Here is a 71,019-nt window from a genome sequence, read left to right on the forward strand (position 1 = left end):
TTATTTCTTCCATGTAAAAGCATAGACCAGTAGAGAGGCAAATCATGGCATCGGGACATTCATGGATAAGTATTCTTGAAATTGGTGTGCATGGTGGGGCTTGATTTGTCGATGGGCATAGATTCTTAGTTTGGCAAAGAGTTTGTTATATATTAAAAATGCAAGGCTTAATTAGGGAAATAAATTGGCATCCCATAGTTTCAGACCTACCTCCTCCTTTTTCATCAACCTTTTAAGAAGATTCGAAAGGCTAGGATTAAAGGTGCTCCGAAATTATGATTCCAAGTCCTAGGTACTTTGACAATTCTAAGAAACGCCCCTAACTCTTGCTTGCACGGATGCAAGGCAACAATAAATAAATAAAATACAGATTATATATATGTAGCCCGACATGATAAAGTATTGGTGGAAAGATTTGCGCCAACAATGATAAAATAATGAATGATGGCCATCAAAGTCAGCATAAGCATGGAAAAATATATATATATATATATATATATATATATATATATATATATATATATATCATTCGAGATTTTCCATGCTTGAATATATACCATTGAAAACTCTTGAAAAAAACATTGAAGAGAAAATAAAGCTTGATTAATCATTGGATGTCCACTGTATTTTTCTACCACAGTTACAATTTCTTCCATATATATCGTTTTCAATTTTTCATATAGTCAAAACATCAATCGCGGCTGGTGATCCAAAAACATTTACATAAGCAAATACGTATGCTCCCCGCGAGCATGCATATGCATCCATGCGAATGAAAGAATATATATATAGTTTGGTATCAAATAGCGAAGAATTTAATTTGTATCAAGAAAAGTGAAAGGGCATCCAAATATGTGTGGAGAGAGCTTATTCCATGTCTGTCCATGATTTATTTTATTTCTGAAGAATTAACAGGATTTGTGACGACACATTAACCAATATTCTTAGTGGCGAGCCACTTTAGATTGCACTGGAGAACGAGACCGCAAATGGGAAAAAAGAAAGAAGGAGAAGCTAGCCCGCCATGACAAGTGTTTGCGTGACGTTTCTGTACTTTCTTGATTCAAAACAAATAAATGGAGGATGTGAAAAGGAAAATCACTAAGGAATCACGCATCCAGCCATATATACACAGTAGACACCACCACCACCACCACGACCGTAGTTGCAGCTTTACACACATCATTACCACCATGACCTAATTTATATATATAATTATTATTCTTGAAACTTATCCCTTCTTGGTTTTTCCATTAATTTTCTCTCCTACTAGACAATCCACGCACACTCTATATATATTCTGAACTTTTCTACGTGTAGTGATGCAATTGCAGCCCTCAAACAAGCTAGCTAGTGTTTCCGATTATAAAGTTAAATCAAATCAGTGGAGGTTCATGTAATAAATGTTTAATATCCTATCTCATGCCTTGTTTTGTTTTTCATGGTTGAGCAAAAAAAACCAGGCTTCAAGTTTTGGATATACACCATACTTCGTCGTCATTGTTAAATACTTGTGCTCAGGAGGAGGATTTGTGTTTGAATGTGATGGAATCATATGTCAAGAGGAGATTTATCATATGTAAGTGGTAAATAAATATTCCATGTTGAAAAAGAATGAGAAAAGTAAGGTGTTTATAAAAAAAAATAGATCAAAAACCCATTAATTTAGGTTTTTTTGGGTTGAAGATGATGTCTACCCATTATATATAAATCCTTGTACATACATGCATGCAAATAACCTAATACAAACATAGAGGCTCATGCATCTCTCCTAGCATATGTAGTTGTCTAACAACTAATAATTTAGCTTGCGTGGAGTATTCATAATTCCTTTCTTGAATTTATGGAAATCATTTTACTACTTGTTTCCAAGTTAATTCGTGACTTTAGGACTTGTTTCGGAGTATGGTTGTGGTTGCTTTTCAAGTGTTTTTTATGCCGAAATATATCAAAATGATGTTTTTTTATTTTTTTTTAAATTATTTTTGAGATCAGCACATCAAAACGATTCAAAACATATAAAAAAATTAATTTTTAGCAAAAAAACAAAATTTTAAATTTTCTGGAAACGCGGGTTGACGCGCGTTTCCAAACCGACTCTTAGTTAACTTGGCTAAGTCAAATCAATTTTTTTTAAAAAAAATGATATAGTTTTAATTTCTTAATTTTTTTAGTCCAAATAAAGTCATTTCATTTTTAAAAAAATAAAATAATGATTGTTTTAAGATAAATTTAGATTAACCTATGTGACACATAAGTTAATTTACCCGACAATTGATTTTTTTAAAATTACTTTTGCATCAAACAACAATTGATGCCAAGACACGACACAATTAAATAACCAAAAAGTAAAATACTTTGTATGGAAAAATAAAGCATATATACCACAAGGGTTGAAATTGTGGGGGAAAAAATTGGAGGCCAAAATGCTTAAAGTCGTAGATATGGAGAAAAGAAAAGGTGATATGGTGAAGTTTCTAATTCTAAAGTGACTAGATGTGACGCCTCATGAAAACTTGCCTACTATGGCTCATAGAGTACATGTTGCAGTGCATTGGTGATGAGTTGATCGGCAGCCAATAGCCATACCTATCAAACTGGTCACTGGAGGACTGTCTCTCACTTGTTTCCGTTTTGTTTCCACCATCCTTCTTTCTTTTTGGTCCTTTTTAAAAATAAAAAATAAAAATATTAGTATAGTAAATTGAAAATTTTTACATAATAATATCATTTTAATAATGAAATAATATATTTTTTATCTTGTTGCGCTTATGGAGTGCAATATTTACTAAATATCGTTATTTTTAAGCGCAATAACTTAACATGTAACTTTATCATCAATCATCCGGCTCAATCGGTTAACCGATTGAGACAATTATATGAACTGGTCGACTGTTTCATACAGAAATTATAATTTATTGTTCACACAGTAGTTGTTCTTTGTTTTTCAGTGTCAATGATGAAGTCGAGTTTACGATAACATGTGATTCTGCCACAACTAGATGAAAATTTACCCTAGACAGATAACATAGATGGCCTAGCAGATACATTTATGGATCAGTGATACAAGTCTAGGTCCGAGAGGAGATCTAGTTGCGTCATGCCATAATAATGACAAAAAAATATCATAATTTTTTATCTCACCGTTAAATCTCTCTTAAAGTTTTATAGGAATTTTTGAAAGTTATTTTCCTTAGATTTATGAAATTGCTACTCTAAGAGTTGGATTTTAAAAATCTAGTCCCAATACCTTGATTTTGATAATTTTATGATTTTTCTTACAAACCAGTAAACTAATTTAATTAATATCACAATTTCTAACCATAATATTTAAAAATATATTATTTTACCAAAAAAAAAATCCAATATGCTAATTCGACATCTCTTTTCTTTTTGTATACTAATTGCCAAATTTATCCCCTATCGCACGTCTAATCTAGTGCACTGCCCTCACAAGGTCAAATTAATGAGAATCACGCCTGCTTTCTCTACGTTATTAACACGCACTTATCCTAAAGTGAAGTTTTTCAACGCACCTGTTCAATATCTACGTTCTTAACACGCATTTATCACTCAGGTGATCAAGTTTTTTTATTATTATTTTAATGACAAGGATATCATACGATCATCTTATCTTTTATGTACTGAGTTTTTTTTTATTTATTAAATCTTAAATAGATAATTAATATACGAATTGGTGGCTCAGGGGAAAAAAGTTTCTCACACTCTTAAATTTTGAGTCCAAAAAAATAACATAAAGAACATGTATTAGTGATAATGAGTGACATTATATTGGCATCTCTATGTATAAACAATTTTTTTTTTTGAAGATATGAAATTAGTTTATAGTACTGCATTACGCATTACGATGTAGATTAGAATAATTTTTTTTTAACATGGAAAAAAAAAAGTTAGATTATTAAGAATTATTTAATATTTTTATTAAATTCAGTCTCGTAAATTAATTTTAAAATCTTATAATCTGACTTCTTGTATATCTTGAGTTTAAATTAAATTATGTGGGAGTTGTTCCCACATAATCTAGTTAACGTGGTCAGTTTAACAGTAACTCAACTGACCAGTAAAAAGAATTTAATGATTAAATTAAGAAAAAAATGAAATTAAAATGAAAAATTAAAAAAAAATAGAGGTTATATTGAAAAAAAAAAAAACTTCACTGTTTATATTTACATGTTTTTTTAAGAAGAAATTTCAAAGTTACATAGCATTATTTTAACCAATCTTCGCTCAAGTAAAGCCAAATGAGCACGATAACCAGAGAAATGAGTCAGATAACAAAGTTAAAGTGTACTGTCAGTGGGTCGGCCGTGGAGAAAACGAGTGAAAAATAAATCACTTTATTTATTTATTCCCCCGCTTTCTTTCCTTCTCACCTTGCTTCCAAATATGGTGCCGGATAATCTTATTTTAGATCCTTGTCAGTGCGCCATTTGACAGGTGAATCACTTGCTTCGATGGAGATTGGAAGAACCAAATTTCCCTCTATTTGAACACAAAAAAAAAAAAAGGTAGAAGGTTAGTAAATATAGTTAAATTCTCAATAAGGTTGCTTCTGATGCAATTTTAAAAATAAAGAAAATATATAAAGATAAAATTATATTTTTTTTAATTTTAAAATTGCATCAACAGCAACCTTATTGAGAATTTCACTATATTTAAACTTAAATAATAAAAAACACTGAAAGGTATGTATTTGTTTTATTATAAATGGGTATTGTTTACACTATCACAAAATAATGTTGATTTACTGTTTATTTTTTAATAATTTATTTTAATTCTTAAAGTTTTATTTTGGATGATTTGACCTTAATTGAAGAACAATTGATTTTGATTTCTTAAACAATAATAAAATTGGAAGAAGAGAGATCGAAATGAAAACAACGTCAAACATGATGTTGTGCCAAAGACTTCATAAAAATATACACTTAGATCTTTGAACTTTAAAAATAATATAATTTATACAATTTAGATCTTTTAAATTTCAAAAAATCACTTTTGTACAAATGTTTAAATGTGTTATTTCTTGATCCCTGGTTAGAGAGATGGGAAGGAGAGGGGTTGCTAGATTCCGGTGATGAGGAAAAGTCATCAGGGAAAGTCATCATTCAAGCCACTTTCGACCACTAAAATGGATTTTTCTGGTTTCATGAGATAGGTTTGATGATGGTGTTTTAGACATAGTTATTAAACCCGATCCGGGGGTGGCAGGGTCTTGAGTTTCATGGGTCAACCCGGAAAAATTAAAAAAAAATATTTAAAGTTTTAATATTTCATATGAATAAAATTAAGAAAAAATCTATGTGAATATAGGCTAAACATGTTGTAAATAATAAAGTTTAAAAGAATATTTTAAAAAGTTTTTTATCCCACATTGAAAAAACATAATTTTTTTCTTGTAAACATAGATTATATATACTAAAAGACTTCAAATCCCACATTGAAAAGATACTATGTTATCCTTTTAAGTTGAAGTATTTAAACCAAAAGGTTTTTTATCCCACATTGAAAAAACATAATTGTTTTTCTTGTGAACATAGAATATATATGCTAAAGGGTTTCAAATTTCACATTGAAAAAACATAACTTTTTTCTTGTGAACATAAAGTATATATACAAAAGGGTTTCAAATCCCACATTGAAAAAACAACTTTTTTCTTCTAATATTTATATAGTGAACTTTAAAAAGTGTTAATAACCAACTAAAAAATATGAAAAAAAAGGATACAGGAGAAAAACCACATTTGAAAAAAAAAAACACTGGGTCTCGCCCGGGTCATGGGTCGACCGGGTTTTGCCGGGTTGTTGCACCAGACGGTCTTTTAACAAACCCAGACCGATCCAATCACCAGGTCAACCGGATCCCTGGTTGACCCATCAGGCCGGGTTTAATAACAATGGTTTTAGAGTCTCAATATTGTCTGAAAGGAAAAATTTAGGTCGAGAAAAATAAATCTAAGGGGTTTGATTTTGGGTTTTTTGTTGTTGAAATGGCTTAAAAATTGGGTTTTTAGAGCAAAGTGAAACATTGTCCTGTTTTGTTTTGCTACCATAGTGGTGTCTAGAATTTCGGCTCACAGATGACACGTTGTTTTTTTTAAAAAACATTTGTTGTCCTCCCTTTTAAAAAATAAAAAACTAAAACCAAGCCTACACGCGCGACCCTGAGCTTGAAGGCCCACTCACACACCTAGGCTCTTTTTTGGCACTGTGTGTGTGTGTGTGTAAGAGAAAAAAATAACTTAGTTGAGTCCATGACGCGAATCACAGGTTTAACAAGTTAAGCCATAACACCCAGGCTATTAATTTTTTCTTTAATTTTGATTTTTTTAATTGATATATTTTTTTAATGTCTTTTTTTTAAATAATTTTTAAATTTATGTTTCAATTAATATCACTCATCTATAATTGTTTTTTACTTATTTAACGTTTTTTAGATAGAGATTTTTTAAAAAAATATTTTATGTATATTTAATTTTTGAAGAGATTTTTTTATTAATCTATAATTTTTTATAATTTTTTTTTATCTTTTGTATAGATGAACTTTATTTTTGAAAATAAAAAAATTATTTTCAAATAATATTTCTAATATGTGCAGCTTTGCATTATATTTTTTATTTTTTTATTTTATTCAATCAATTTAACGTGTCTGTCTATTTCTATTATCATTTAATTGAATGAAAAAATTATTTTAATAAACAAATTTAGCAAACACATCCAAGTAAATGTCCCGTTGTGAGATTAAAAATTATGATCTACATTTGTTTCTTGATTTTTCCAGTTTTATTTTAGTTATCGATTACTAATGACCTTTTTTCCTCATTTATTATAACATATAATTTTTTATTTATTTGATTACATGTATATATTAAATTTTTTATTAACACATAATTTTTTTTAACTACAAAAACAAGTTGGAAAAACTTGTATGTATATAATTTTTTTTATAAAATATAAAATTATATCACCCGCTGTGAATAACGGATAAAATTTCTATCATTGTCTCTGTAATGCGTACCTGTAGCATTCATTTTTCCTTTCGAAAAGGCTATGCCAATTTGGTGGTGTCGGTTTGACAACTGAGTTTGGAACATCCTCTAGAAATGGGAGGGAGGAGGAGGAGGAGGAGGAGTGAGCTCATGCATGGGGAGGAGGACAAGTGAGCTCATGCATGGGGCCATGATGTACATGGGGAACTTAGTTTGGAAAAGATTTGGAACAAGTGTCACAGAGCTTGACACATCTTAATTTCGTCTTCCTCCCATTTTCATATCCTTCGAACGAACCATTCAAGGCATATATATATATATATATATATATATATATATATATATATATATATATATATATATATATATATTTTATCTATTCATTGGAGATTCATTATTCTCTCAAACCGGCTTTATGTGAATATATTCACTATAGAGGTTAGTTTGTTTACGCGGCTGCAGCTGCGTTTTAATTAAAACGCAGTTTGTAGCCGTTTGGTAACAAAAAATACACAATTTACTGTGTATGGGCTCCACATGTTTTTTGCGTTTGTCACGCAGAAAAGAAAAAGCTGCATTTTGCTGCTTTGTGTTTACTGTGCATGCTAATTGCACTCTACTGAACAGTGCAATTAGCATGAACAATATATGCTAATTACACTGTTCATGCGAACAGTGCAGAAAGTTGCACTGTTCACTTAAAAAACAGTGCAATTCTCTTACACTGTTCACGTGAACAAGTTTGTTTTTTTTTTAGGGTGTAAATTTTTTTAATATTTTTTAAAAAAACTAGTTTAGATTAAATTACATTCACTCGCACTGTGATATTAACAATATTTTTTTTGAAAAATTAGTGTAAAGTGAATTAAATTTACTCGCACTGTAATATTAATTTTATACCTGATAATATTTTATCTAATTTTATTACGCGTATGAAAACTGTAGTTCTTATCGGATGAATTTTATACATAATAAAATTATAAATTGTTTAATAGAATAATAAAAAATATTTTATATATAGTATTATTTATTTTATGATGTAATAGGAGTAATTAATTCTACAATATTTAAATTTAAAACCATCAATATTAATATATATTTTTAAATTATTTTATAACCTCAATTTCAAAAGCATTTTTAACCAAACAGATTAAACTAATTTTTTTCAATCTCAATTTTAACCACAGTTTTAACCAAACACCTATTTTTTCAAACCAACCTCAATTAAAAGTACTTTTTATAAAACAATTTTTTTCAAACCGCTACCGCTACCGCAATACCAAACACACATTTAATTAATATATATATATATATATATATATATATATATATAGACCTTGGAAAAGATTTTTAATGAAAGAAAAGGAGAGCCAAATTGTGACACGTATATTTTCCTTTAAACATTCTTCCCTCGCCTGTTAACATCATTTAAAAGATATTCTTTCGCATGCATATATATATATATATATATATATATATATAAAAGGAGGGTACGATGAATATATTCATCGATTTTGTTGGCTGAAGGGAGATTTCTTGAACATCGATTTTCTTAATTATATATATATATAGAGCATCGGCATTCCTCTTTATTAATTTCTATGATTTCTTTCTCTAGTGTGAATGCAATTAGATCTTGAACTAGCTAGTCTCTGGCTTGGCTTGCTTGATGTGTGCGCGCGCGGGCAATTTATTTGTATATAAAATACCCAACACAAGCCGGCTCTAGCTTCAAAGGGTAATTAAATTATTGGTGCAAATAAGCCAAGAAAATTATGGTTTTCCTAAGTACAAAGTGTAATTCATAATATATGACAGTGGACAGCAGGCAGCACACCTATTAATATTTTACGAGCAACTTGTGTATTCTATATATATATATATATATATATATATATATATATGTATGTTGAGGTCACTCTTGTCCCTGTAGGGCATGAAGAGCCAGCCATATGGCATGGATTTTGTTAGGTAGGATCACCCAACTTTATAATATAATTGATCGGGAGACATGTAACAAAAAAAATTACTTAAATAAGATTTGGGTTTTTTCCTATTTATTTATTTTTCTAATTAGTTGGGTAATCTTCACTAGATAATCTCTAAAAACAAATGAAGTACTATAAGTATATTTAGATAATATATTTTTTGGTCTTGATTAATATTGTATGGTTCTGAAGGAAATGATTAGTTCTTGATTGCCAAATTCAGTGGAGTACTTAGCCTCCTTATTGCTAATTCAGGTCTTTATCAAAGCTTTTTTCTTTCCATCTAGAACAATGCAACATGTTTGTGAAAATGGCTTGTAAATCTCATATGAACATAAAAGTTAATATTTTTTTCTGTTCTCCTTTCTATTTACTTTAGCCTTTTCACTATATTTTTGTTTAGGGTTCTTATGACTATATAAAAATTAATATAATCAACTATATGACTTATGAGCGCTATACAAAATATGCATGAATTAATTTTTATTTTTTTTATTAATATGGATGTTCGGGTCAGCTTGCGCGCACCTCGACTAATTAATCTCACGTGTCCTGAAGTTAACGACCAATATATGCATATAAGATTGATTAATTAATAAATATATTAATTAATCTTATATATTCATGGTTGAGATTACCCTCTCGATGAAATTCTATGATATTTTATTTAAACATTAAAATTTGATATTTGAATTACTTTCTATACATCTAATTAAATTCTTATTTCTTCAAACATTTCCTAACATCTCACCATGCATAATGCTAGTTTTACTTTAAAATGTTCCCCAATTCAATTCTTATTCAAGAATTTAACAATTAGATTTACATGATTCAATGGAATTAATTATTTAATAAATGAAAATTCTCAAGAGACAGTTACGTAATAATATTTGGTAAAATTAGTTAAATTCTACTCAATTGCCCATCATCATTATTTTTCCTTTTAGCATGACTTCTCAAATCATGTGCTGCAGTGTAGGTTTAATATTGTAATTGAAAATATTATTTATTTAAAAATATATTAAAATAATTTTTTTATACCAACTTATCAAAACTATAAATAAAACTATTAATTTAATATTTTTTAAAATTAAATATATTTTTACATAAAAAAAATAAAAAATTACTTTACTCCCTAACACTCGCTGACTTTGAGGTACAAAAAATAGAGCATCGAATCCAATAGTCGCCGTTGGTATGCCAATCTAGGCAAAAACGTTCCTACTCGCCAGAAATCAATGCGTGATCCCACGCTGTAACAATACAGATAAAATCTCCGGCTATAACAATCTCTCTGACATCCCTGACTCACGCTCCTTATATGAGCGTGTAAAATCGCTTTAAACTCAAATGAGTCAAATCTCAAAATTTCAAGTCCCGGTACAACATAACTACCCTTAAAAGATCAATAAATTTGCTGGACTCACTGGAAAGCCTCGCCGGAAAGTGACGTAATGTACAAACGCAGTGGAGGTGCGCAGGTTAAGCATGGAGGGGGGAGTAGTGACAGATCATCCGGTGCGCATATTAGCGTTAGTGGAAGCGTACGTGTAAACTTTGACTCTCTGTAGCCCATGATGTATCAAAAGACATAAAATAATGCGAACAAGTCAATAATTAACAACATTCTATTCTTTACTGCTACTCAAAATTCAGATTATAAAATTCTCAATAAAACAAAGAATAGCAAGATAAATAAATAAATAAAAGTCCATTTGATGGTTTAGAAATTGTCTAAGTTAAAATTATTTAATTTGACCCCCCCTCCCTCCCTCCCTAAACCATGAATTATTAAAAGTTATTTCATTAAATATATAATTTTGAAATGATTTGTTTAAGTTGTTATAGGTGGAGCTGTTAATGAGTTCATCATATAACTCACATAATAATGCGAAATGTATGACAATATACAATATAAATAAATGACATTGTTGGTTGTCATTGGCTCAATGATGATACAAATCAAGATTTTATTTTTTCTATTAAGATGAGTTATTTTCAAGCTTTATATGAATACCCTCCACCAAACAAAGAATTAACTATATAAAAAACTACAATATTGTCTATATTCAAAAAGATAATTCATAAAATGGCTAAAATAGATCAATTATTAAACAAACAATAAAAAACGACCAGACATGAAATGAAACATATGTTACAGACAAAGAAAGAACAAAAAAAAGAATTTGAGATAGGGGATTCAGTGTACCTCAAACTTCAACCTTATAAGTAGACCAAAAAAAAAATATTAAGTTAAATCTCAAGTTTAACTTATGGTCATCCAAAATTATACAAAGAATTAGATTAATAGCATACAAGTTATAGCTGTAGTGGGACCTATCATCCATTTTTTTTTATGCAAAGTAGAAGCACTCTTTATTTTAAAAAGTTTTCTTTAATTATTGTACGTTTCTGTTGCCTTCCATGCAACTTACTTCAGGAAAGTAAGTAAACCATTTATTTTATTTTATTTTATTTTTTCTACTGAAGGTGAAATTCTAAGAAGACGTACCATGCAATTCTCAGTTAAGAATAAAATAATTGAGATTATTACTTTAATCTAATGCTCTGTTACGGATGGCTTTAATTTTTCATGAGTTGTGTGTTTGGTGTCATGTAATATAAAGAATGCAGTCGCATGGGTATTATTATCTTTTAGAGAATCTGCTTCGATCAAAGTTATAAAATGTAATGTTTAAAAACTTGATTGTGAATTCACAGGGTGATTTGTACTTTTATTTTTTATATCAAATTTAATCATTATTATTTTATAGTTATTTGTTTTATTTTATATTATTTTATTTTTTAATATTTAGTTGATTGAAAATTTAACTTATTTTTTAAAATTGATTTTTTTTAATTATAGCATTCAACATTTGAAGATTAGACTTCATATTTTTATTTCATAATTTTTTCTATGGGGTTCTCTTGATCTTAAGTCTCGGGACATCGGTTTAGCGGGTTAACTCGAGTTAATCCATGAATATAGTTTTTTTTTTCTAGTCTCTCCTTCTCAACACTGAATTAATTTGAAAATTGAGTTTCATAGTTTTATTTAATTTTCTTTTTACAAGATTATCTTAATCTCATGATCAAGTCACAAATTTGGTTGGCTGACTTAGGTGGGCTCAGATTGTTTTTTTTTATTGTTTTTTAAATTATTATTTTTTTTAATTTCATCATTCAGCGTTTGATTTGTCGGAGATTGCGCTTTGATTTTTTATTTTTATTTTTTATAAAATTATTTATTCACATTCAGTTTTTGTTTTGTTATTAAATAAGACATAGATGACTTTTTAAGGATACTGAAGAATATCTTTCTATAATATTTACAAACATTTATTTTTTTGTTAATTTTAATTTATTTTTTAATTATAATATTAAATAAACTAAATTTATTCAACCAAGTTAATAACTCGAGTGTTTTATTTTTTCATGATTCTTTTAGAATGTTAGGGTCGCTTCAATATTTTTCTCGTGCTAGGAAATATTTAACCTAACCCATAGTATATCGCGAGTTAGTAATGATCTATTCGTCAGTAAGAGAAGAACGAGTCACATGCGGATTGCAAGCAGAACCAAGAGATAGACCTGTATCCTTGGAGATATATCAAGATGAATTATGGTCAGCATGTGCAGGACAATCAATCAAACTTACACATGATAGAGGCCAATCCAGGCACATCTCTACAGTATACAATATGCACGAATTTTGATACTTAACTAGCTATTTGTCACTCACTTACATCGCGGTTTGGCTATTGTTTTCACAAAAAAAAATTAAATATACATGTTTTTTTAAATGTAAATAAAACATCATCCGCGGAAATAAATAACAGTCACTTTCTAAATACAAATCCTAAATGCAAATTGAAAAGATTTTGCATGCAATCTAATTTAATAAATTAAGAAGTATTTATATAAATAAATAAATAAATAATCATTAACAATAACTAAAATTAAAACTAGAAAAAGCAAGAGATGAATGTAAAAAAAATTGACACATGCATAAAATTAACTGAATAAAATAAAAGGCAGAAAAATAAAAGTATGAGAAAAACCAATGTTCAACGATGATTTTTTTTAATTTTTATTTTCAAAAAACTAATGATAAATAATAAAATTAAAAGAAAAAAAAATCAACCTGCATTAACACTTCATTAGACCGAGTCATTAGACTAAGAGCAATATACATGAAAAAATCATGACAGCCTATCCCTAATAAATCAAATGCTGAAAGATAAAATTGGATAAAAAAATAAATTGTACAAAAAGATCTAAAATAAAAAATAATAATTAAAAGAATGAGGATAAAAATTTAAATAAAAAATAAATTAGAGGGCAGTTACAAATTATTTTAAAAAAATATATATTTAATGAAAAAAAAAGGACTCTCGTCGATAGTATATCCATGATATAATTTATTTTATTTAAAAAATTGTCTAAGTTAAAATTATTATTTAAATAAATAAAACAATGAATTATGGTATCTTTAAATTTATAAAATAATAAAATAAGGTTTATGACCGAAGTATTTACTAATTAATAATTGAATTTAAAACATTTTTTTTTATATAAAATAAGTAATATATCTTTCTTATCTAAGATATTTTTTTTTGTGCCAAATTATACTTGATTAATTGTAATGATGAAAATTACAATGAAATTAGTTAACTTGCAAAATGAAAGATGAGTTTTTATGACATAATAAATAAATTAAATAAATAAACTTAACAATTTGTAATCCCATGAATTGAATAGTATTTTCTTATTTTCTCAGGATAATAATATTTACTAAATTGAAATTGTATTATCTCATCCGCAAATAGCACAATTATAAAGTAATGGTTAATTTAAGTATTGATTAAATAACTTTGTCTGATGGAATAAGTAAAAGTAAAGGTACTTAACAATCAACACCAAGAAAATTTCACACAAGATTATATTCATTTTTTCTTATAATCGTTTGAAGGAATTTGAACCAATACTCCAGTCAACTAGCTTGTTCATAATAATAATAATAATAATAATAATAAAATGAGGGGACTATGATTTGACTATTGCGTTACTAGAAAAAAAACATGGACCAATGTTTAACTTCATTAAGAATTCAGGTATTTAGAATAAAATTATGTTAGGGCGAAAGTTGGAGAGTATATCTTATCTTTGAAATTTAAATACAATATATTTAATTTCAGACGTATAAAAAAAATAAAAAGAAAGAAAATAAACAAATGAATATAGAACAGTATTGAAGAGGAGAGTCTCTTTTAAGATGTCTTATTGCCATTTCGATTCTTGTTGCAAATGATGATGGGAATAGTGGTTTTGAGAGAATTACTGCAACAAATTATATTACTTCTTCTCTTTGGCTTTCAGTTCAGAAAATTTCCAAAAACTGCCTCTACCTTTACCTCTTGCAGTTTCAGAGGCGGGAAAGTTTCTCTCTTGTTGCTTTGATTTGAAAAAAGGTCTGTTTTTTTTGTTTTGTTTTTGCCTTCTTCTTGTTTGTTTTTGAGAGAGTTCGTTTGGTTGTTGAGAAAATTGAAAAGGGCTAGAGAAAGATAAGGAAATCAAATCCTTTTCAAGCTGCTCTGCTCTTTTCAAGTCCAGGCTTAGCTAGGAGAACTCAACTGTACTTATCTCAAGCTGATACTATATTATTATACGTTTGTATGTATTCATGTATTTTTTTATTAATTTATTGTTTTTTTTTTTGCTGTGTTTTCTTATGGCCAAAAAGTCTTGCTTGTGTGATGATTGTATGTTTGACTTGATATGGTTTTGGATTGTTTGTTGCCTACAAGATGTTGGATAGTTGAGTTAAGCTTATGGTGATGAAAGCTAAGAATCATTGATTGATCGGAAGAAGAGTTCTTTTTGATGTCCAAGTTTTTTCGAGTTTTTGAATGTGTTCTGCCATTCTTTTTTATTTCAACATGTTTCTTTACAGTTTCTGGGCTAGTTGGAAGCAAAAATTGATGTATGATTGCTATTCTTTAGAGGCAAACAGGTGTTTTGCTTCCAGCCTTCCCTTCAAAGACAGCAGATGTTCTGCTTCGGTCTAATAACCGAAACTCCAATATAGTTGTGGAATTAGGATAATTCTCTACTGTTTTTGGCCTTTCAGAGTTGCAATTCTCATCTGCACCAAAGATTAATCTTGTGCTTTTGTGATAACTCTCAAAGTTGATGGTGGAAAAAGCCACAGGATGTGTTTTGGGTCACACACTTTCTCTAGTTGCCGAGACTTCCTCTGTTTTCACAGGCCTTGTTGTTGTAACTTCATAAGCATGTTCCATCATTGACTTTCATTTGTTTGTTATCCTTTTCAAAACGTATGATTTTGCCAGTTTGGAGTTGTGCCTTCGACCTCGATCATCATTTGTCTAAGACAATTAGAGAGCTTGGTTGCTCTCAGTTGTGTGCAGTCCATTTATCACTACTGTCAACAACGATACAACAGTCTAGTTGACTTGTTTCTTCATTCTCTTCTCTGTTCCCTTTCCTTTCAGTTTTTATGCATGATGCCTTTTTTCCGAGTATTTTTGGGAAGTTCTGACTTGGTAAAAGTGGTGGTAGTGGTTAAAGATACCACATGTTTGGAGATTTCCTCCCTAAATAGTAAACCATGCATGTAGGACCAGGTCCACCATAAGCATGTCAAGTGAGACAAGTACACGGTAGATCCAAAAATGGTGGGTTAGGAATGGTCGAGACACTACAAAAAATGGAAAGAAAGGGTCCGTGCTCGGTAATCTGTTTCTCCGTATGAATGTTATGTGAGTGTTTTGATAGAACACATTCACATAGACTTTTCCTCGCTGCAGAATGCCATTCAGTGAACTATTAGTGGGTGTACACTTCCATGAACCTAAGATTCTTCTTTATCTGCTATAAATCTGCGTTTACTTTTGCCTCCCAAGGTTTCAAAAAGCCATGAATAGTGACGTGCATTAAGATACCAGACTGGTATAGTTGGGATCTCATGTACTTCCTTCGCCTTTTTTGCCCTTCTAAGCTTGTCAATTCAATTTATATTTTGCCAGTCTGTGTCTTATTGTGTTTTTCCTTACTCAGATCTCTTTCACAGCTTAATGTGGTGACTTCCTGTCCCAACTACAGAAACTCTTCCGCTGTCAATTGAACCCCAGCACCTTGTATTATTTTCTCCTCTGCATATATGCCAAAAGCTCATTGATCTGCTTCCATCACAAGTCCAGGGAGAATGAATTCTACATCCACTCAGTTCGTAACCTCCGGAAGGATGGGCATTTATGACCCTATGCACCAGATTGGTATGTGGGGAGAAAACTTCAAGAGTAATAGAAATACAAGTACTTCTACTATGTTTATAGCAGGTAATCCAAATCCATCTGCATCGATAATTATAGCACCAGACACAAAGCTAGACAATCAGGTGAAAATTGTTGGAAGCTCGTCCTCAGTTCTTGTATTTGGCTATGCTTTTGGATTTACAAGCTGAAACATATTTGTTATTTACTTGTCTTTAGTCAGAGGATACTTCACAAGGTACGCTTGGACCTTCTAACAAGTATGATCAAGAAGCATCTAAGCCTTCTGATAAGGTAAAGTCTGTGCCGGTGTCCTTGGCTGTGGATCTCTCTCTCTCTCTACTCCGAAAATAAATACCTTATCAGATATAGCTATGGTCTCAAGTTCTACTAAACCTACTTCCTCCCATGATATGAGCTACCACCCCTTGATCGGCGGGTTGTCTTGTATCTTTTGATTTTCGTGTCTTCTTTCTCCAACGAGGTCTTAACTTTAGTTTCAATCACCATTCATTTGAGATCTTATGCCAAGATTTAAACCCTGAAATAATTTCATGTTCTTTCTGATGATGATAAAAATCTGATTTATTTGAACGTTTGAATATTATCCATATTTATACTGTTTTCATTCATAAATTTTGGGATCTGTTGTTTGCTATATACTGATAGAAATATCCTCATTTTCCAATGTTTTCAGATGTCAAAAAATTAACTTTGAGAGTTCTTTCTGGAATAATATAAATACTTGCTTCATAATTAGTTCACGCATGACTTCCTACAGGTGCAAAGACGTCTTGCACAAAATCGCGAGGCTGCTCGTAAAAGCCGTTTACGGAAGAAGGTAGGAAGGACCATGAAATAAAAACCAATGGCCTAAAAGCGAAGAGGTGTGGTGTTACTAAATTTGATTTTAATTTTTCCTTACAGGCTTATGTTCAGCAGTTAGAATCAAGTCGTACGAAGCTCCTTCAGTTGGAGCAGGAGCTTGACAGAGCTAGACAACAGGGCCTGTATATAGGTGGTGGAGTAGATACCAGTCAGCTAGGCTTTGGTGGAGCTACAAACTCAGGTATACGTTTGCCTAAGTACTTCATTACCGTTAGTTCTGCTGTCTCACTCCCACATGGCGGTCTGTCTACCCGAAATCACATCTCTCTCACTTTGCAGTAGGCTTTGTCAAATGTTTTATGTCATAAACCTTTTAAGATATTGTCGATCATTAATGTTCCGCTTTTTTTTTTAGCTTCCCGTCTTCTTCTTCTTCTGTAACGCCTACAAGTTAGTATTTTACACTCTTGTTGATTCTTGCTGGACAATAACAATATTATAAAAAGAAGGGACGGGAGATAGTTGTTAAGATGTTTGTAAAATTATTTGGGTTGAAAATTTGTCAGTTTGTTTGAACTCACATGAACAAAGGAGACCATTCAAAGTAGAAGTAATTTGCTACATTATTTAATTTATATATTTGTGACTTGATCATGCATTATTGTTATGTATTATGTTAAAAGAACGAGTTCAATGGCAAATAAAAAGTAAAATGCTTTCCTACAGTTGTAGATGTTGTTTTTTAAAGTGTTTTTTATTTGAAATACATGAAAATATATATTTTTTATTTTTTAAAATTTAATTTACGATAAAAAAAATTCAAGATTTTTTTAAAACGTGACATGCCAAACACCCCCTTGATATATTGTCTACAGCTTCTGCTTGCTATCAACGTAAAATCTTTATTAGTGACATGCTCATCATTCACTTATGCCCCAAGTTGGCACTTAAAATATGGTCTTGAGAGGTTGCTGTTGTACATGAATCTGTCCTGAAAAATGTCAGCACTTTCTCTATGCGCTCAATCTGATTATTTTTGCCCTTAAATTTCTGAAGGACATTTTGCTTTTTGTAGTTTATCTCTAATTTTGTTCTTTCTATCAACCATATGCTGACTCTGAGGATTCTTCAGAGATCCCAACTTTTGAGATGGAGTATGGGCACTGGTTGGAGGGGCAAAATAGACATATTTGTGACATGAGAATAGCTTTAAATGCTCATATCAGTGACGCAGAGCTCCACATACTTGTAGAAAGAGGCATGAGCCACTATTCTGAACTTTTTCGCATGAAAGCAACTGCAGCTAAAGCTGACGTTTTTTATGTGATGTCTGGCTTGTGGAAATCATCGGCGGAAAGGTTTTTATTGTGGATTGGAGGGTTTCGCCCTTCAGAACTTCTTAAGGTGCTGGATTAATTATTTAAAATTATCAATTGAAAGTTATTCATATGTTAAGTATACGGGGGTGCTTTTGAACTTCTGAATGCATTGTAGCTTGCGCTGATGCTAGGTTCAGTGTATGTTGAGCATTATGCTGGCAATTGCTAAAGTGTGTGACTTATTGGCAGTCTGGTTAATTAATTTTACAGTTGGTTTTTGGCCACTGTCCCTTTTGCTGCAAGTATTTCATTTATTCCAAGTTAGAGATTATTGGAGCTGAAAATGTTGTGGTTGAAGTAAAAATGGCTGTGGCCCTTGTTACTCCAAAACGGTGGTTTTCTTTTCTTTTTTTGTCTTGCGCTGGATATGCTAGGCAGAATTCATGCCTGAAGTGCCAGCAAGCTGTGTAATATTTTATATTGCTTTTATGTTGATTACAGATTCTCTTGCCTCACATTGAGCCCTTGTCAGAACAGCAAGTTGTGAATGCTCTTAATCTTAGACAATCATGCCAGCAAGCTGAAGATGCTCTTTCACAAGGAATGGAGAAACTCCAGCAAACTCTAGCAGAGACTGTGGCAGCTGGTCAATTGGGTGAAGCCAGTTACTCGCCTCACAAGGAAACTGCAACGGAGAAGCGAAATGATCTGGTCCGCTTTGTGCAGCAGGTCTTCTTTTGCATCTTCTCCTGCACTCACAATACACATACGCAATCCATAATTTATGTTCTTGCCAATCAACTGGGTTTCATGAAGTGATCACTTCAATTTCAGGGAAAAAGGCATTCTCAAATTTCATTAAGGAATATTGGTGCCTTCCTGAAATAATCTTGTTATGCAGATGGAGGTGCATCAACTTTTTTGCTAGCATTTAGGTCAAAATTGGTTGTGCTTGAAGTTATGCTTCCCAGCTTTCTGAATGAAGTCAAGCAACTGGGCTTGTTGGCACATCTAACATCAACTATCTGTTTTAACAGGCGGACCATCTACGCCAGGAGACTTTGCAGCAGATGTCTCGGATCTTAACAACACACCAGGCAGCTCGAGGCCTTCTTGCTTTAGGAGAATACTTCCAACGGCTTAGGGATCTGAGTTCACTTTGGGCAATTCGCCCTTGCGAGCCTGCCTAGATTCGGTGATGTTGTTATCTTATATAGAAGATTCAAGCTGCTGGCATTTTTCAGGCAGCATCCCACAATTGGAAAGATGTAGATATAAATAGCCATCCTATCAAAGGTAGTTTGTGGTGAAATCAATTTTCAATGCTGTTACTGTCTTGCCATCGAATGATATATTACGTTTCGAGTTTGCAGGTGAAACTTCGTCATGTAAATTGGTCTTTGTATTTTTTGTTTTCATCTGCCTTGTACATAATTGGTGAATATTGCTACTTATTTGTCGTCTCCCATCTCCCTTGCTTATGCAAAACCCTACTTGACTTTGAGTTTTAGGTCTGAAACTGAGAATCTTCTGATAATGAGAAGGTATTTTTGGGTAAAATGCTAAAGAGTGAAACCTTTTGATTTTGAATTCTTATCAGATAACTGCTAATTTGTCTGAAGTGTCACACACTGCAAGCCTAGCTCGCTAATCACCCTACAAACTCCAGTCGTTGAAGTTCATCTTTACCAACGCCAAATACAATGGTTGAACATGATTAGTCTCTGATTCTTTTATCTGGGGAGATTTTAATTTTCATTTATTTTCTGTATTAGCAACTCTTCATTTATTTTCTGTATTAGCAACTCTTCCCGTCCCCCTTTTCTGGTATGTTAATTACGAGGAGAAATAGAAAAAAAGAGAGCATCACCAGTTGAGTTCAATCAACATTTTAATCATCAGAACCCACATTTACAGATAGGTGCTTAGGCGCTGAGTAACCAGAAACTACAGAGCCATTATTGATCCTGCAAAATTGGGACACAACCGTCACTGGAAGTCTGAGGTCCTATTGCAATACAAGTTTTTCTGGGGCATTCCTGCTCCTAAATTACATCACTTACAAAACAAAAGGATCTGATGCCTTGCCAACATCGACCTGTTGCACATACTGAAATCGCTGAAGCCTCTCTGGGATTTAGTTCCTTGCATGCGTTTTCAAGTAATGGATCTATTGGCTCAACGTTATTGACATCTACATTCTTTGGACATAAGAAAAAAAAGTTTGATTTTTTCAGGTTAGGATTGGTTATATATTTGCTCGATATTATTGAATGCAACCTATCAGAAGAGATCGATGCCAAAAAAATTGAATAATTACATATTCATCTCAGCTAATGGCAGGTAGTTCCTCACAACTTCAACATTGAGTATTCCAATGCGCCGACAAGAAAGTCTGCATGTACCAAAACAAAATCCATGACATTAGATCATTCTGTTAAAAAGGGCATATAAGAAAAATTAACAACTAATCATCATGCAGGCAAATTGGATTTTTTTTTAATGGATACTGAGTTCTTCAAAGCTCTCAGAATCTCTCCTGAAAGCTATCTTATTGCTCATCTAAAAATCACAAGGCTTTAATTTATCTAAGCACTTGAAGAGACGTTGACATCAAGAGTACCTGCATCGTCTTTGGTGAAACACATTGGCGGTTTGATACGGAACACATTTCAATGAATTCCACCTTTGCCGACTAGGATGCCGAGCTCTGCACTCAGGAAACAGTGATGATAAATACACATTAGAAATCGATGAAAAAACCATTTGGTAGTCAAAGGGTTATCTTTTCCATGTTTATGGGGTTGGGAGGCTGTCCTCGTTACCTCTAAGTTTCTCAAATAAGATTGCAGTTTCGGCTTTGGCAGGCGTCTTTTCCTTCCTGTCAGTCAAAAGTTCTACCCCCAACATTAAGCCCCTGCACCTTACATCTCCAATGACTGGAACAACGATTAAAAATTTCTGAGCAACTTAGAATATCATTACTAAAAGCACATTGTATTGCATTAGAACATTAGTAGTAATTCAGAAGTTACATATCATCAGAAACATCTAAATTCATATAATCATTGAATGTCTGCGGAAAAAATCGATAAAATTTGGACTTCTGTTTGGCTTGTTGATTTCTATTCTACACAAGGCTACAGAAGCAGCAAAACTAATTATTCCTACATGAGGCTGTTAAAGAAACTAGCTTTGCTCATGGCTCGTACAAAAACATTAATATATGATATGTGCACACATTCACAAGCAGCTCAATTTGAGACACTGTACAAGCACATGCATAAAAAGAAAAATCATCTGCAAACACTTACAAGAATGAATAGGAGTATTAATACAAATCTGGTTAGATAATTGAGAAGACTTTACCCCGGTAAATGTTGGTAACTTGGCATATGAACAGAAACAAACCCAAAAGTATCGTTTACTATAGCGAGTTAATAATAGTTGGTTCACTAGGTCCAAGCATGTGTGAACCAACATCAGCACACTATTCTTGACGCCTCTCTTGGTCAATGACTCTCAGTACTTCATGTCCACTGGCAGAAAACACAGGGTTTCCACCAAAAGTATTGAATTGAATTTTCTGTGCCATGACTTGTGCTATTTCTGGTGTTGTTACTACAGCTCCCAATGGCAAACCATTGTCAATACCCTGATAAATGCTAATTGTGTTATTTGTGAGATGGTCAAACAGGTTTCAAAAGACAGTAAAAGTAACATATGAAGCAAGAACTATATAAAACATAGAACTATCTTTTGTAGCACTAAGGAATAAATCTGAAGAGGTGTGATTTTAAATACCTTTGCCATGGTAACAATGTCAGGGATGACACCTTGAGTCTCAAAACCCCAATAGCAGCTTCCTGTGCGGCCAAACCCCGATTGCACTTCGTCAGCTATGCAAACTCCCCCTGCCTTACGCACAATGTCATAAACCATTGTCAAGTATCCAGGGGCTAATTCAACTGCTCCTCCAACTCCCTATATTCACCAAAAATATAAAAGAATGAAGTTCTTTTACAATTTCATATTCAAGGTTGTCAAAACAGTCATATACGCTGCTTATGGAAACAATACTTAAAGTCAAGTCACCAACCTGAATAGTTTCGGATATGAAACCAGCAACTTTTCCAGAAGTACCATAATTGTTGTGTGGATTTGGATTAATAACATGATGAATTTCGCCCTGCAGTATTCTTCAGTCAGAACCACTGGCATCAATCAAATTACAATAAGTGATCATATTTCCATGCAGCAATTGTAGATAAACAAACCTGTGGAATTGAGTATTTCCATGTGTTCCTATTGTACCAGAACTTCCACCATGATATGCATTTTTAACGAAATCATTTCAAGATTACCAGTGTATAGTCTAGCCATCAGCATCGCTAATTCATTTGCTTCTGACCAGAATTTACAAAATATACAACTTGCAGACGAAAACAAGTTTAAGATGTAGATAGTGTTTTCTGATCAGTATGAGAAGCAGCAACCCATAATTTACTCCAATAATGTTGTGTACCTTTGACACAAATAAAGATGAATTACATAATGATTACCCACAAAATTCATGTTTTAAAATTTTAAATAATTAGTTTGAGCAGGAAGCAACAAACCACTTAGACAAACGATCATCATTTCAATACAAAATAAAAGAAAATAACCAAAACCCAAATTACATCATCATTGTATCCCATTGACAAGAATGATGTTTTACCGAAAGGTATCAAGAATAGCAGAAACCTTGAGATTTCCAGGCATCTTAGCAGCTAAGGCCTCAGCAAAATCAGCAATAGTGTGGTTCAAGTAAATGGTAGTAGCATGTTGGAGCAGCTTGCTTTGCTCCGTAATTGCATTTAAAATTTGAGGATGGCAGTGGCCGCAAGAGACAGACACTATCCCAGAAAAAGCATTCAAATACCTCCTTCCATTTTCATCAAACAAATATTGCATCTTTCCTTCAACTATATTCAACTGCAAAACCAAAATAACATCATCAATCAACACAAAAAGAAAAGAAAAGAAATCTTGAAAACTAAAAGTGCACGACAACGCATAATAATAATAATAAGAAATAAATAAAACCTCTTATGCTATATATGAAGAAATAAAACATGAAATCAAAACGCTATGTAAGATCAGAAACTAACAGGATTCCGTTAGTAATGATAAAGGGAAGGACGCAGAAATTTCTTGCGTTTTTGCAAGATTTCATCAGCCAATGGTCCTTTATAAGGTTTGGCTGGTAATCAAATGGAGGGATTTTAGGAGGAGATTTGACAAAGGAGGAAGCAACTGTAGAGTAAGAAAGGTCCTTGGGATTTTTTTATATATATATTTTTTACAAACCCACACAACACACAAACATGCGCCACAAGCCCGCCCGCGGCAACAGTTAAAAGACGTGGACGCATATTATTTATCAGAATTGGACTCGTGAGCCAATCCGATTTGAGGATAGAGGTTGTTTGTGCAATGGATCCAATAAGAATCGGCATGAATCGAACTGCATCAGTGAAAACATCAGGATGAATCGGTTCAACATCAATCCATCACATCACGTGTCGTTTGATTAAAAAAAAAAAAGTTGAAAAAAAGGGCTTTCTGAACTCAGACCTGATTGAATTGATGACCTTCTACAATGGATAAGTGAATGGACACCTTCCTTTCTTTTCGAATTTCGGTTTGTGTCTTTGAATTCTTTTAAAATTTGATCGATTGTTGCTGTGATTTTATTTAAAATATGTTTTATTTAAAAATATATTAAAATAATATTTTTTTATTTTTTTAAAATTATTTTTAATATCAGTATATTAAAATAATAAAAAAATCTTCATTTAAAACAAATAAAAAAAATTAAAATTTTTTAAAAAACATTTTAAAAACTAAAATAATAAATAAGGATTAGAAAAAAAATATATTGGCAGCCCGTGACTTATCCAGACTAGACCTTTTTTTTACACGTTTAAAAAATATTTAGTTAAAGTAGCACTTAAAAAAAATAGTAAGAAAAACTGAGAGTTAGATTAAATATTAATTTAATAATATAATATAATAAAAAAACAGGAATAAAAAAAAGTATATATATTAAATAGATCAAGATATACATGTGAAATTCATGACTTGACATATAAAATAAAAATAATTATATAAGAAAATGAAGTAAAAAATATTAATTATAAAAAAAACCTGAAAAAAAATTCTGTATATATTGAGAAAATCCAAAAAAAAAAAAAAACGTATAGGAGTTTGATTTTAAATCCATTTTGTTGCGTTATATTTCTTTTTGAAGTGACTGAATTACGCTATTTTCGTTTTAAAAAAAGTTTTGTTATGATATAGAGTTTTATTTTTAGGAGTTTGTAAAAGTTATATGAGATCAGAAAGGTACTGTGTATTAAATTAAATCAAATAAATTTAATTCTCAGGTTTAAATTTACGTAGCATATTTCCCTCCCAGCTAAAAAAAAAAAAACAACATAAAAAACAAAACAAAACGACAGCACATGCAAATCCATAAGGATGAAAATATATTTGGTAGTGTGGTAATGATTATTTTTTAAATAACTTTTTATATTAAAATATATATAAATAATATTTTTTATTTTTTAAAAATTATTTTTTATATTAATACAAACGATTGAAAACATATCTATCATATTAAATTTTAATAAAAAAATAAAAATAATAATTTTTTTAAAAATATGATTTTCACCACGTTGGCAAACAGTTTTTTAATTAGAGAAAGAAAGCTCGGAACTGACAAGCTTTTCGTAGAAGTAAAAAGAGAGAGGAACCCAAAAAAGTACTTGCGTTTTTGCAAGGTTTCATCAGCTAAGGCTCGTCCTTCGTAAGGTTTTGGCTGATAATCAAATGGTGGGAGCTGAGGAGAAGAGTCAACAGATGAAGGAACTGTGGAGAAAGAACTGCAGAGAGAGAGAGAGAGAGAGAGAGAGAGAGAGTTCCTACAGAATTTGGTTTTGGCTTCTCTTACAGTTCCTTTCAACATTTGTCTTTGAAAAGCCAGGACCAAACAGCAAATGATTTTGAGAGGTGAAAAAACAGGGGTTGGTGGTGCCTGCCCTGGTGGGCATTGTCAAGAGTTGACTATGTGGGTGTGATCAATAGTTTTTTTATATATTTAGAATCGGACCGAAAGGAGTTCAAACCAATTAATTTTAATTTAATTCGGTTTTTTAAAGAGAAAAACCGGTAAAACTTGTTGTTTCTTAGTGGGTTTTCTTTTGAGCTTTTATGGGCTTTTTACGGTGAAATCTAGTTGATTTTTATAGTATAAGAGCAAAATCCAAATAAATTTATAAAATAAATCAAATAATTACAAATACTCAACAATATATATAAATATAGTCATGAAAAAAAGAAGATATGAACTTATCCAAGCAACATATATTAATATAATCATAGAATTTTGTTACAAGTAAAACCTATCCAAATAGTTAGACATGTTTTTTTATACATTAGGAAGAATATAAACTCTATATTTAACCAAAAAAATAAATAAATACAAATCTTAAGGGTTTGGTGCCATTATAAACAACAAACTTTTAAAAAAATGAGACATGTTTTATATGCATTATTTGTAAACATATTACAAGCAATATCTTTTATATTTATTTTCAAGAGTTCGATTGAATTCAGTTCAGTCAATTTCAAAGTTTTAAACTGAAACCAAACTTGATTTAATTTCTTATGGTTTCTAATCTGTTTTTTTTTGGTTTGGTTTTCTTGATTAATTATTTTTTGTTTTATTTGATAATATTTTTTATTTTTCTTAATTTAATAATTTTTTTTATTTTTATACTCACCAACCAATAGATAACACACTGTTTATTTATTTGATAATTGAGATTGAAGCTCAAGTTATTCCTTGAAAAATAAGAGTTTTATGAATCTTGAAATCTTTGAAGTTGATACGAAATTAAAAAGACAAAATTAATATCAATACACAAAACTAATTAAAGAAAAAAAATCTAGAAAAATGTATTGAGTTTTTGCTCCAAACATGATCGACCCATGTGATATAAGTCAACACGTCATTTCTGTCTATAAACTCCAAATATAACTCTTCTAAAAAGTAGCTAACATCACCGTAATAAAATTCGATATAGAATTTCTAAAGTGAGTAGACATTTTTTGAGATGACATTTGATTGAATGATTCAAATTGAAATACAGCAACAAATACAGCCGGAATTTAATCTTTATGGATAGCTTAATTGGGTAAATTTTAGATTTATTTTTTAATAATTAGAAGTTTAAAATTTTTTAGGGCCACTAAAAACTTATATAGTCGTTAATTTCAGAACTCATGAGATTAGTTGAAGTGCGCGCAGACTGACCTAGACACCCACATTAATAAAAAAAATTAACAATGAGAAGTGTAGCTCAACTAGTCAACCACTGAGTTTGCTTCCCAGAGATCACCAGTTCGAGTGTCATAAATCTCAGGGCCATCGGAAGTTTATATAGTTGTTAACTTCAGGATCTCGGGAGATTAATCGAGATGCGTATAAATTTACTCGGACATCCACGATTTAAAAAACAAACCCCCTAAATTTCCCTAACACAACTATCATAAATACAATGCAATACAATAAAATATGAAAACAAATAATATTTTATCTTAAATCAGTGTTGTTAAACCTGCTTTGCCAATGAATTGATCAGGTAACTTGTTGATTTGAGAACTAGACGACATATCAATCAAGTAAGTTTATTTATACTTTTCCTGGATTAGATTTTATATTTAATAAAAATAAAAAATTAACCTAATTAAAACCAGTTAACTTAGCAGTCAAGCATTGATTTAGTCATATCATTTAAAATTTGAGTGGGACCCGGTTTAACTTTTTATTTTCTTTTAAATACGCTGTTTTAAATTGGCCTAATTCAATTTAAATTAAACCATATAATTCTAATTCATGAACAGAGCCTTGAATCGGTTTATTATTGAGCACACCAAGTTTTGGAGCTATGGTAAGAGAAAAACAAATGTAAAAAAAAAAAACCCCGCACCAGCCACCAACTGGGATAAATTTTTATCCGTGCGAACCGTACCGTTTTACAGTAGCTACCTAGCTGGTAGAGCGCCCTTTTACAACCTCGATCTCTCTGACAATGACACTTGGATTCTTCTCTCATTATTTTAGTCAGAAACAAAAACTAGAATCAAATTCTCTCTTCCCTGGTGGCCCCCACCACAGAAAAAAAAAAGTCAAAAAAAAAAAAAAAAACACAGCAAAGCCATCCCATCCCTTCTCTTCAATTTCCTCTCCTCTGTCCTCCTCTCTTTCCCTTTCCTTTACGGCCTCCCTAGCAACAACCTTCCCCGTCAGTTTTCACGGTCTCCTTTCCTTTCTCTTCTATTCCCTTTCCCTCCCCTCTACTCTCTTTCCCGGCAGCATTCACAGCCGGAAACATCAGCGTTGCCACCACCCATCTTTCTCACCAGGCTTCCTCCTCGTCCGATCACCACCTCTCCACGGTTTTTCTCTCACCAACGAACTCTGCCACAGAAACGCCTGGAAACAACAGCAACCGACAGCCACGAGTAGCAGCAATGAAAGTCTTCCACGCCGCCTACACTTCTTCTTCTTCTTCGATCTCTCTTTAGATAGCGGTTGGCTACACCGCCGGCAGAATCAATAAGAAGACAACGCCCTGATCCAGTTTCAGCCAGCACGCGCCTACAAGTAGAAATTCGCGTGGTACCCACGCGCCATCGCCACTATCGGAGCTGAATCTTAAACAGGTATCTCCTTCTCCTTTTTCAGTTTCTACATTTACAATCAAGAAAAGTAAAAGAAAAATCACATGAAAACTGGCGGATTTGCCGTGGATTTTTTTGATGCTATGCGAAGGCCCGGGGACTGGTTGATAATTTTGGTAGGTCCTGAAAAGAGGCTGAGAGGAAGGCAAACTGAGGAATGGTTGATTAGGGCCCCTAGAAAGGGTCCTGATTTAGTTTAGTTATGTTTTGTGTTGATTGCTGATGTTTACGGATCCCCGGAAACATTTTGTTGAGTGTCATGTTAAAAACTTGGTTTTTGCTGGGATGGATATTTTCTCTTTGCTGGGGTTTGCTTGTGTCATCTTGATTATGCTGCATGGATATGTTGTAGTGTTATTTGCTGCTGTTGTATGTGTTCTGATGTGTTTAACTTTGTTTTTATCGCTTCCAGTTCAAGTTTCAGGTGTGTGAGTTCGTGTTATTGTTTTTGACATGATGATTAGTTTTTATGGACATGAACACGAGTGTTGTTGTTTTTTTATTTTTTTATTATTATTTATATAGGAGGTTTTTTTTTTAATTTAATTTAGGAGATTAAATATTATACTTGATAGTTTTATTTTTTCTAGTTTATTTAAAAAATTTATTGCTTTTTCTTTATTTCCAGTATTCCTAGTTTATTTAGTTTTTTTTTTTAGTTTATTTAAAGAGTTATAAACCTTTTATTGAAGTAATGAAATTATTTTTAAAGGTTCTATGTGACAACTTTATTTGCTTTAATTTTGAATTTCTAGCTTGTTGTCTTTGTATTTGTGTTTGATTCTATGTCACTTAGAATTAGAGCTTAATGATTCCCATGTGGTTAGTTGTTGTATGCTATTGAATAATCATGGATGAAAAAAGTGTTCGCAAAATAGGACGTGCTTGTGTAGCAGGAAATGATAATGTTTTTTCTTGGAAAAAAGATGTTCAAGAATTGGTGATAGAAGATATACAGAGATAAATTATAAGATTAACCCATGAATTGGAGATAATAAACATGCAAAAGCAAGTTGAAAAATTACCTTGTCGATTAGCGGAGATGAAGAAGATAAAATTGGAGGCTCATAAGAAGAGTAATTACGGATCCATGACTAGTTTTGAAAACCCGTTTCAATGGCATGAGAAGAAGAGGCAACCTCTTGACTGAGATGAATATGATATTGAAACTAGAATATTTGATGATTCTAGTTATTTTGCGGGCTAAAATCAACCACCAATTTATAATGTTTATTTTGATGATGATTATGTTGATACTGATAGAACAATAACAATAATGGTAGTGATGTTATCAATGGTGTTCTTATTGATAAGTTCGAAGTTGAGTACAAAGAAACTCAATTCAGTAATATTCAGTAATAAAATTATGAATTGAGATTCTATGTGATAATCCCATTCAGTTTTAATTGTCTTTCTAGCTTGCTGCTTTTTTATATGTGTTTTCGTCTGCTTCAGTATTGATGTAGAGCTTTGATACTAGTTAATGCTGACGAAAACTACACAAGAAAGCCAATAAGTACAAACCATGAAATTCTGCTGAATACTTATTGAATTTTTTTTTCTCAAGTAGTCTACCTCTTTAAAATACTTACAACTCCTTAAATAAACTAAAAAATTAAACTAAAAAACTAATAAGCTTGAAAATTAAGTAAAAATAATAAAAGTCCTAAACAAATTAGGAAAAATAAAATTATTAAGCATATTATTTAATTTTCTAAACTAAATAGGAAAAAAATAAAAATAATTAAGTAAAATAATTTTTTTAAAAACCTCAAGCGTTAGTCTCACCAAGTTGAAAAAAATTCATCTTTAAGTTCAAATTACTCTTATCTCGATCTCGTAGATGTCTAATAAAACATCCCCAACTTTTTTTTCCTTCGTTTTAGGTGTATAGCAATTTCAAATATCAATTCCAATCCTTTCATCATAAAATTTGTATAAAAAACAACAATTAACAAATTATTTTGCTTTCATTGACTTTTAGAGTAATAAATTGAAAACCTCAAACTTACCTTATCAATATGCCTTTATCCACATAACTCTTAAACACATCTACCTTTGTGATAACAATAAACTTGTAATCAAAAGTATCAACATAGTTTAATAATAACAATTTTTTTTTTTATTGAGCACCTTCCATGTTTTATTTACACCCAACCTTTAAATTATCACCAAGGAAACTATTAATCATAGCACCATTATTGTCATTGTATATGATATTATTATCAACATAATCATTATCAAAATAAACATCATGAATTGATGGAGAATACCAATCCATATTCATCTCATCACAAATAAGATCACCAAAATCTTCACGATACTCATCCAGATCAACCACTATGCTCATGGCTTTGAAACGGGTTCTCAAAACTGGTTATGGATCTATGGTCAATCTTCTCATGTTCCTCCAGTTTTCTTTTCTTCATCTCCATTACTTGACGAGACAATTCCTTAACTTGCCCCTGCGACTTTATCTTCGTTAACTAACGAGTCAATTTGCAATTGCACTTTGCATGTCTTTTCTCACTAGTTTTTGAATTTTTCGAATGAGAAACACCCCATTCTCTCCTATACGAACATGTCTTGTACCGTGACCTCTTCTTCCATCTCATGGTTATTTAATAACACACAACAATCAACCACTAGGAATTGGTAGAATCTGATACTAACTGATGTAGAACTTTGATACCAACTGATGCACATGAAAACTACATAAGAAAAAAAACAAAACACAAACAACACATAATTCTATTGAATATGGTCATCACGAAAAATTCTAATTTGAAATTTTATTACTGAATATTTCTTTGTAAGTAGTCTGCCTTTCTAAGAGGCTTAGAACTCCTTAATTAAACTCAAAAACTAACATAAACAAACTAGAAAACTTGAAAATAAAGTAAGTAATAGAAGTCTCGAATAAATTAGAAAAAATAAAATAAAATTATTAAGCGTTTTATTTAATTTTCTAAATGAAAAAAATAAAAATAATTAAAAAAAGTAATTTTTCTTAAAAACCTCCTGCATCAGTTTGTTTATTTTTCAATCATAATTGAGTGTACTTCGTTTTTAGGTACTAATGTTTATATTTTTTAAATTATATTTGTTTATTGGGATTTTCCAGGCTTCTACAGAAGGTGTCGTTTGACTTTGAAGCTAAGCAAGAAAAGAAAAAAGAGGGTCAGTTGAAGAGGCGAAGGAGGTTTTTCTTTTGGTAGTGGATTGTCAAGACTTTGATGGTTAAAGAGGGTCCTTGACTCTATTTGTTTCGATGGCTATGATGGATTTGGTGGGTTTTGGTTATGATACGGATAAGATTGAAGTCTGCATATAACATAGCATATTTCTTGTTTTGTCTTAATGGGTTCGAATGATTTCTTGATTTTAGAGGTTTCAACTATTGGATTGTTGAGATAGAGGAGGAAAAACAAAAAGTAATGGGGGAGGAGGCTAACTCTTGGATAAGGAGGACTAAGTTCTCTCACACAATTTATTACCGTTTGGATCCTTCAAGATCGGCCTCTTTTCCTATCAGTATCCAGGCAGAAAGAATTTCGGGCTTGAAATCCAGGCCTGGAACTGGAACTGCTTCTCCCAAGCAGAATTCACAGCAATCCTTGTCCAATCAAAACTTCCAACAGTCCTTTCCCAATCAGAAATCACTTTCCTTTCCCAGTCAGAAATCATTAGTGTCTGATAATTCTCAGATGAGGAGAAATCTGCTCACAAATAAGCAAAGATCTTTATCTCCTCTACCTGAAACAAACCTTTCCGATACTTTTAAAGAAGCAAGGTCTGATAAAAAGAGATTCTCGACACCACATCCCCGAAGAAAAAATCAAGACATGGGAATTATAGGAAAGTTTTTGCATAGAGAGTCGCAAGAATCCAAGGAGAAGTCCAATAGAAGCCCACTTAGGCACTTGGCCTCGATGAAGGTTGGTCATGAAAAGTCCAGGATTAAGGAGTCTGCTTGGGCAAAATATTTTGATCATGGTGGAGGAAAGGTTAATGCAGTGGAAGCAGCTGATGAATGCATTGTTGATATGTCTAAACTGTTTCTTGGGCTTAGATTTGCTCATGGGGCACACAGTAGGCTTTACCATGGTTTATACAAGGATAAGCCTGTTGCAGTTAAAATTATCAGGGTACCAGATGATGATGAAAATGGAAACTTAGCAACTCGATTGGAGAATCAATTCAACAGAGAAGTCATGCTTCTATCTCAGCTTCACCATCCGAATGTCATTAAGGTGATTATTATTGGTGTATCACTCAATTGTGTTGCTTAGAGAAATCATGCAATTTGGAATTGTTTTTTTTTTTTATGACTTTCAGCTGTTACTCGTTAACAATTAATGTGAATTTTCAACCATCACTGGAATTGTCATTACTGGAATGAATATGAGATTGCTAACTTGTCTAATCCTTTCTAAGCTATGTTCTTTGATTTGGCAATGTAGTTTGTAGCAGCATGCAGAAAGCCTCCAGTTTATTGTGTCATAACAGAATATTTATCCGAGGGTTCCTTGAGGGCATACCTGCACAAGCTTGAGCACAAAGCCCTCTCCTTAGAGAAATTAATGACAATTGCTCTAGACATTGCTCGTGGAATGGAATACATTCACTCTCAAGGTGTCATTCATCGAGACCTTAAACCAGAGAATGTCCTTATTGATCAAGAGTTCCACTTAAAGATTGCTGATTTTGGTATAGCTTGCGGAGAGGCATATTGTGATTCACTGGCTGATGACCCAGGCACTTATAGATGGATGGCACCTGAGATGATAAAAAAAAAATCCTATGGGCGAAAAGCAGATGTTTACAGCTTTGGACTCATCTTGTGGGAAATGGTGGCAGGAACAATTCCCTATGAGGACATGACTCCTATCCAAGCTGCTTTTGCAGTAGTGAATAAGGTATGCAATTCCCGGCACTCTATTTATTGTCAATATTTTTGTTTGAATTCATAAACCTAATTTGGTACATTTTATTCTATCTTGTTTCATTTCTCCATGTTTTTATTCATTTGTGTACAGGCTTTCAGTTTCTTTGATTGCATTTATGAATTTCTCCTACTCACCAACTTTCTTTTTATGTCTTCCTCTGTCCTGCAATTTCTTTGGCATCCATCTTGTCGTTTGGGTGGGGGTTTTTTGGACCAAACCCTGTTTGTTCTCTTTGCGTAAGGAATCTGAAGCTAGTAATATATTCATCATCCTTGGTTTCTGTATAAATACTCAGATTAATGGTATTTTGTAATCATTTGAATGAGGCAAGTAAGATGGTCTGAGTAAGAGCTGCCATTGCTTCCTTTTGGTTTGGTTGGTTTAGTTTTATATACTTTCTATTTTCCCCCCATCATTTCTTAGTTCTTGATTTATTTTGGAAATCAACCATGTGTTTTTTATATTCCGAAGTTTTAACATTTGATAACTCTGATGTCTTTCCAGAATTCAAGACCTGTTATCCCGAGGGACTGTCCTCCTGCCATGGGAGCTCTTATTAACCAATGTTGGTCACTGCAACCAGAAAAGAGGCCGGAGTTTAGGCAGATTGTGAAAGTATTAGAGCAATTTGAATCTTCCCTTGCTCATGATGGAACCTTGAATCTAGTACAGAATTTAACTTGCCAAGATCATAAGAAAGGAATGCCCCATTGGATTCAAAAGCTCGGTACCGTGAATCCCAGTAGCACACATGTGCCCAAACCTAAATTCACATGAATCTTCTGTATGGCTTGGCTTTTGTAGTGTACCAGGTCATTTGTAATTAAAAAGGTTTGTTTTTGAAACTCGTTTATTGGTACTCCTCTACGTCACATTCATGTTAGTGTGAATTTAATAGATTGGTAGGCGTTCCTTGAGGTGAAATGTCTTCTTTTTACAAGCATACATATAAAAGAAATGATCATAACTTGGGGTGTTCTAGCCATTTTAAGCGTCAGGTCAAAAAAAGAAAAGCCGTTACTATGAACTTGGAGCGGCTCTCCCTTGATAAAGTTTCTCCTGCATGGTAAACTATCTATCACCGACTCTGTTCTTCCTTTTACCTTTCTTAAATCATCTTAGGTTGTTTTTCATGCTACCGTTACTCTTCTCTGTTGTTTTGTTTTTATGCATCAGAACTCCCAAATTTTGCTATCAAGAACAAGTTAAATGGCGTTTTGCTTAGGTTTCACAATAGACGGCCATATTTTTCTTTGCAGATGGTTGAACGTATTGCCATGAGTACAACATTTTATTTTCATTTGATTCCCGTCGACATTAAGATGTTTCACTTTAGGGCCGTCGTGTCTCGAATGCCCATGTTTTCCCCACATATCATTACCTTATCGTGACTAGAGTGATCTTTGACTTCAAACGTGGCCATGGGTTCATAGATTTCCAAAATACTCAGCATTGTCTCACTTTTGACTTCTCTTCACAAGCATCAATTTCAACATCTTTGCTTTGTAATAATGGTGGTGTGAACAACTGTTTAATTTCATGTGTGGGCTGGCAAAGTATATTTATTGGGTTCTATTTCGTCCATTAGAAATCTGTCATTTCTGCCCATCTGCTTGCATGGACAGGAATGCATGTACTCCACATTTCTCTCGGCTTCTTTTTCATCTTTTTGTTTGTACAAGACAAGAAATGTAGAAACAGGGAAAGAAGGGCCTGACGTGCTCACTTTAAATCTCACACCGTGCTTATGTGCCCCAAAATACCAAGAGGGCAGGTGGGAATCATGCAATCATTTTCATAAATAGCTTTGCCTTTTATCATCAAGGGAAAAAGACATCTCTGCTTTGATGGGGTTGCATGGAATAGCCTTTTTGGCACTTGCGGGTCAATCTGGTATGCTGCTCCTTCATTTTCTGCTGACACAAACATGTAACAACATTTTCAATGGCAAAAGTATCCCAACTTTTATTGCTTCCACCATGGTTTGGTGAGGATGCCTTTCTAGACTGCATTTATGGCCCTCACCCACCTTGAGCGAGGACCTGTTCAACAATAGTGCGGTGGCGGAAAAAAAATAAAGAAAGAAAAAGCTCTGGCACAACCCAATTCACCATTCACATTATGGTTCCTACTTCTAAAACAGTTGGAGGCCACGTGTATTTCCCGTGATAAAATCCACGAGAATTGGGATCGTGCAATGATCAATCACATGTAGGCTACTACTGTTATGGCTGCCGCCGCTGCCGCCGCTGCTTGCTTTACTTTTCTTTATTTGCTCGTGTCACTTTCATGGTTAGGTTATCATGCAATGAATGTCCTTTACAATCAGCGTGATCATCATCTGATTATGATTATTAGACGAGAAAAGAAATTGTATAATATTTTTTTTGTATTAGTTGGAGAAGACCTCAACTAGTGCAGATGCAATGAAACTAGTAACAATGTGTGGTCCAATTTTAAGAGGTCTAATTGGATTGTTTATTTGAAGTCAGTATCATTGTTGTTATATTGGACCTTTTCTTTAAATTAGATAGGCTTCAAAGCTTGATATGATTAATTCAATTATGGCAATTAACTCTAGCCGAAAGTCAATTTGGGACTTCGCTGAACTATTTTTTTAGCCAGGATAGATATAAAAACAATTCAACTAAAAATTAATATTGTGAGTTTACCCGTCATCCGATCGATCTTGTTAAAAAAATTTTGATTTTTTTTAAAAAATAATGTTTTGACTATTTAAAAAAATTAAAATAATCAAGTCATTATGGATTAATATGTCTTACTTTGATATGGACTTTGAATCAAATTCTGAACTAAGTTTATTAATAATTTTTTTTATTAATAAATTGATTTAGCATTGATTAATGGATACAATGAAAGTTTTGATCCATTATCACCTTTTATAAATAGTCTTTCTTCCCTAAATTTTCTTATTGCATAATATAAATGCGGGTTTTTTTTTTTTGTGTGTGTGGTAAAACTTGATATTTGTGGTGGTAATCCATTAATATGGGGTTTCATTTTTCTCTATTTTTCTTGGTTTTAAAATAAAAGAAGGCCCATCTTCTATCTGTCGGCTCATTAGATTTAGGAAAACTGTTGGGCCATTTTCTCTATTGACTTTTGAGGCGCCCATTAAGTTCCAGTAGGCCATCAATCCACGAATTCTGGATAATTTGTCAAGAAGATCTTGTGTGTGTGTTGGTTTGGCTTTCCTGCAAATCTTCCCTCAAATATTTAAATCAATTTTGAGGAGATTAAAGATCTTCTTCTTGGTGTGATGGATCAAAATAGATGTATTTTGCAGAAGTTAGAAGGAAGTCAATACCCCCTACAAGGTTGCTGAGAAGGCAATAAAAAGCATCATAGATTTGAATAATGCTGTGAAGAATTTGGCTTCAGGAAGCAGCGTTTTGAACGCTTCATCTTCTGCAGTTACAAGCACAGGAAGTGGTCCTTTTATCTTGAATGCTAGGAGCTCAACTTCAGCTACTACTAATCAATCTCAGTGCTCAGGTTTCTGCTGCTGGAACTGGTCTGGAACTGCAACGCAGACCATGCCGATGCAATTTAGTTCACCTGCATCAGCTCCTTAATTTTGCTTTGACTGTGAGCACAACCTTTTCTTCTGGCAGTCCCACATTTGATTTCTTCTTCCACATCAAACACAAGTTCCTCCCTGTTTGGCACAGCTACTTCATCATCAACATCCACTCCATTGCCTCTGTTTGGAACATCTACCTTTTCTACTCCATCCTCATTCGGTACCACCAGCACCTAGCCAGAATGCTCAAGCCAATCTCTCTATTACTGATCAAAACCAGTCTTCTGGTGATTAGGAGTGGCATGCATGCTAATACTGGAGCAACTCATCACTTAACCAACAACCCTAGCAATCTCAATGTTCGTGGTTAAGAGTATGTGATTACTGATCAAATCCAAGTTGTTGATGATTCAAGTTAGCATATAGCTCACAATACTGGCAAGACTATTTAACTTTTCATTCTCAATTGTTTGTTCTTGATAAAATTCTTGTTGTTCCCTAAATTACCAAAAATCTTATTTCTATCCAAGAATTTGTTAGTTTTATATGTCATGTAGTTAATCAGTTGGTTACACTTGATATTGTTATTTTCATGTAAATACATATTTATTATTAATAAATGCTTAATTTATCTTTAATATTCATATAATATTAGATTAAATTAAGAATCTAATATTTGATTTATAAATCTAGTCCATAGGACAAATTAAAATGCTTTGCAAAGAAAATTATAAAGTTGTTATAATTATGAGATTCATATTACATCAAAGTATTGTTTCTCAATATTCATGGTCGATGCTCTCTTAAATATTGAACATTTATTAGATTCGTAGAGACTGATACATATTATATTCTTTCATTTATGAAAGGAAACAACTGTTCTTATAAGTTAAGATATAAGGAATGCTAACTAATATGAAGGTGCTTGTCATAAGACATGTATACACTGAACTGACCCGCATTAGAATTCTATATAGAGATATCACTTGTGTCTATGAAAATACTCACGTGATAATTGTGTAAGTGATCCTTAAACCTGAGATCACTTATTTTATATAGAAAGTGTTATGTTTTGATCATGTTACATGTTATATTGGTAAAGGTAACAAATGGATAGACATTAGATATAATATAAACTATGTGAATGTATTTGAGTGATCAAGAGATGATTTATCACCCTAGATGAATTAGGAAAAATGTTCAACATTTTCTCAAATAGTATTGATTGTTGAATCCTTGGGTAAGGTGGAATGAGATTTAAAAAGAGTTTCAAATCTTATTCGATAGATCAATGACTATAATGTTGCGAATAAATATGATTTTAGAAGGCAGACACATTTCATGCTAAAATGTCTAAATTGGAACATTATCAATAAAGGGATAATAATTACACTGAGAAATCGGTCAATGAAATGTGAAGTCAAACCACTCACGACTTTCTTAATATTTGAGAGATCATGACACGTTGCTAAACGGTGAACTTGATCTTCAAATATAAATTAATCAATTATTGAATTGATAATATATTGAATTGTTTGATTTATTTATTGTATTTATTTATAATTATAATTTATAATTGGATCAACATATTAAGAACCTAAAGAGTCATACACATTAAGAATTATTAGTCACAAAATAAACTCGGATAATTATTTAAGTGTGACTTGATTGAGAATAATTTTAGAAATTAAGCACTAGAATGTATTTAATTCCGAGATTATAATTCTAGTCTTAAAATAATCAAGTATGGACTTGATTAATTAAATTTATAAAATTATCTTTAAATAATATATAGATATTATTTAATGAGAAAATATATATTTTATTATTTATAAAGTTTTTAGGATTTTTTATAAATATAAAGCTACTGGTATTATTTTTTTATTTACAATATGACTAGATTATCATTATTATTTACAACACAAGTTCTTTAGAAGAAGCTTTATATGTCATTTTTGTCCACGTAGCAGATCTCCTTACCAAACCACTGCCTTCTGCTCGCTTTCACTTGTTATGAACCAACTTTCATGTGCAGGACCTGCCCCTTTGGTTGAGGGGGCCTGTTAGGGTCTATCTATGACACTTCCGCATACAATGGAACTGATGTTGCTGAAGATGAGGATAAAGCTGTTGATTACAAGGATGCTAGCTGAGAATCATGTAACAGAAAACAAGTAACATAATCCTAGAAAGAAAGCCTTGAATATTTGTATTTTACGACTTTCAGATGTTTGTTATATGATTTGTTACATAGGCTTTACGTTCAAGATTAATGAGAATAACAGGTTTATATCCTATCAATTATCTACTTCAAGAAGAAGAAGAAGAAGAAGAATAAGCAGCAGCAGCAGTAGCAGCAGCAGCAGCAGCAGAAGCAGCTTATGCTGTCAGGCCCGCTTGTTTCAGCCACAATTTGCTTAGTTGCCCTGATCGAATGCTAAGAAAGTCACATGTAGCATGTCATCAGAGAAGCTAGAGCTATGGACTATCACAAGGCAAATTGAGAGATAATTAGTATGGAGCAGTGCCTCTCTCGATTGGAAACTAAGATTAGTAGTAAAGATTATATGGAACTTGAAGAAAAATATATGCAATATTAGTTTCTTCAAATAATCATTAGCATCATTACAGACCTTCCACCACTTTGAAGCTACAAGCCTTCCAAGTGGTCCACGTGGAATCATGATGCTTCACCCCCCATCATCTTATTTTTTTCACCTGTGTTTAATTACCAGTGCAGAATTTATTTCTGATGGACAACAGGACACAAAAACAAGTGAGAAAGAAAACGAGTAAATAGTTTAATTTGATTATATATAATCAATCAAGGGTGCTTAATAAAAGTGGATCCGTGGCGCAATGGTAGCGCGTCTGACTCCAGATCAGAAGGTTGCGTGTTCGATTCACGTCGGGTTCAATTCCCTGATTTCCACCTTTTTTCTTTTGATTTATTATAACTTTTAAAAGGCCCCCAGATCTTATCTATCTCTAACAATCCAACCCCTATTCTTTCTAAAATTACCTATTTTTCCAAACATTTAAGAACCACTATCAAATCTGACCCCCGTTTTTTGCAACCCCAAAAATTTGGCATCACTGCATTTTCTACAAGTCTCAACGTTATATCCTTCTTGATTTACTACACATATTTCAAAATTTATGATACTCATTAAATCGAGATGGAATATGTTCAAACAGGCGATCAATTTTTAATAGAATTTTTTTACATATTCAATAGTTAAAATGATATTATCAAATTATATCAAAAAATAAAGAATTTAAAGAATCTTTACTAAATCCAAAAAAAATAAAAAATTTAAATGATAGTTATGGTTATAATTGTTTTAGAACAAAATCACAAATATTTATTTTAAAATATGAAATGATTTATTATATTTTATGAACCAAAAATAAATATAATACGATAATTATAAAAAGCATTAAAAGGCATGAGAGAAATATTGTAGCTATATGCCACTGTGCACACATAATTCTCCGTGTATTACTACAATGAATTTTTTCTCACTTTGGTTATTGAAGCTTTTTCTCCTTGATTTAGTCCTTTTTGTGGCCAAATTGATGGATAATTGGCTTTGATTTGTTAGTCAGTGACGAGATTGAAAGATGAAGAATCAAAGTGAGAAATGTAAAAAAATAGGGCATTTACAAAGTGTATACAAAAAGTTCACTTTGATCCTTATACTTTTCAAAATTTTTTTCGGTTCCCTTCGTTTTTGAAATTTCAAGTTTGGTTCAAGACTTCATTTTCCTTACTTGTTATTCATTGGTTTGAGAGAGGAGAAAAAGTCATCGATTTCGGTAATAGAGAGAGAGATTCTCGATTTACACTGATTTAGTCCACAAAAAATATCGATTTTGATATTAATGAGTTCCACTCGATGAAAAAAATCTCACCAATATATTATTTGGCCTTCCCATCATATGAGATCGATGATATGAGCTCATAATTTAATTTATTTTATTTTTTAGACATGCTTTTAGATTATTTGAGGTCATATATGAGTTTATTAAGGTATATAAAGTATTATATAAGTGTTTTTTTGTTAAAAAAAATTGTTTGAAAAGTGAATTTCTAGATAAAAAAAAATCCACCACCCTAGATGTTTTGCCTACCATTGTGGTTGGATTCCAGGGGAAAACAAATAACGTGTTACCTATTTATAATTTTGTTTTTTTAAAAATTAGAAAACATTAAGTTGTTCATCTCTTAAAAAAAAAAAAAAGCCCATATGCCTATGCCTAGGCTTTTTAAGTCTAGGCATGCTAAGCCACCTAGGTCTTGTCTATGTATTTGAACTTTTATTTATTTATTTATTTATTGGTTTGTTTTTTTTATTTCTTATTTTAATTTCATTCTTCAATGATGATATTTATTGAGTTTTTTATTGGTTTTTACTTTAATTTTAACATTTTTTTAATGAAATATAATGATATTTTTAATGTAATTTGATTTAATTTTTATTTAGTTTACAAATAAGATTTTAATATTTTTTTATGATATCAGGAGATATTCTTTCTATATAGCCCTACATAATCTTTTTATTACTTTAATTTTATTCAATTTCTTTCCTATGTTTTTTTTATTATTATCATTTTATTAAATAAAATATTAGTTCCAAAAAACAAAGTTATTAAATATAATCAAGTCCATGACTTATATTTTGAGATAAGATATCTACATCAACATCTATCTCTCAACTTTTTAATTTATTTTTTGGTTAATTATTATATATTTTTTACTTGATTTTCGCATAAAATTGTAACATTTTAATATTGCATAATATTTTTTTATTTTATTTAATTGCTTTCATGTGTATGTCTATTTCTATTATTGTTTGATTAAATAAAAAATTGATTTTAATGAATAAAATTATTAAACAAAATTGGATACATGACCCATGTTACGAGATTAAATATCTTGATTTATATTTATCTCTTGATTTTTCCAGTTTAGTTTTTAATTATCATTAACTATTTTTTTTGTATTTATTAGCATAAATAATTTTATTTAATTAATTAAATACATCCATCAACTTTTCAATTTACAATTAAAATTTTTATTGAATTTTTTTTTTGAAAATTCTGCATATTTATTATTTTGTACTGGAGAAAAATTTATCTGACGATAACTAGTATTTTTAAAGTAAAGTTAAAAACTCTTTATACTTTTGTAAAATAACGTTTCCAATTTTTATTCCATTTTTCGTGATTTATTTTATTGTTTGAACACTTACCCCCTCCCCAAATCTTACCATTATTTGTCATGAAAGCCCTTATTCTCTTTTAAATCCTATATGAACCCCTTTTCTATACGAAGAAGATGTAAAAACTGTCATCCGATACTGATATGTTGAGATGAACTTTAAGTGCAAATCCTCAAACCCCCACTGTTGCATAACCAAGAAAAATGCTATCACCACACTCTCTGCAACTCTCGACGCTCCATTCTTCTTCTTTTACCCATAACGTTTCTCTAATTTACAATCCCACCCCTTCTCTTCCATGGCATCCAATGAAATATTCTCCAACACAGGTATCCTGTGTTTCCACCCGACCCAAAAAGAGACCGGTTCCAACCGACGAGAAATCGGAGGCACAAGAGCTAGTTCGGGTCCTTGTGAGGAGTTTCAGTGACAAACAACCTTTGGTCAAGACACTTAATAAGTATGTTAAAGTCATGAGGACTGAGCACTGCTTTATGCTGTTTGAAGAGCTTGGCAAGACTGACAAGTGGCTTCAATGCCTTGAGGTTTTTGTGCTTTTTGGCTCCTTGTATTGAATCTTTGTGTGTTCTTAGCTTGTGGGTCCTCGATATTAATGGGTTTTTATTTTTGTTTTGTTTAAATTTCTTTTCCTTGTACATGTATGATCTGGGTTTGGTTCGTTTTTTGATTTAGTTGTTATTGGATGAGTAAAAAATTGGTTTTTAAGTGAGTTTTTTTTCTTTTCTTGACTCTGTTTTCTTTGTCCTTCGAGCTCTGCATAGACCCAAAGTTTCCAAACCATATAGTATCAAGCTGTAATTAAAGAGTGGAACTTCTTATGTCATATTCTTTATGTAATTAGACATCATGGGTTATCATTTTAACCTAAGATAGTTCAGAGGTTTGGCAATGTTAGTGTAATTAAATTCAATTGTGTTAACTAACAGTAATGCACTTAAGTAGAGGAAAGTTTTGAATTGCAGTGAGTTTGTTGCGATCCTGTATCATTTCAAATACTTGTTAAACATTAGTCAGACTCTGAGTCGTGGCGTTTCTAGAAGTTAGAATATAACCATCTAGTTGTACACACGACCTGAAATGAGATGAAAGGTTGTTTACTTACAAGGTGCATGCTCAGGTGTTCAGATGGATGCAAAAACAACGGTGGTATGTGGCGGATAATGGTTGTTATTCGAAGTTGATATCAGTTATGGGAAAGAAAGGTCAAACCCGGATGGCAATGTGGCTCTTTTCTGAGATGCGTAACAGTGGATGCAGGCCAGATACTTCAGTCTACAATGCACTCATCACAGCCCACCTTCACTCCAAAGATAAAGCTAAGTCTTTGACTAAAGCTCTTGCATACTTTGAGAAGATGAAAAGTATTGAACGGTGCCAACCCAATGTTGTGACATATAATATTATTTTGAGAGCGTTTGCCCAAGCTCGAAATGTAAATCAAGTTAATGCTTTATTTAAAGATCTTGAGGAGAGCATTGTTTCACCTGATATCTATACATATAATGGTGTATTGGATGCATACGGGAAGAATGGGATGATCAGAGAAATGGAATCTGTACTTTCTCGCATGAAAATTGATCAATGTAAGCCTGATATTATTACTTTTAATTTGCTGATTGATTCATATGGGAAGAAGCAAGATTTTGAGAAGATGGAACAAGTTTTTAAGAGTTTACTAAGGTCCAAGGAGAAACCAACTTTGCCTACATTCAATTCTATGATAGTAAATTATGGGAAGGCACGGCTGAAAGATAAAGCAGAGAGTGTTTTCAAGAAGATGGCTGATATGAGATACACACCAAGCTTCATCACATTCGAAAGTCTCATCATGATGTATGGAATTTGTGACTGTGTTTCTAAGGCCAGAGATATATTTGATGATATGGTTGAATCAGGAAAGGAGGTCAAAGTTTCTACTTTAAATGCCGTGCTTAATGTTTATTGTATGAATGGTTTGCATATGGAAGCGCATATACTACTTGAAAATGCACGTAGTATTGGGGTGCCTCCAAATTCATCCACATATAAACTTCTTTACAGGGCCTACACCAAAGCTAAAATGAAGGAGCTTGTGCAGAAGTTGCTAAAGCATATGGACAAAGATGGTATCATCCCTAATAAGAGGTTCTTTGTGGATGCTTTGGGAGCTTCCAAATCTTCAGGGGCAAGTTCGGATTCTACCATTCCTCTCAAAGATTCAAACAGTCCACAGAACGTTGCCAAGACTTTGGAAGAATGATTGGTAGTTTGCTTTATGGTTTCTTCTTATCTTTTCCAATTCAGAAGGATTTGTAAAGTTTGTATCACAAAGGAACAGTTGGCTAGTTTAGCCCCTGGCAGCTCGACTGCTGAAATGATTTTGCCAGCATGCAGCGCGGTATGTATTTATCACCCTTTAATTAGCCTCCTGATCATATTTTCTATCCTTCATGCTTTGTTTCTTGAAAAGCAACATCCTTCCGCTATCTTTACTTTTATCTTGAAATTCAGTATGTCCCAAAATATCTTGAATGCAGTACTTGTTGCGCCAGCTCTTTTTGTGGAGCTTCTCTGTCCGCATTTCAATTTAGGGTTCACATATTCTGTGTAGGCAATCCCGACAAACCAGGGTTTCAGTACTTTTAACTGCTGGTGTTAAAATATCTGCATTCTTTATGGATAGAGAAATTGTCCTCATGGCCAAACCTAACTGCTTGTTTCTAGACTTGTTTTTTTTATTTGTTTTAGTGATAACATTGCTTGTTGGCTTTAACTTGAAATTTAAGCTAAGAGACCTAGCCAATTTACATGCAAAGATTTAATGCTGCTAGTGTTTCCTTTTGCTACCCTAAAAACCAACCCAGAAAAAATGAGATCCTGTTTCAGCAAATAACCATGGCTGGAATGGTTTTGGTGTTTTAATTGGTAAACAGGTTAACTTTCCAGTGGCCACTATCTCCTTCCCTGTTTACTTGTTTTGTTTGCGAAACCTACATTAACTCAAATCATTATGGGAAAACCTTGAACATGGGGACTGAATGTCTTATCGCCCGTTGCCAAGATAGCATTGTTTATTTTTTTGGTGCAAGACAAGATATTATTGTCCAAGCCATTCTTTTTTATCTTAATTTATTGCAACTTACAGCTGACGTATAACTGCAGCGACTATTTTAGCGTTCTCAAAGACCAGGCTGGGATATTCGACTAAATATCTGCAGATTAGGATGACCAATCTGATCGCAGCCACATTCCCTTGGCAAAGAAAGGAACCCGTCACTTGAATTTTCTCACTTCTTGTGCTTCTGATGACACCAGCCTGTGATAGTCCTGCTAATTTATCTACCTCCATGTAACAGCTTGAAATTCTCGGTTCAGATGTTCTTTTTTAAGAATATGAAACTGTCATCTTTTAGATGGATTCTTTCAATTTCATTTGTCACAGAGTCGGGCTACTGCAACCTCTATTCCAGGTTCAACCTGTGATTTAACATCACAACTAGAAACAAAATGAGCAATAGCAGTAAATTTGGGTGTTGCATGGTTGGCCAAAAAGCAGTTAGGCACAATTTAATCATGAGTATGATAATGAGATGTTATTGTGGGTTTTCCTTGCAAAATTGGAGTACACAAGGTGAAAAAAAAAGTCACATCTAACTTGAATCTGGTAAATTAATTTGGAATAAATAGGTCAACTTATCTGTAACTATGAAATCGATTAAAATGAAAATTTACACGGCGTGTACATTATACACAAGGCTACTTTTCAATTTAAGATATCCATCAGCATACAGAGCAATTAACAATAGAGCACCGTCTCTTGCATTACACTACACGTTTGTACAATCACAAAATACTTCAAGACCAATAGGGTAGGCAAATGCGGCATCTTCTAGGCAATGACTAATTGGATTGTATAAATCCAGTCAATCTTCATCTGATTCTGCAATCAGCGATTTGTCCATTAGAATAAAAGACATAATACAAGGACGCAAGGACAATTCGATTATTAAGGGTTTTCAGACTAAAACAACTTTCGAGACAAAATGAAGGGCATGCTCATCCATGCAGCAAGTAAATCATATCTTCCAGAATATCATGATAGTTGCATTAAAAGCATACCATTTATGGCTTCCATGTTATCTTCCTTGAAGACACCAAGGGGTGAACCCCGGACAGAGAGAAGTATTTCACCACGTTTAGGCAGCCTTTGAGTTTTTGGTGTCATCCCAATGGACAGCCTCTGACTGGTAACCTGCAACAACAATGAGGAATGTCAGCCACTGTGGACATTTCAGGAGCTTAAAATTAAGAAGGCAAATTGAATTGCCATCCAGATGCACCATCAGACCGCATAGATGCAAGAACAGAGAATGAAACCCTTTAAGCTTCAATGTGATCGCTATCAGAATCTTCCATGAGAGCTCATGAGACAGGCCCTAGATCAGCCAATTTGTAGCAATGGCGCTGCATAGCAGCCACTAAATCTATCATCCAGTGGAAAAGGCTTTTGTGAAAACCTGTGCAGCAGAAACATGTTTTTCTTAATGTTCCAAATCTTTCCACCCAAATAGGGTCGCTGGCTATATTACATGGAAAACTCAATTGCCCATGAGAATTTGATTTACTAAAAGATTATCTAATCTTCCAACCACCAACGAATAACACGTGCACTGGTCTTGACTGTTCTAAGAGTTCTTCATCACACAATGCAATAAAACACTCACTTGCAGTTTGCAATATCCTACTGTAAGAGAAGCTACAGTAATTTATGAAACCTTAAGGAAAGTCTTGCCTTCCACTTGATCATTTATATTTGCTTGCAGAACTTTATAAAGGAAAAAACAAGAGGAAAAAAAATAAGGTGAAGATCAAGGAGTAGCTACAAACCCCAGGGGTTCGGAGACCATCATGCATCCCAAGCATCTGAGAATCAGATTGACCCTCCAAAACCTATGGAAAAAGAAATGTCAATTGATGTATGATAAAGAATGGGATTTTGCCTTAATCTTTGGTGTTTTGAAGGCCTACTAGTGCATGTTTTTACAAGTTTAAATCATGAAGAAGCTCGTTTAGCTAAATCTGAAAAATGGGACAGTTTTTGTGTTGCCGTTTTTTTAAAAGGAGATAAAAAGGTTAGAAGTATTCAAGTTCTTCGACATTCAGGGAATGCGTAATAAGGTTCAAACTCCAGACTTTTCATCTTCAAACAACAAACTTCAACCAGTAAACTTGTCATAAAGAGAAGAAAACCTTCAACCACAGCAAATGCAACAAATATAACAAGCAAAAATAAAACATTTTATTTTTGAAAAAAATGGTTCTTGAAAAAAAAATTCTGTTTCCATTTTATTTTCATAAGATAAAAAAGAAAAACCATATAAAACATACAATGTCTGTCATCTGCAAATTATCCGCAGCGCCAAAGATGCTTGTTTTCACTGCCACCAACCAAGCAACCATGTCAGATACACAACTAACTTCAATAAAGACAACATCCCATCTCCATTTCTTTACCTGCATTGCTTGATAATCCGAAACGACCAACAGATAAGTTAGCAGAACAACTAGGGTAAGCCAAGGACAAACGGCGTAAGAGAGAAGCATTTATGTTTGCCCCATCTGATAACTCATCAACATTGTCATTCCACTTCACAAGAAACTCTCCATTTTCCTCATTTCTTTCAATAGACAAGTTGGGCAGGTTTTCTTTAAAAAACTGCAAAGCAGGTGTATTCAGCTGTTCCTTACTAAAATAAGAGCGCAGCAATCGCAATTCTGTTAGCAAATGCTCGATTCCCACATCACGCATTGACCTAATTGCCACAATTTGACGCTCCACTGCACAAAACAAATTCAAACCCAATTTTAACCCAAAAAAACCACATTTCTTGTTCTAAAACCCCACTATTCCCTTCATAGATACGAATAATTGCTTGAAGAAACGGAAAAAAAAAAAAAGGTTCGTAATTCTCAACAAAAACCCCAGTATTAAGTAGTGCTTATTTAACAGAAAAAAATGAAATTAAGAAAAAACTTGAAAAAGAGTACCTTCTTGGTCGATTAATGGAAAATGTTTGGGTTCTTCAATTTGGGGCTGGTTCTCTTGGTTACTTGGTGCAGATTCTTTAACCGTCTTTTTAACTCTCCGTCTAGCCATTTTGTGCCAAACAGATCTTAGAGAAGAAGAAATTAAGCAATCAAATTGAGAAAGGAAACCTAATTCAAATAAAAATGTGAACAAACAAAATCATGAAGGTTTTCGAAAATTCAATTTTTTTTTTTGGGAGGGAGGGAGTAGCAGATGAGGAAGAGAAGCATGAGATCAATACATGCGGCCCATGGGTTCAAAGAGGCATCAAGCCCATTCTTCAATTTTTCTCCGTATAATATAACTATGAGTCGATGATCCGACTAAACTTTCCTGTTTGGAAATTTGGAGTTCGATCTAATTATTATACTATTATCTATAAAAATTATTATGCTAGTATATATTCAAATCATTTCGTCATTTTTGTAATTATTACCTTTGGAATAGAATTCCAAATTAATTTTTAATGTAAAAAAATAGAATTAAGAGAAATAAAACACGATTAAATATGAGATTTTAATGGATTTTTGTTATGATAATTTAGCTAATATTGTGAGATAACATCTTGAAAACTTAGAAAAATGATGTAAGAAGTTAAGGGGTTAAATAGATTTGAAACAACAAACTCAATTTCAATAGAGGAAAAATAAAATTTTGATCATGGAAAAAAGAATCTTTATACTTGAAAATAAAGAATTGAAAGATGAAATTTCAAATATAGCTTATAAATCTCGACTTAAAAGCACCAAAATGTATAAATACATGAATGAATATTATTGGTGGTTAAGGATAAAGGGAGAGATGGTGGGATTTGTGGCAAAGTGTGCTATTTGTCAGCAAGTTAAGACAACATAAAAGGCTCGTAAGAGGCTCCGATTTCTTTCAATACCATAATGAAAATGTAAAAATATTACTATGGACTTTGTTTTTGTACTTTCAAAAAGCATGAAGAGAAATGATGTGGTTTGAATGATTGTAGATAGATTGACAAAATCTACCTTGTTTTTACTGATGAAAAGGACAAATCCGATAGATAAACTAGCCATATTATATGTGGATGAAGTGGTTAGATTTTATGAAGTTCTAGTAATAATAATTTCTGATCAAGACCCTTGGTTTACTTTAAGGTTGTGGTCTAATTTACAACATGCCATGAGAACCAAACTGAACTTGAGTACAACTCTCCACCCATAAATAGATAGGTAGATAGATAGACAATCTAAGAGGATCATTCAAGTAGTGGAAGACTTGTTGAGATGTTATTAACTAAAATTTAAGAACAATGGGAGGATGATCTATCCTTGATGGAATTTGCTTATAACAATAATTATTAAGCCACAATTAGCATGGCACATATGAAACATTATATGAATAAAGGTGTCGTACTCCACCGTGTTGGGAAAAAATAGAAGAAAAAAAGTTGTTGGGACTCGAATGAGTGTAAATGACTGCTAAGATAGTAAAGATGATTAAGGATAGAACGAAGAAGGCTCATGATAAATAGAAAAGTTATACAAATAATAGAAAAAGACCGTTAGAATTTAAAGTTGAAGATCGAGTGTTCTTAAAAGTTCCCCATGAAAGACTATTATTTGTTTTGGAATGTAAGGCAAACTAACACCCAAGTACATTGGTCCTTTTAAAGTTGTGGAAAGAATTGGATTAGTTGCTTATAGATTAACGTTACCTCTAGAGTTATCAAAAGTACATGACACGTTTTATGTTTTTAGAAATGAATGCTAAAAACTTGCTAGGAATAGTTTTAAGCATGAAATTGAAAGAAACAACTTTGATTCCTTAGGTGAGAGGTTCGGCCAAACATAGGTATAGGGTTTTAATTTGGGAAATTACAGTGGAATGGATTTTATGTTAAATTTACAACGAAATGTTAAATTAGATGTTGCTTAAAGTATGCTGGTAAAGGGAATTCAAAAGAAAACTCATGATGTCGGTGATGCTTGGTTCATCCTAAAGAGGTGCCAACTATGGAAGGATGTAATTGATTTTATGTATTGAATTAATTGTTAAATATTGAAATATAATGCACAAACATGGATTTAATGAAGAAAAAATAGAGAAAAACTCAAAGGAATTACCCATTGTTGAGTTTTGGCTTAAAAGAAGAAAATAAGACTTGATGATGATTTTGATTGATATGTTAAGTGTTCATGTATATTTTGGTTTAAAAAAAAAAAGAAAAAAAAGGAAGAATATGACGAGTAATATTCATAATATTTTGGTTTAAAAATTCTATTTTGCAAAATTAATTTTTAGTTTGTCTTTAAAATATTGTCTAATTCCTTGTATATTCGAGAGCATGTAATGTAAAGAGAAAAACAAATCGTCATATAAAATCATTTTAATATAACCTCGAAGGATGAATTTGAAAAACAATTCATTGATTGAGATAAAAAAACATTATTCAGATTAGATGGGCCGTACCCTTGCAAGGAAAATCTTTGTTTTCATCCTCTCTAGTCTCTCCTTCAATAAATTAGATTTTTAGCCTTAAAAATAGAAAATTTTAAATTTTGCTCTCACCTAAAAGTTTTTCTCTAATTTTTCAGCTTCCCTGGACAAAATATTCTTCCTTTGAGGGTAAGGCCTCTTCAAGGATGACGTTCCCTTCCCTTCTCTCCACTTCATCTTCATCAACCAGAAATTAAAGATCCTCGATCTCATCGGAAAAATCTGCTTCCCGTGCTAGATTCCGTTCATTGTGTTTTTGTTAGGATTATAATTGCTTTCTTTTGTTTTATTAGATTCCTGCACTAATGGGGTAGTTCTAGCGTTGGGGATTTGGTTTGGAACCCAACTTGTCTGGCTGCGCATGCTTATTTTGTTGGGTTAATGGCGGGCTTTGTTTTAGGTTTGTGGTTAGTAACTGATTTTTTAATATTTTTTTAATATTTTTTATTTATTTTGATATACTGATATTAAAAATAAAAAATAATATTATTTTGATTGTGAATCATCACATACAAGTATTGAGAAAATTAAAAATCATATACCTCAGTTTCTATCAGCAAGCATCATAAAATAAATAAATAAAAAAGATATACTGTAAATTTAGTGGTAAAATTAAAAAATAATAATCTCAAGGCCCATCAAAACAAATCAAGCACCAGGCTAAATACACACAACAAGGCCCACCTTAAAAACCCACCAAAAAAAAAAAAAAAAACCCTAGCATTTCACATCCCTCCTCCCTTTATAAATTCCTTCACTTTCCCTCACTCATCTCTTCCCTGCAGCGCCCGCCTCCCAAATACCCTTAACCCACATAGCCAGCAGCTACAACCGCTACCATGAAGTATAACCCAAGGGTCTCCTCCTCCAGACGCAAGAGCCGGAAGGCCCACTTCTCGGCGCCCTCCTCCTTGCGCAGGATCCTAATGAGCGCTCCTCTCTCCACCGACCTCCGCCAGAAGTACAACGTCCGATCCATGCCTGTCCGTAAGGACGATGAAGTCCAGGTTGTTCGTGGGACCTACAAAGGACGCGAGGGCAAGGTGGTTCAGGTTTATCGTCGAAAGTGGGTCATCCACATCGAGAGGATTACACGTGAGAAGGTGAATGGGTCAACAGTTAATGTCGGTATCAACGCGTCCAAGGTTGTTATCACGAAGTTGAGGCTTGATAAGGATAGGAAGTCTCTATTGGATCGCAAGGCAAAGGGACGTGCTGTTGGAGACAAAGAGAAGGGCACTAAGTTCACTGCCGAGGACATCATGCAGAGTGTGGACTGATCGGTTTGTTTGAAATGAAATATTTTGTCGGCAAGGTTTTGAATTATTTATCTATTTCCTTGATGTATTTTTGAATATGTTTGGAGACTTCAAGGTTATTTAATGTGACCTGGATTTTGTTTCTTCCTGTTCCTCTTGATTTGTTTCTACTGCTGAAAGTGTACTTGGTTTCCTCTGAAAAGAGCGAAAATTGGGTATGTATCTGTGTGTATTCCGTATATTTTTAGACTGTAGATGGCTAGTTAGGGGTTTTTGGTACATAGTTGGGGTTTAATTGGTTGGATTCTGTAGATTTCCAATTGGTTGAAACTCCAGCAGGAGCTTGGAAATAACTAGTTGAACTGAACGTGTATGCTAAAGTTATGCTCTAAGTCTTGTGTAAAAGCAGGGATAGGACTGGGAATTCGGTCGGGAGTTGGGTCTGTGGTTTGGTTTTTAATTGGGTTTTGATTTCCTGTCAGGAATCGGTATTTAATTGGGTTTTGAAGAAGTTTGTGTCCAAATAGTGGTGTTTACTGAGTGCAGTGCTTAAGTTTAACATAGAAGCGTGGGGATATTTTTGACTGTGTAGTAGCTTAGGATAAAATTAGGATGGTAGTGTTCAATGATTTTTCGGTCATTAGAGGACGTTGTTATTTTTTTAAGAATGTGGTAGAATTTATGTTAGTCTCAAAATATGACCCGATGAATTTGAATCAAGTGGATACCACAAACTTGATTTCAATTTATGAAATTTACCAGTGACTATTCATTGATTTTCAGTCATAAGAGGATGTTGTTTTTAAGAACGCGGTAGAATTAATGTTAGTCTCAAAATTTTACCTGTTGAGTTTGAATCAATTGGATACTACAAACTTGATTTCAATTTATGAAATTTATCAGTGAATATTCATTGATTCAGTCATAAGAGGATGTTGTGTTTTTAAAAACGCTGCAGAATTTATGTTAGTCTCAAAATGTTACCTGTTGAGTTTGAATCTATTGGATACTACAAACTTGATTTCAATTTCTGAATTTTACTAGTGCATAATGCTTTTGCGGTGTCTACAGTGAGTGCAGGGTTACAGGTGGATTCTCTTATGATTGTGAGATTTAGTGTTTCTTTTTACATTATTAACTTGTCATCAATGTGGATTTTTCATCTGGTATAGACCATGAACACCTTGGATTGCACATTATATTGAAGCCTATGCATTTGCAGGCTTATCATGTAGATTTTGTAAGTTGTATTTCATCGAATTGCTTGCTATCATGGCAGGGTTAGTGAATCTTTTGAGGTTGTTTTTGAATGAACCTTTATCAGTATACAGATAGGAGGTTTAGGATTGATCTTACTTTTGTTTAAAGGTTATGGTTGTGGATCTTACTGCAAGCTTGGGTACACAGTTGGTGGTATCTCAGTATAGCTCACTTACTATTGGAATTTTCTGTGTTTGTAGAGCGTTTTGCTGACATAAATGACCTCTAGGATTGATTATAATGGTTTCTGCATATATCCGATCTATAACTTTTGACTTGTAATTTAGGACTTTGTTGCGGCGGTATTGTCTTACACGGCATGAACAAATGCTTAATCCTCATCTTCGATGATTGTGGGATTTTTCTGCATTAAAACTTGAATCCATTTTCTGTTTAACGATGCTCCTACCCGGGGAAAATGCTTACATACAATCCTTAAGGGGAGAACTATTACAATGCATACTGTTCTTTTCTACCAATTAAAATTAAAAAGAAACTAAAGCTGCTCATGATTTTCCTATGCACGGTCAATACAACGTGGATTATAATAGTGCCCCCACATTTTATTTTATTTTAGTTCTTTGATTTTCGTCACCTTGACTAATTTTATACGGTGTTCTTATTTTTTGTTTAAATGCCTAATTAAATGTTTTAATATATATTTTTCTCTCAACTTCATAAAGCAATATTTGGTTACCGTTAAAGTTTTTTAAACATTTTTTAGTATATATAATTTTTAATTTATTTTATTAAACATTCATATTATCTCTTCAATTTAAAATTAGTTTTTTTCCTGATGTATGAAAAACATAGACAACACTTATATAATATTTTTTCATTGAAAAAATATTTTTATCCAACCATGAAAATACATGGATTTTATAAAAAAGCTAAGGGTGCTCAGTAAAACACCACCGTGGATTAAGGATTGTTATATTGTAATAATGATTTTAATCTGGGATGAATTTTATTTTTATTTTTATTTTTTTACAGTAAAATAATTTAATTATTCTTGTAAAAAAACCTAATTTGGCATTCGGGGCTCCTTAGTCTTTTTACAATGAAATAATAAAGTTGCCTTTAAAATAATAATAAAAATTTATGCTTGCTTACAAGCGTGGTTTTTTCATCTTTTTAATATGTTTCTATTTAGTAATTTAATAAATATAAATATTATATAAAATAAATAGATGCATTCGTGTAATGCGTTCATACGTGGGAGTCATTCATGCTCTTTGAGCGGCGCATGTGGCCCAATCACCACCTTTTATGATATAGAATTTTAATTTTATTCTTCAATATTTATTTAATTAGAGATTTGATTCTATTATTTTTATTATTTGTTTTATATTGGATTTTTCACTTGTTTTGAAAATGATTCAGGTTACCTCGCCCTTCAATATTGGATTGTTTGATAATTAAGCTTCAAAGTTTTATTCAGTTTGTTTTTGATGGAGTTACCTCGATATCACAACCATATCACAGATTTTACATGTTGACCCAGATAGACGTGGTCAGGTTTTTCAATCTTTTTTGAATTTTATTTGAATTTTATTTTTTAATATTTTGTTTGTAGCTTCATTTTTTATTTTTTTTATTTACTTTCTTTGAGGTTATCACATTCTCATTTAATTTTTTCTTCATTATCAAATAATATATTTCAACATTTGATTATTTTTGTTTTTCAAGCATATAAACATTTTTTTTTTCTAATTACATGTTTTAAATATTTTTCATCGAATGCAAACTATGTAGCCATTAAATTGACATATCATGTTGATGTATATATCAAACATGCATAAATATTTTAATTTTTTTTAATGGAGTTATTTTTTTTTCTATTTAGTATATGTATTTTTATTTTTACAATTTGAATATTTGTATTTTTAAGAATTTATCAATTAATTCTTTTTTTTTTTAATTTTAAAGTTTAATAAATCTCCACTTAATTTGCAATTGAATTCTGAACATATAGCTTTGACAGCCTTGTTGATGGACACATCAAGCTTGCGGTGATTAAAGCATTGGAATTATAATCTTCGAGAGAGGAGGTTCTGGGGAAGAGAATTATCATTGAATCGGATTCTTCCACTGTGATTAATTGGATGTTGTGTGAGTTGAATAGACCATGGAAACTCCATAAACTCTTCATCATTGCCTCCAGATTTTCTTCTGCTAGCTTTGGTTTCGGTGAAGTTCTCTCATGTTCCCAGGGAGGGTAATTTCGTGGCAGATGCTCTTGCAGAACAAGATGTAAATAGAATTTGTGAATTGGTGGCTTGGTTCATAGATCTCATTCTCCCCAGGTTGTTTGAATCTGTTATGAACTTCATGGGAACTCTGACTTATTGTTGCAGGGGCTGGAGTTTGATACCATCAAGATCCTGTGAGACTGTGGCTTGGTTTTGACTTCTCGTATTTCTATGATGGAAACTTTGTGGCTATGGCTTATGTTATGCAGGGGCTGGAATTGTGATACTAATATTTCTATCTGTATTCAATTTTTGGGTTATCTGGTTTGGTTTTTCTTTTGAATGCTAATTAGGGGTGATCATTTTCGGTTCGATTCGGTTTTTACCTTTAAAAAACAACCAAACCGGAAGGGAAAAAAAAGGGACCCAAACCGAACCGGAACCGGTCCAAACCGACTGGACCGACCGGTTTCGGTTCGGTTTGGGTCCGGTTTTTGAGGTCCAAAACCGAAAAAACCTATGGTTATTTTTCTGAAGCTGCTTTTACTTCTTTCTTTCATTCCCCTTTTAACAGACTTAGTTTTTGGCTTTGTAGGAACAACAAGATCATAACCCGGAGGAACTTCCTAAGTCTGCATTTCCTTTCTCCACTGCGTCACACATTATAATAAAAGAAACCAACCCATATCAATCTTTCTTCATCCACATACACACATAGCAGAAAATTTAAGAGAATGGAACCAAACCCATGATTCTCCAGATCAAAGAAGAGCATACCAGGGCCCCTTTGGATTGGTAGACGGCGACTTCGTCTTAGGGGGTATAACTAACCCAAATCCAAATGGATTTTCTAAGGGTACCACCAGGTCGTCTGCTGGGAGTCACAATCCTCTCCCCTTCTTCTAGGGTTTTGCTTCAGGTGGGAGATTTAAATTGTGCGTGTCCATAAGCTGTTTTAGCTCTGTAAACCAAAATAGATCTTGTATCTATAGCGTCATAAGAGGAAACAAGCATTTAACACTCCAACTCTGAGCTTTAACGACGACGTCAACCCTGACTGCCTTTACTCCAAGCCGCTTACCGTGCAACGACCTGGCCTGGGATCAACGAACTCAACTCTTATCGGGGTCGAGAAGTGTGAATGAAAATTGAAAGGGTTGGAGGGGAGGGGGTGGCTGTGTGAAAGGGAAAGCAGATAAATGGTCTGCTAGGGTTGTTGAAAGGGAAAGTAATGGGAGGAGGCGGCCCGCAGCTTGGACCGTTTGGTTTTTTTTTTCATTCCTAAACCGAACCGGTTCGGTTCGGGTTGGCCGGTTCAGGCACACCAAAACCGAAAACCGAATCGAACCGGACATTTTCCTAAATATTTTAACCGATTCAATCGGTTTTTTTTACCGGTTCGGTTTTTTCAGGTAATTTTTTTCCAGTTTTCTCGGTTAAATCGGTTTTCTGGTTTTTTTGCTCACCCCTAATGCCAATTTTGTCTTTGATGTATCTTCGGTTGCCCATCTTTTATATATATATATATATATATATATATATATATATATATATATATATATATATATATATATATATATTAAAAAAACTTAAAGGATGGTAAAAACACCGTTTCCCTGTACACAATGTACCATGGATGAGAACAATGTTTTTACTATCTTGCCATTAAAAAAAAAAACAAATATACTAACATTTGATGGTAGAATTGTTTTTGCAATATGACCATTGGGATGAGAAATCCAAAATCAAGGACCAAACTGAAAAAAAAATATGTAAATATAGGAGTTGAAATGAATCAAATCGGGAGTTAAATTGAAGAAATTAAAAGTTTGTTGGTCAATTGAGGGTTGAAATGCATAACTTCAGAACTAGGGATTAAAATGAAAATAGTGGTCAACTTTGGGCTGACAATTGAGTTTGACAATGGTGAAATTACATGAAATTAAAAATTTGGAATCAATTACGAGTACAATTAAAAGCAATTGGAAGAACAAGAATTCAATTGATTTTTTCCAAATCTCAAATTAAGAACCCTAAGCAACGTGTCATTCAAACTTAATGAAGAGAAGGTGAATGACACATCGTTCGTTAGCTTACACCTCTGTTTTGACAGTTTTGGTTGATCGAGTTAGTAACTTCAAACGCATGAAAGTGGAGTTACAAACCTCCAAATTGAGCAAGGTTGGATCCAAATGAAATGTGTGCATCCCCTCTACCAACTTTAGGTGGTCTCAGGTGATATTGACGTCATAACTGCTTCGACGAGGCCTTGAAAGTGGACAGCTTAGCCAGTCTCGACAGTCTAACCATCATGCAAAAAATAATTTGGTTTCATGTGTTCACACACAAAGGCTCTTCAATGGGTTCTTATCAAAGGTTCACAACACTCCCCTTAAGATCAAGAGATTAGAAATGGATTCAAGACCTCCCAAAACCCTAACAAAACCCTATAAATACACCCCTAAAGATCAAGAAAATGGGTGAAAAAAAAGAAAGAGGGAAAGAAAAAAAGAAAAAAATAAGAAAAATAAGAGAAATATCAATACGAAACACAATGGTAGACGTCTGAAAACCTAAACAAAATTTTTCTTAAGCTTTATAAATTGATGAGAGGTAAATTTTTTCAAATGAAAGCCAAGAGAGAGTAGTTGTTCTAGGTATACATTATAGACTCAAAAGCTGGTCCTTTGTGGCCTGCTTTTGTTGTTTTTTTTATTTGTTTTGGTTTACATTTATAGTTAGAAGCATAGAAAAAAAGTTTGGAATGTTTAACAAATGATATTGCATTCACCTCTTTGTTGCTGTGATTTCTATTTAATTAATTTATTTTAAAGCTACTTTTACGTTTTAATTTGATGTATTAATGTTATTGTTTAAGTTTTCCTTTTGATATATAAATGTTGTTTTAGATTTTGTTTAGCTTAAGCTGTACATGTTAAAGCAATGATGTTTATCCTTAGCTTGTTAAGCTTGTTCATATATAAAATATGTTCTGAAAACCAATTTTTAATCAATGTTGTATGAGCATGTAGGCTATTTAAGGTTGTTAATTTTAGGATTTGGTACCTCATGCTTGATTTTGATGTTTTGATGTTTTTTTTGTTAGTTTTAGATTCAAACATGTTTATGTATGATATTGTGACTTGTTGGGATAAAGAAAACATGCTTTAAAGGCCAAAAATGCCCATTTCTGGGCTTGGTAGTGGTTGCCTCGTGGCTAGGTTTTTTGCTGGGTTCTGGGCAATGTTCTTCGTGTTCTTGGAAAGAAACATTGTCTTAGATTCTTGATTTGGACCAACTTTGATCCATTTCTTTGCACAAAACCTTTTCTTATGCATGATTAACCAATAATCTAGTGTTTATTTGTATTAGTAACACGTTTATAATGGTTTTTAATCCTAATGTTTCAATTTAGAATCGAAACTCATTTTGACAAAATTATGATGTTTAAGAGATAATCAAAATGAATGAATACTAGATTATTGATCTTTGCATGATTTCCAACATGTATGTGCCTTTGTTTTGGCCAAAGTCTGTTTTGGGTTCCATGTTACAGGATTTGTTTTGGGTGTTCTTTATTTTTTTTGTTGGATCTGTTTTGTTCAAAAAAATTTGAGTTTTGTGTTGTTTGGGTGTTAATATATATTTTTTTTGTTTTAGTTTTGTTTTTTGGGTGAAACCAAAATTTTTTGTTCGATTTATGATCGAACAAAAAATTTCAAGTCAACCAGGTCGGGCCAAGTTAATTTTTTTTCCTTTTTTTCTTGCATATGGCTAAAAATCCTAAAGTTATTTAAGCATTTTTTTTAAATATCTAAAATACTTTGACATGTTTTTTTTTTATAAAAAGTATTGCATGAATTTTACAATAAGTTTGTAAAATTCCAAAGGATCTTGGCCTACATTCCAAAATACCAAAAAAATTTATTTTGTTTCTTTTAATATGCGAGATTATGAACTTATACATAAGATATATTCTTGATATAATAAAAAGACAATTTAGTTTTTTGTTGGTATTAGAATGATTAGGTTTTTAATCTGATATGATAAGGACCTCATTACTGAAGTGGACTTTTCTTAAACTTAAGACAAATCAACGGTTAGAAAACACAACTTTTTTCTTAGTTTATATTAGACGAATAAACAATGTAATTTACCTCAGGTAAGGCGTATTAGGGGTGCTAATATCTTCTATTTACGCAATCAGTCCTCTTACCTAGACTCTAAGACCGATCAGGGTTCCTAGTGATCAAAATACTAGGTGGCGACTTCCATTTCTTTTTTTCTACTGATAAAGGATGAGAATTCCTTGTCCTTTCCACCAACATCATTCCCGACTATCCCGATCTGAGAGGATGATCGTCACGACACCGCACACGTGTGACAAAATGGTGACACCACTAGGATTCATAGATTAAACTTTGTTTGTTTGTTTGATTATTGTGTTTGATTTTTTTATACATTTTTAATGATTTTTTGTCCATGTTTTATTATCAACATGCATTCCTTTTATGCTTTATTGTTTTTATATAACGCACCTGTATTTGTATATTGGATATGGATTACTGCCTCATGCATCATCTGCTTTAATTTTTGAAAGCATACATAAACTTCTAGATTAGGTGGAGGATTAGTGATCTACCTTATGATTATTGATCAGGGTTCAAATGCATGAAACACTCAACTCATATATGAGTGTCTGCTTGGTAATGGTGGACATACGTGCCTTAACCATTCCTCGTAACATCCCTATAGTGTCTTTACAAAGATCATCACTGGGCAAATCTGAGATCCTTTTGAGACTAGGTAGAAGGCCTACACATGATCAGTTGATAAATAGAACATGTCCTTAGTTTATATATACTACCTATAATTTGCATCAAGGCAAGCCTGATCATGTTAATCCTGTATTGCAAGATTCTGAACTGAAATCATGACTTCCGTAAAGTATCCATCTTTTCAAGAATTTAGGAAAAAATATGAGCTAACACAAGTAGCTAAAGGGAACTGCCCAAGAATCAATGCTAGTGGATTGCCATGCATTACTAAAATAAAACACATGGTAAATGGCTTGAAGAAATTGCTACCCATTATGAGGTACGATGATAAGACTTTTTTTGAAAGGTTACGTGAGAGAATTGGATAACTAATGAGGCTTTCAGTACAAGTAGCGACTGTAAAAGCCCTATTGAATTTTTGGGATCCCAATTATATGTGTTTTACCTTCGGGAACCTAATATAACACCTACCTTGGAGGAGTATGAAAGGATCCTAGATTTTATAAATAATAGTAATAAGATCTACCTCAGACAAAAATTTAAAGACATAACTTCGAAGGTAGTCAATTTATTATGCTTGGGAAGAATTAGCCAGTGTAGGGTAGTTGATGGAGGATTTAAATGGAAAGTAATTGAAGCCAGGATGAAGAAGAATGCCAAGAAAGGTAAATTGGGAGACGAACGATACGGATTAGTGGTCTTTGCCATATTTGGTTTAGTTTTGTTCCCATCTAAAATCAGAGTCAGTTTAGAAGCCGCAAATGCCTTTATGAAGTATAAGCATGATCTAATCAACCCTTCTGCTGTAATTTTAGCCGAAACCATGTTATCAGTCAACCATTGTAGCATGCATGGGAAAGGAGCAATGAGATGTTGTGTCCCGATGTTATATTTATAGATTATCAATCATATCGAAACACCAAGATATATTTTTCAATAACTTTTAGTGGTTTGACTTCGACTGTTAAAGATTACTATAGATGAAATTTGAAAGATAGTTTTGGATATTTGATTATTTCATCCATGTAATTAATTTATCTGAGGCAGATCGTCATCTAAATATGCTAGACCCATAGCTGACCGCTTAGAATTTCTTATTATCGCAATCCCGACTACATTAATAAAACATTTTGATTATTTTTTTTGTTAATTTTCTTTAACAATCATGATATGTTTTATTTTTATTTTTCAAGAGAAGCAATTATTCCAGTAAAAAACATTCAGATGATGTCTACGTTTTGAACTTGATGTAAAAAAGGTCAACCAATTTGGAATACGAAATTAATCATGTTTGCACGCTTAAACTGATAGTGCTTAGCCTGATATGTCGGCTTGAATTTGTTGTCCACAATTTAAGGAAGTCATAAACTGAAACTCCGATAAAGCTGCCAGAGAAGAGAATAAACTGTCTGTTCGAGATCATACATATGCACACTCATACCCTACTACTACTACTACTCCCTCCTTTCTTTATACGGACAAATACTATACCTCAGCTCCGCTTCTCTTGTCCGGCACCGTGTGCGCACTTCAGTTGATCAGTAGCTAGCTTTAACGGACTCTAACTGACTCCTTTCAGAAAAAAAAAAGGAATTCTGTTAATTTAGTTAACAAAGATTTTGAAATACCTTTGGACGAAGCACCACCGCCACAGCAACAAAAAAACCCTAAAAATACATCATAAAAATCATTAAATCAATGGAATTCTGATATAGAAGACAATAACAATACGTAACAGAAGAAAAGGCTAAGGGTTCCTTTGAGATAATTATAATAGTTATTTTTTAAAGTATTGTTTTTAAAAATTTTCTTTAACAATCATGAAATGTTTTTTTTTTTTAAGAGAAGCAATTATTCCAGTAAAAAATCAGTCAGATAATGCCTACGTTTTGAACTTGATGTAAAAAAGGTCAACCCATTTGGAATACGAAATTAATCATGTTTGCATGCTTAAACTGATAGTGCTTAGCCTGATATGTAGGCTTGAATTTGTTGTCCACAATTTAAGGAAGTTGTAAACTGAAACTCGGATAAGGCTGCCAGAGTAAAACTGTCTGTTCGAGATCATACATATACACACTCATACCCTACTACTACTACTACTCCCTCCTTTCTTTATACGTACAAATACTATACCTCCGCTCCGCTTCTCTTGTCCGGCACCGTGTGCGCACTTCAGTTGATCAGTAGCTAGCTTTAACGGACTCTAACTGACTCCTTTCAGGAAAAAAAAGGAATTCTGTTAATTTAGTTAACAAAGATTTTGAAATACCTTTGGACGAAGCACCACCGCCACAGCAACAAAAAACCCTAAAAATACATCATAAAAGAGACTGGGGAGATAGCATCACCTGATCACATATCTCTCAGGGCGGGGTTTCTGAGTCAGCAAGTAACTCTCTCTCTCGCTGTCTCTTGTCTTGGAGTTTGATCTTCAAGTTGGTTTCTTGTTCATCCATTCTTTAGTTTCTTCTGTATTTTATAACTAAATCGCATAAGAATGGATTTCTCTCTACCACAAACCCTACAACCTGGTTACCGCTTCTCTCCCACTGATCAAGAACTGGTCCAGTTCTATCTCTACCCAAAGGTCACCAACCCTCTCTTCATCACCTCCGGTCCGGTTAGAGATTGTGACATCTACGCCTATCAACCTCTCCAAATCTGGAACGCCTTCCACAGGATCCAAGGAGAAGATGTCTTCTTCTTCACTAACCTCAAAAAGAAAAGCCCCACTTCCCATGTCACCCGCAAAATTGCCGGTGGCCCTGCAACGTGGCATAGAGAAGACACTGACCGAGCCATCGGTGTCGCTATTGACGAGCATTGCTCTGTCACGGGCATCAGGAAATGCTTCAGTTATCAAAGCACTCAGCCTGGCCAACATGGCGGCGGCTGGACAATGTACGAGTATAGCTTGCCATCCCTTTCTCAAGTCATTGTTTTGTGTCAGTTGAGAAGGAAAGACGACAACAAGAGCCACACACAAACGACGAAAAAGAGGAGAAGGCAAGCTGACGGTGTTGATGATGCAACAAACACCATATCTCAGAAGGCCAGGGTTGGTGAAGGCTACCACCAGCAACAGATCACGGGTTTCGAGGCGGCGGCCGAAACTGAATCTGAGATCGTGTATAATGGGGTGAGATTTGACAATTTGGAGTCGTTTTCTCATCAACTTTTTCAGGACTTTGACGATGATGAGATGGCTGTCAGTTCCGTTGCATCTACTATCAACGTTGCAGCACCAACTGTATCCACTTCAAGCTGTGCAGAGAACTTGCAACCAAATAAGGTTGTGCGCATCGACAATGATGAGGAGCCATCTGCAACAGAGGAGGATGATGATTACCATCGAGAGCTTCTTCGACTGCTGGGTTTAGATGGTGGCTCTGACTTGGCAGGTGGGGTTCCGTCCATTCAATCACCACCTGAGGCTGATGAGGTTCATTCTACACCAAAAGGATCGACTCCGGTTGAATCCCTTGCAACTGATGCTGATGGTTATCATCTTGACGCCCAAGTTTCTGGTTCCAGCCTTAGCAGCGGTTGGAGAGGGTCGCTTTCGCAACAGCTGCCGCAAGCAAATCCAACATGCCTGGTTCAAGAAAATGAAGTTGAGATGATCTACATTAATCCTTTTCGTATGGAGAGCCCGTATGACGTTTCTTTATTGTAGTGGTCTTTTTTCTGTTTATGATTTAGAATCTGTTAAACGTGTAAATAAGTTTTCATACAAGCTACAATCTGTAAGGAACACTTTGCCAATTTATCAATAAAATCATGTTTGTGGCTATCAAATTCCTACCTTTATTCTCAACTGTTGGCGTTGTTCGTTTTATATGATGTCGTCTTGTGTTGACAGTGGGTTTATCGTTTATATATGTTTGCTACTGTATTAATATTATTAATTCTGATAGTTATGCGCCATTGAAACCACGATTACCAAAGCTATGGCCATTTCTATTTCTATATATATATATATATATATTCCTCTAATGCGTTTGAGTAGAAGATATTAGATTGTCATTTTTTCCATGGTTGAGGTCAATATACAGCACCACGTCACGAGGACTTTAGGAATCGTAAAAAGAGAACGCAGTTGAGAAATTCTCAGGTGCAATATATTTTAGATACTTAAACGAAACTGAATATCTCAACGGTTGGCTCAAAGTTTCCCCTGAATAATTTTTCTCAAGGCTTGAAGTCGCTGATGAGCAGCACCAACATCGAATCTTGCAGCAAAGTTCTTCACCCAGTTGGTGAATTTGGTTTCTTCTCCACTGGATTAGATGCCCACACGCTTCACTGCGAGTGCCCCTGTCCCAATCGTTCATCGATTCTAATCCCATAAGCGGTTAAGAATCCATTTGAGAACATAGTACAACCCGCTTTCTTGCATCAAAAACTGTTTTTTTGAAAATATGGATTGTATCTCGTTCCTAAACAGTCTTTAAGTATGTCAACTTTAACAGAACAAGATTTATAAGCAACAAAAAAAAGATAACCCTCCTTCATTTAAAAAGCAAATCAGCAGTGTAGATAAAATAAAATGAATGCTGACAGACCATTGCATTCCAAAAAGGTTGAGTCCATGCAACAACACATATACAATGTCTGGTGCAATTATTAAGGACAGTTAAATCTAGCTAAAATGGCTAGAGTAGACTTTCTCGAGCCCATCTTCCAATGGCGCCATAGATGACTATAGCTAGAGGTCAACAATTATTACCCCTCTATATCGCTAGTTATGTCATGGATGCAAGGCTAGCTCAAAATAAGTTGGTTTCTTTTTTAGTTTTACAAGTATAATTATTTTAAATATTTTAATTTATTTAATTTCATTTATATGATAACAATATATTAAAATATTTATTAATATTTTGCATGTAAAAATATATAACTATTGTCATAAGAGAATATGCATACTGGTCGTCCAAATATTTAAGACGCCTAGATGCTAGATGTGGATCCAGGGGTACCAGTTCTTTAATTCTGATTTTGCTAATTGTAATTATGAAATCTCATATGCTAGGGTAACTTTGGAAATACGGTTCAATCTGTGTTTTTAAAAATAAAAATAAAAATTATTTAAAATTAATATTTTTTAGTGTTTTTAAATTGTTTTGATGCGCTGCTATTAAAAATATTTTTTTAAAAAAAATCATTTTAATGTATTTTTAAGCGAAAAACATTTTAAACCGTAACTGCTATTACAATTCCAAAAAATTCCTAGATCTAATAGCTTTGATTTTAGTAATGATAGTAGGAAAATAGACAATGGATGGGAAAAAGGGATGTATCAATGGTTACGTGGAATGACTATACCAATAGAAGAAGACATGCGATGACATTTTTTTCCATGAAATCTTATGCAAATTTTAATGTTTGTGTTTGGTGATTGTAATGGATTTTTATTTATGTTGTATTTTTTTAGTAAAAATATACGGTATTAATGAAATATTATGATTGCGTGTTTATGAGTAAGAGACTTTATTAATTTACATTATGTTTTGTATTTGTTTTTAATGAGCCTTTTGCACTAAGTTTTTTAAGGCTGAAATCAACATTACTCTTTTCTTAGGCTCTTGAAAACCTTTTACAACCATTTCTTATATATCTTAAAAATGTAGCTAAGAATATATTAAATTTTATAATTATTCTTTGTTAAATAAAAGTATTAAAGTGGAAAGTTTGTATTGGCCATGTTAAACAATCAAAACAAGCTCTGATATCACTTGTTTGATAGCAATGCTACAAACAAAACTAAAGAATAAGAAGAATATTTGAGAGTAAAGCATGTTTCATTAAGTATTTTTTTTTCAATACATATTTTTTCTCTATTACACTTATGATTTATGCTTATGATCATAAGTCTATTTATAAGTTTAAAATCCTAGACAATTAATAAATTAAACTAATAAAAAAAAAACCTATATTGAACAGGAAAGATAATTTTTTCAACTTAATCGATCGCGGTTCTCAACTAATAGACGATGTGCCGCCATGCTGTTTCTCTTTAATTAACAGTAATAAACCTTGCACCAATGCATCTGTTTCTCTTTAACGGTAATAAATCTTACACCAATGCATCTGTTTCTCTTTAGACACTAATAAACCTTGTTCACTTTTTGGACCAATGCATTTGTTTAGCTCCCGGGATGAATGTATATAGATAGAACTGATTGTCTGCAAAGTCTAGTTCTCGAGCTGATTAATGTAAATGGTTTGGAGACCACGACTCATGACTTGGGTTTCATTGCTGTCAAATCACTATCCCAGCAGGCAGCATGGACCAAGCTTTTTAAACCATGATGCAGCTCGGTTTCGTTTTGAAATCAAGTGATCATGATTTTACATGAGAACATGGTTCGTGTTTTTTTTTTTACTTTTCTTTTCAAATTGAAGAGAAAGAATAACGGTAATATTAGGTTTAAATGATTTTGTTTACATCGGAGTCTAAAAATACAAGAATGTGCTTGATAAAAGGTATATTGGCATGTGTGCTATCCATTAACCCTAATCTATAAACACGTATGCATGGATTGATACGACGAAAAAACATTTAGCCATTTAGGGATGTTTGTTTCGTATAAAACATTTTTTAAAAAATATTTTATGTGTTTTACTGTGTTTGTTTCTCCTTAAAACAACAAGTGATCAAAGGAAAATATTTTCAGTCAACTGAAATACTGTAATATTGAAAGAAGAAGGAAATTAAGTAAAATATTTTACACTCCTAAACACTGGGAAAACATTTTCCTCTCAATGTAAGAAAAAAAAAAGTCTCGTTCTCGCTATAAACTCTCCTCTTTCTCTCTCAATCCAGGTACCATTCCTTTATTTCTGTTTTTGCTAATTGTAATTATGAAATCTCATCAATACTAGATCGATCTAGGGGTGATTATTTTCGGTTCGGTTCGATTTTTATAAAAAAAAAAAGTAACCAAACCGAAATTTTTTTAAAAAAACGAAACCGGTTCAAACCAACCGGTACTTTCGGTTCGATTCGGTTTGGTTTTTTAGGACAAAAACTAGTTCAAACCGGTTTACCTCGATTTTTCAGTTTAACTCGGTTTTTTTTTTTTATTTGGGTTCAGCTCGGTTATTCATGTTATATTTTTTAAATAATGATACATGGTATTGAAATACTATGATTGCGTGTTTTATGAGTAATTAAGAGACGTTATTTTACTAGTATTTGTTTTTAATGAGAATAATATTAAATAACGTGGGATTTAAAACCGAAGAGGGCTTTCTTGAAAATCTTCCTAATTTAAGGGCCTAACATCAATTCTTTTTAGTAAAAAGCCTTTTCAGATATGAATTTTTTACTAATTATCAAGTTTATGAGTCTTATTTTTAGAGAAGGGCACAACATTTGAGAGAATTTTTAAATAAATAAGTCTCTTATTTTTTAGGATTGATATTGAATTAAAATATAAATATAGATTGTAAATAACATAGAGATTGTAAATAAATTTACAAACATTTATAAAACACTTAATGACAATTAAGGAAAAATTTATGAGAAGATGTGTAAATGAAAAATGTAACCTTTTGTTTGAATGGAGATGGTAAATGTGACGTCATTTTCTTTTTTTACGCATAAATAAATCTCTTATCTGAAATTTCTGAGATCGGTACAACCATAGAATTTTTAGTATTCTTTAATATTTGATGGAGACTCTAATTCTCTCCCCTTTTTTTTTATGGAGCATATGATTGAATAATGACTAAGCCATCCATATACTAGAAAGAGAAATGTCGGGGAAATCGGCGATTTTCAATTATTTATGCCTTGGGTTATCTTCTTAATTTAGATTTTACGAGATGACGTGCTCGCGCGCTGCCGCGAGCTTATAAAATAAATACACTTGATAGTATTATAATTGTGAATTAGCGATAGATAAGTAATAGAAATTAAAGGTATGATGGAGCAAATATTTCATGACGGAAAAAAAAATTGTGTTGGTGATCAAAAACTTAGAGACTGAACAAAATGATTTGTAGCAATCTACAGTGTTTTGTGAGGAAATATACAATGTTTTCGCCACATAATTTAGCTTTTCTGTTAATAAAAAGCAAAAAAAATTACAAAGCTAAATTCTCTACCAACTTAATATTAAAAAAAACCAACAAAGATAATTTTGGAAGGAAAAAAACTCATGAGGAAAAACATTGTAGCAATTGACAATGTTTTGTGAGAAAAACTATAGTGTTTTCCCCAATAAAATAAAATAAAAAACCATTTAGAGAAATATTGTAGCAATCCACAGTGTATTGTGAGAAAAACTACAACGCTTTTCTAATATGATTTAGCTTTATTGTAATCATAATTCTTAACCAACTCAATATTAAAAAAAAAATAACAGATAATTTTGGAAAAAATCATAAAAAAATCATATGGGAAAACACTGCAACAATTCACAGTGTTTTAAAAAAAAAAATTACAAAGCTAAATTCTTAATCAGCTCAATATTAAAAAAATCGACAGAGATAATTTTAGAAAAAAAATAACAAAACAAACACCAAAAAAAGAGAAAAAAAATCATGTTGGAAACACTATAGCAATTCACAGTGTTTTGTGATGAAAGCTACAGTGTTTCCCCACATGATTTAGTCTTATTTGTAATGACTTGTAATTGTAATTGTAATTCTCAAACAACTCAATATTAAAAAATAAAATTGACAAAAATAATTTGAAAAAAATTATAAGAAAAAAAAACCATATGGAGAGACACTGTAGCAATCCATAATGTTTTGTGAGGAAAGCTACAGTGCTTTCCCCACATGATTAAACTTTATTACAAAGTTAAATTCTAACCAACTCAATATTAAAAAAAAAATCGACGAAGATAATTTAAAAAAAATATATATATAAAAAAAAAAACACAAAAGAAACTGGAAAAAAACCATGTGAGGAAAAACTGAATCAATCCATAGTGTTTTGTGATGAAAAACTTGTATTTACTTGTAACTGCAATTCTTAACCAGCTTAATATTTAAAAAATAAAATTGACAAAGATAATTTTAGGGAAAAACATAACAAAAACAGAAAAAAAACCATGTGGGAAAAAACACTATAGCAATCAACAGTAATTTTTGAAGAAAGTTACAGTGTTTTCCTCACATATTGTAACTGTAATTTTTAACCAGCTCATTATTAAAAAATTATATAAAAAAAGATAATTTCAGAGAAAATTATATAAAAAAAACCATGCGGAGAAACACTATAGCAATCAACTGTGTTTTAAAGAAAAAAAATTACAAAACTAAATTTTCAATCAGCTCAATATTAAAAAAAAATCGACAAATATAATTTTGAAAAATAAAAAAATAAAATTGAAAAACTATTTGGGAAAACACCGCAGCAATCCACGGTATTTTAAAGGAAAAAAATTACAAAGCGAAATTTTTAACCAGATCAATATTTAAAAAGTAAAATCAACAAAAAAAATTTGGAAAAAAAAATAAATGAAAAAAAAAATAAAAAACAGGAAAGCGTAAAAAAAGTAATTTTTTAAAAAAAGGAAAAAGTTGGAAAAAAAATACAAAAAAAAGAAGGAGGAATGCACCCTGGATTACTGTTGTAATCCACAATACATTGTATGGGGGAACAGTGATTCCTCCACACCATTTAGAGTATTGTTTGAAAAATATAAAAAAAATAGAAAAACTATGTGGGAAAATACCGCAGCAATCCATAGTATTTTAAAGAAAAAAAATTACAAAGTAAAATTTTTAATCATGTCAATATTTAAAAAGTAAAATCAACAAAAAATAATTTTGAAAAAAAAATAGGAAAGTTGAAAAAAAAAGTAATTTTGAAAAAAAAAGAAAAAAAAAGAAAAAGGGAAAAGTTGAAAAGAAAAATGCAAAAAAAAAAAAAAACACTGTTGTTATTCATATTATATTATACGGGGAAAGTGATTCCTATTTAATTGGGTTATTTTACACTTTGATTATGCTTTCTTGCATCAAAAACTGTTTTTTTTTATTATGACTAAGCCATCCATATACTAGAAATACTGTAATATTGAAAGAAGAAGGAAAGTAAAATATTTTACACTCCTAAACACTGGGAAAACATTTTCCTCTCAATGTAAGAAAAAAAAAAGTCTCGTTCTCGCTGTAAACTCTCCTCTTTCTCTCTCAATCCAGGTACCATTCCTTTATTTCTGTTTTTGCTAATTGTAATTATGAAATCTCATCAATACTAGATCGATCTAGGGGTGATTATTTTCGATTCAGTTCGGTTTTTATAAAAAAAAGTAACCAAACTGAAATTTTTTTAAAAAAACGAAACCGGTTCAAACCAACCGGTACTTTCGGTTCGATTCGGTTTGGTTTTTTAGGACAAAAACTAGTTCAAACCGGTTTACCTCGATTTTTCAGTTTAACTCGGTTTTTTTTTTTTATTTGGGTTCAGCTCGGTTATTCATGTTATATTTTTTAAATAATGATACATGGTATTGAAATACTATGATTGCGTGTTTTATGAGTAATTAAGAGACGTTATTTTACTAGTATTTGTTTTTAATGAGAATAATATTAAATAACGTGGGATTTAAAACCGAAGAGGGCTTTCTTGAAAATCTTCCTAATTTAAGGGCCTAACATCAATTCTTTTTAGTAAAAAGCCTTTTCAGATATGAATTTTTTACTAATTATCAAGTTTATGAGTCTTATTTTTAGAGAAGGGCACAACATTTGAGAGAATTTTTAAATAAATAAGTCTCTTATTTTTTAGGATTGATATTGAATTAAAATATAAATATAGATTGTAAATAACATAGAGATTGTAAATAAATTTACAAACATTTATAAAACACTTAATGACAATTAAGGAAAAATTTATGAGAAGATGTGTAAATGAAAAATGTAACCTTTTGTTTGAATGGAGATGGTAAATGTGACGTCATTTTCTTTTTTTACGCATAAATAAATCTCTTATCTGAAATTTCTGAGATCGGTACAACCATAGAATTTTTAGTATTCTTTAATATTTGATGGAGACTCTAAT

The 71,019-nt window shown here is 32.5% G+C and overlaps 6 protein-coding genes, 1 non-coding gene and 1 pseudogene across 16 annotated transcripts; 6 read left to right on the plus strand and 2 right to left on the minus strand.

The window, feature by feature from the left end:
- Positions 1 to 14,253: 14,253 nt before the first annotated feature.
- Positions 14,254 to 19,941, plus strand: LOC7486326 (transcription factor TGA1). Of its 8 annotated transcripts, XM_052453039.1 has the most exons (9): positions 14,255 to 14,466; positions 15,637 to 15,985; positions 16,076 to 16,415; positions 16,510 to 16,584; positions 17,072 to 17,131; positions 17,218 to 17,359; positions 18,251 to 18,522; positions 18,939 to 19,166; positions 19,475 to 19,941. In XM_052453039.1, exons 3-9 carry the CDS (start codon positions 16,224 to 16,226, stop codon positions 19,625 to 19,627), a joined length of 1,122 nt encoding a protein of 373 aa, XP_052308999.1. In that variant the 5' UTR covers positions 14,255 to 14,466; positions 15,637 to 15,985; positions 16,076 to 16,223; the 3' UTR covers positions 19,628 to 19,941. The 8 variants fall into 8 exon arrangements, with proteins under 8 accessions (XP_052309002.1, XP_052309003.1, XP_052308997.1 ...); XM_052453042.1 differs by lacking the exon at positions 15,637 to 15,985 and having other exon boundaries at positions 14,254 to 14,466; XM_052453043.1 differs by lacking the exon at positions 15,637 to 15,985 and having other exon boundaries at positions 14,254 to 14,466; positions 16,089 to 16,415.
- Positions 19,942 to 20,310: 369 nt separating this feature from the next.
- On the minus strand, positions 20,311 to 30,579 carry LOC7489759 (alanine--glyoxylate aminotransferase 2 homolog 1, mitochondrial-like; annotated as a pseudogene).
- LOC7486327 (serine/threonine/tyrosine-protein kinase HT1) lies at positions 27,693 to 34,163 on the plus strand. Its single transcript, XM_002306302.3, has 4 exons — positions 27,693 to 28,211; positions 31,354 to 32,482; positions 32,693 to 33,148; positions 33,683 to 34,163. The coding sequence occupies exons 2-4, from the start codon at positions 31,667 to 31,669 to the stop codon at positions 33,953 to 33,955; spliced, it is 1,545 nt and encodes a 514-aa protein (XP_002306338.1). The 5' UTR covers positions 27,693 to 28,211; positions 31,354 to 31,666; the 3' UTR covers positions 33,956 to 34,163.
- Positions 34,164 to 39,567: 5,404 nt separating this feature from the next.
- On the plus strand, positions 39,568 to 39,639 carry TRNAW-CCA (transfer RNA tryptophan (anticodon CCA)). Its single transcript has one exon. It is a non-coding gene; the product is annotated as a tRNA-Trp (tRNA).
- Positions 39,640 to 42,039: 2,400 nt separating this feature from the next.
- On the plus strand, positions 42,040 to 45,374 carry LOC7477117 (pentatricopeptide repeat-containing protein At4g39620, chloroplastic). 3 transcript variants are annotated; one of them, XR_002982052.2, is made up of 3 exons: positions 42,040 to 42,492; positions 43,086 to 44,345; positions 45,093 to 45,374. XR_002982052.2 is itself a non-coding variant. In XM_002306304.4 (2 exons), the coding sequence occupies exons 1-2, from the start codon at positions 42,151 to 42,153 to the stop codon at positions 44,205 to 44,207; spliced, it is 1,464 nt and encodes a 487-aa protein (XP_002306340.3). In that variant the 5' UTR covers positions 42,040 to 42,150; the 3' UTR covers positions 44,208 to 44,393. The 3 variants fall into 3 exon arrangements, 1 of the variants encoding a protein (XP_002306340.3); XR_002982051.2 differs by having other exon boundaries at positions 45,110 to 45,374; XM_002306304.4 differs by lacking the exon at positions 45,093 to 45,374 and having other exon boundaries at positions 43,086 to 44,393.
- A 224-nt stretch (positions 45,375 to 45,598) lies between these two features.
- Positions 45,599 to 48,293, minus strand: LOC7477118 (uncharacterized). Its single transcript, XM_024602304.2, has 6 exons — positions 47,996 to 48,293; positions 47,462 to 47,785; positions 47,336 to 47,385; positions 46,835 to 46,897; positions 46,067 to 46,199; positions 45,599 to 45,887 (listed from the first exon to the last, which is right to left on the minus strand). Exons 1-6 carry the CDS (start codon positions 48,102 to 48,104, stop codon positions 45,871 to 45,873), a joined length of 696 nt encoding a protein of 231 aa, XP_024458072.1. The 5' UTR covers positions 48,105 to 48,293; the 3' UTR covers positions 45,599 to 45,870.
- A 2,951-nt stretch (positions 48,294 to 51,244) lies between these two features.
- Positions 51,245 to 51,911, plus strand: LOC7486328 (60S ribosomal protein L26-1). The gene has a single exon (XM_002306305.4). The coding sequence runs from the start codon at positions 51,344 to 51,346 to the stop codon at positions 51,782 to 51,784; it is 441 nt and encodes a 146-aa protein (XP_002306341.1). The 5' UTR covers positions 51,245 to 51,343; the 3' UTR covers positions 51,785 to 51,911.
- Positions 51,912 to 62,493: 10,582 nt separating this feature from the next.
- On the plus strand, positions 62,494 to 63,672 carry LOC7477119 (NAC domain-containing protein 101). Its single transcript, XM_002306306.1, has one exon. It carries the CDS (start codon positions 62,494 to 62,496, stop codon positions 63,670 to 63,672), a length of 1,179 nt encoding a protein of 392 aa, XP_002306342.1.
- Positions 63,673 to 71,019: the final 7,347 nt, after the last annotated feature.

This window comes from Populus trichocarpa, chromosome 5 (genome assembly GCF_000002775.5).
Source record: "Populus trichocarpa isolate Nisqually-1 chromosome 5, P.trichocarpa_v4.1, whole genome shotgun sequence".
Classification (NCBI taxonomy): Eukaryota; Viridiplantae; Streptophyta; class Magnoliopsida; order Malpighiales; family Salicaceae; genus Populus; species Populus trichocarpa.

Excerpts from the sequence above, each read along its gene's own strand:
- LOC7477117 (XM_002306304.4), top strand. The coding sequence starts at position 42,151 with ATGCTATCACCACACTCTCTGCAACTCTCGACGCTCCATTCTTCTTCT. Across the intron at positions 42,493-43,085 it reads AGTGGCTTCAATGCCTTGAG|GTGTTCAGATGGATGCAAAA; the intron begins GTTTTTGTGCTT and ends GTGCATGCTCAG.
- LOC7486328 (XM_002306305.4), top strand. The coding sequence starts at position 51,344 with ATGAAGTATAACCCAAGGGTCTCCTCCTCCAGACGCAAGAGCCGGAAG.
- LOC7486326 (XM_052453042.1), top strand. The coding sequence starts at position 16,224 with ATGAATTCTACATCCACTCAGTTCGTAACCTCCGGAAGGATGGGCATT. Across the intron at positions 16,416-16,509 it reads ACACAAAGCTAGACAATCAG|TCAGAGGATACTTCACAAGG; the intron begins GTGAAAATTGTT and ends ACTTGTCTTTAG. Across the intron at positions 16,585-17,071 it reads CATCTAAGCCTTCTGATAAG|GTGCAAAGACGTCTTGCACA; the intron begins GTAAAGTCTGTG and ends GACTTCCTACAG.
- LOC7486327 (XM_002306302.3), top strand. The coding sequence starts at position 31,667 with ATGGGGGAGGAGGCTAACTCTTGGATAAGGAGGACTAAGTTCTCTCAC. Across the intron at positions 32,483-32,692 it reads ACCATCCGAATGTCATTAAG|TTTGTAGCAGCATGCAGAAA; the intron begins GTGATTATTATT and ends TTGGCAATGTAG. Across the intron at positions 33,149-33,682 it reads CTTTTGCAGTAGTGAATAAG|AATTCAAGACCTGTTATCCC; the intron begins GTATGCAATTCC and ends ATGTCTTTCCAG.
- LOC7477118 (XM_024602304.2), bottom strand. The coding sequence starts at position 48,104 with ATGGCTAGACGGAGAGTTAAAAAGACGGTTAAAGAATCTGCACCAAGT. Across the intron at positions 47,386-47,461 it reads CGGATTATCAAGCAATGCAG|TGAAAACAAGCATCTTTGGC; the intron begins GTAAAGAAATGG and ends GGTTGGTGGCAG. Across the intron at positions 46,200-46,834 it reads ATGGTCTCCGAACCCCTGGG|GTTACCAGTCAGAGGCTGTC; the intron begins GTTTGTAGCTAC and ends TTGTTGTTGCAG.
- LOC7477119 (XM_002306306.1), top strand. The coding sequence starts at position 62,494 with ATGGATTTCTCTCTACCACAAACCCTACAACCTGGTTACCGCTTCTCT.